Source organism: Salmo salar, chromosome 13 (genome assembly GCF_965601325.2).
Source record: "Salmo salar chromosome 13, fSalSal1, whole genome shotgun sequence".
Classification (NCBI taxonomy): domain Eukaryota; kingdom Metazoa; phylum Chordata; class Actinopteri; order Salmoniformes; family Salmonidae; genus Salmo; species Salmo salar.
In genome coordinates, this window is record NC_138303.1 from 53,021,870 (window position 1) to 53,093,958 (window position 72,089).

Genomic DNA, 72,089 nt, shown 5'->3' on the forward strand with positions numbered 1-72,089 from the left:
ATTACATTGATTGAATCTTGCCCAAACTCTCTATTACTTCTTTGCTCACTTAAAGGAAAACTCCACATAAAAACGATCTTTTGACATCTGTTTCATTAGTCCATTGTTGACATTGTCCCAAAATGTTTTTCTTGTCAGCAATCACGCTTTCAAGATATGTAACTTTCAAAATACACAAATAATCCCTGTATGATGCATTTTGCATCATTTTATGTATTTTGAAAGTTACATATCTTGAAAACTTGATTGCTGACAAGAAAAACATTTTGTTTTTAGGTAGAGTTTTCCTTTAAGCACTTTACAAGAATCTCTCCACCTGTTACCATTCTGGGCCCGTATTCATTAAGCTTCTCAGAGTAGGAACACAGATCTAGGATCAGTTTTGCCTTTTAGATAATATTTAATACAATTTCATGGACACAGGAACCCTTATCCTAGATCAGCACTCCTACTCTGAGACGCTTTGTGAATATTGGCCCTGATTTCCTCCCTCCCTCCCTTTCCCCTCTCTTCCTCAGTCCCTCGCCAGGACACCCAGGAGGAGCACTGGCCCGCGACGGTGTTATATGCCATCATCAAGGAGGTGCCTCTGCGGCGCTGGAAGGAGTTCCTGCGCGTGCTCTCCCTGACCGACCGGCAGCTGGAGCGTGTGGAGCTGGAGCCAGGTCTGGGCTCTATTGAGAGGCAGTACCAGATGCTGCGGCTGTGGAGCCAGGGCCCGACTGCATGTCTGGAGGACGTATACTCGGCCCTGCTCTACATGGACCTGGCTGGATGTGCCTACCAGTTGCAGGATTGTCTGGAGCAGCTGCAGTGGAGAGCCACAACCAATGACATCACCACAGTTTCATAGGACAACTGAGTAGGGATGGACATGAGTACTCGAACAGACCTCAAAAATCGGTCTTAACCAGAGATCACATTGTTTTCAAATACTGTGTTGCAACAAAGCGCTAGGCATGTCTCTCTCCATGCTCACTCTCTCGGTTTGTCAATGTTTATGAATTTCCCACAATGTATCAAAAGTATCATCAGTACTAAATGTAGGCTACCGTTATTCATTGCCACTTCCCCATTAATCTAGAATGTTTGGTTATGGTCTTTTCTGTTTATTCAATATATTAATACCTCATACCGTTCTCATTCTGGTAGTGTACGCATTGTTTGGAGAGCTCACAAACTGCGCTGTGATAATGAAGTTGTGGTTTATTTTATTATACACTGAACAAAAATATAAACGCAACATGCAACAATTTCAAAGATTTTTCTGAGTTACAGTTCATATAAGGAAATCAGTCAATTGAAATAAATTCATTAGGGCCTAATATAAGGATTTCACATGACTGGGAATAAAGATATGCATCTGTTGGGCATCGATACATCTCCTTAGCATAGAGTTGATCAGGCTGTTGATTGTGGCCTGTGGAATGTTGTCCCACTCCTCTTCAATGGCTGTGAGAAGTTTCTGGATATTGGCGGGAACTGGAACACGCTGTCGTACACGTTGATCCAAAGCATCCCAAACATGCTCAATGGGTCTGGTGAGTATGCAGGCCATGGAAGAACTGAGACATTTTCAGCTTCCAGGAATACTGTACAGGTCCTGCGACATGGGGCCATGCATTATCATGCTGAAACATGAGGTGATGGCGACGGATGAATGGCACGATCTCTGTGCATTCAAATTGTGCACAAAGTGAGGATTTGCCCACTGAAGTCGGTTACAACCCTCGTGAGGACGACAAGCATGCACATGAGGTTCCCTGAGATGGTTTCTGACCATTTATGCAGAAATTCTTTGGTTGCGCAATCCCACAGTTTCATCAGCTGCCTGGGGGGCTGGTCTCAGACTATCCTGCAGGTAAAGAAGCCAGATGTGGAGGTCCTGGGCTGGTGTGGTTACACGTGGTCTGTGGTTGTGAGGCCAGTTGGAGGTACTGCCAAATTCTCTAAAACATTGTTGGAGGAGGTTTATGGTAGATAAATAACATTCAAATTCTCTGGCAACAGCTCTGGTGGACATTCCTGCAGTCAGAATGCCAATTGCATGCTCCCTCAAAACTTGAGACATCTGTGGCATTGTGTTGTGTGACAAAACTGCACATGTTAGAGTGGCCATTTATTGTCCCCAACACAAGGTGCACTCGTGTAATGATCATGCTGTTCAATCAGCTTCTTGTGATTATCTTGGCAAAGGAGAAATGCCCATTAACAGGGATGTAAACAATTTTGTGCACACAATTTGAAAGAAATAAACTTTTGGTGCTTAATGGAACATTTCTTGGATCTTTTAATTTAGCTCATGAAACATGGGACCAACATCTGTTGCATTTATATTTTTGTTCAGTATATTTACCAGTTTTATGTCAATTTCGTCATTGTCCTTTATTTGGAGCATATGTCTGGTCTCTCAGTCTTGTCACGATTGTGTGAAAGTGCATGCTTGAGTGTGCACAGATGTAGGCTACATGGCCTGAGCATCAGGATAGGCGGTTTCGTTAGGAGTTCAGAAATCAGAATTTTCTAAACGCAGACCATCAAAATAGCTTTGTTTTAAACCATTTCACCTGCGTTTTTCCTTTACAGAAAATACATTAGTGCAACACATTCCATACGCTATTTGGCTGGCAGCCACACAAGCAATGTTCCCTCTAAACTGCACGCGTAGCCCCGAGAATGCCGGACTGCCATGCATAATATCAACCCACTGAGAGAAGCATGAGGTTGAACTTCATTCAACTTTCTAGAGCAGGGATCCCCAACCGATTGTTCGTATTCCTAGTCAATCGCCAAACATTTCTGTAAAAAAAACATTGATAATGCCATGTGTGCCTATTTTTTTTAATTTGTCTCGGGGATGTCTGCAGTAACTTAGCAGGCATAAAAGAAAACTACAGCAAAATTGATACTGTGAGATTTCAAAACGTTTTAAACAATGTGTGAAGACGAATACAGCTCAGAGCTGTTTTTATGAGTGAGTTCATGTTTAAGTCCTTACTCAGCACTGTCAACAGTTTGTATTCGACACTTTTGTAAGCCATAAAATGCGAGCTTTTCCTATTTCCACTCAGCGCTACAACAAGCACTGCGGCAGTAATGAATGATTAGGAAAGTGTATCTAAAGGCTTGCGTTGTTGTTATTATTAGCGGCTTGGGTCTTCTGTTCATAGGAGTAACAACATGAATTTGTGCATGAGGCAGACTCAAGTTTCTCCAACAGCTGGAAGATGGTGTGCCTTTGGTCAGTGTCAGTGGAGGAAAGGGAGAGCGGCGGGATGTTGAGAGGCTGACTCAGTCTGCTGCTCTCTCCTTCCATCAGATACAGACATCATCAGCCCAGTAAAATAAAAAGCACATTATTTAAATGTATACTCACTCAGCTGTGCCTCACAAGTAATACAACAACAGAAACTATTACAAGTGTGATCATCTATCCAACACAATCTCATACTCAATTCGTGGAAATATGTACAAAAAGTATTTCAACAGATTTCGTGTGTTTATGTGTGGCTTAATTCCTGTGAAAATACACACAAGTTATTGGAGCAATGCATTTAGGGCAATGGTGTTCTAGACTGCCTTTTTTTTACGTCGTACATTTATTTAGATAAAAAACAAACGTCTTAACCCAATATTGTTAATCAACCAAGTTGTCACCGAAATACTTATAATAGTAGCCTTATGTGTTTTATTTTTTATTAATACCAATTGCTGTTTACTATGCTTGTTTTTGCATAATTCTTTGGGATACTGGTGCTATTTCGGATTTTATGAGGGTTGCCAGATTGGAGTAAAAATCAGTTATTGTCTTTTTTTTGTGGTATTGATGAAGGTATTTGATTGGGGAGTGGGGATACATTTCATGATTGGAAATGAACTCATCAATAAATGTGTGGAAACAGAGACCTGCAAAAAAATCTGACGCTTGACGCTACAAGCTTGGCACACCAGTAATTTAAGAGTTTCTCCAATTCTTCTCTGCAGATCCTCTCAAGCTCTGTCAGGTTTGATGGGGAGCGTCGCTGCACAGCTATTTTCAGGTCTCTTCAGAGATGTTCGATCAAGTTCAAGTCTGGGCTCTGGCTGAGCCACTCAAGGACAAGCCACTTCTGTGTTGTCTTTGCTGTGTGCTTAGGGTTGTTGTCCTGTTGGAAGGTCAACCTTCGCCCAGTCTGAGGTCCTGAGCGCTCTGGAGCAGGTTTTCATCAAGGATCTCTCTGTACTTTGCTCTGTTCATCTCACCCTCAATCCTGACTAGTCTCCCTGTCCCTGCCACTGAAAAACATCCCCACAGCATGATGCTGCCACCACCATGCTTCACCATAGGGATGGTGCCAGGTTTCCTCCAGATGTGACACTTGGCATTCAGGCCAAAGAGTTCAATCTTGGTTTCATCAGAATAGAGAATCTTGTTTCTCATGGTCTGAGAGTCCTTTAGGTGCCTTTTGACAAACTCCAATTGGGCTGTCATATGCCTTTTAATGAAGAGTGGGTTCCGTCTGGCCACTCTACCATAAAGGCCTGATTGGTGGAATGCTGCAGAGATGGTTGTCCTTCTGGAAGGTTCTCCTATCTCCACAGAGGAACTCTGGAGCTCTGTGGAGTGACCATCAGGTTCTTGTTCACATCCCTGTCTAAGGCCCTTCTCTCCCGATTGCTCAGTTTGGCTGAGCGGCCAGCTCTAGGCAGAGTCTTGGCGGTTCCAAACTTCTTCCATTTAAGAATGATGGAGGCCACTGTGTTTTTGGGGACCTTCAATGCTGCAGAAATATTTTGGTACCCTTCCCCAGATCTGTGCCTCAACACAATCATGTCTCAGAGCTCTACGCACAATTCCTTCAACCTCATGGCTTGGTTTTTGCTCTGACATGCACTGTCAACTGTGGGACCGTATTTTTGTATTTTTGATTTAACCTTTATTTAACTAGGCAAGTCAGTTAAAACCTCTTAGGGCTAGGTGGCAGTATTTTCACGGCCGGATTAAAAACATACCCAATTTAAACAGGTTACTACTCTGTCCCAGAAAATAGAATATGCATATTATTAGTAGATTTGGATAGAAAACACGCTGACGTTTCTAAAACTGTTTGAATGGTGTCTGTGAGTTTAACCTCTCTGGGCTAGGCGGGACGAATTCGTCCCACCTACGTAACAGCCACTGGCAGCCTGTGGCGCGATTTTCAAAACCTTAAAAATCCTATTACTTCAATTTCTCAAACATATTACTATTTTACAGCTATTTAAAGACAAGACTCTCGTTAATCTAACCACACTGTCCGATTTCAAAAAGGCTTTACAACGAAAGCAAAACATTAGATTATGTCAGCAGAGTACCAAGCCAGAAATAATCAGACACCCATTTTTCAAGCCAGCTTATAATGTCACCAAAACCCAGAAGACAGCTAAATGCAGCACTCACCTTTGATGATCTTCATCAGATGACAACCCTAGGACATTATGTTATACAATACATGCATGTTTTGTTCAATCAAGTTCATATTTATATCAAAAACCAGCTTTTTACATTAGCATGTGACGTTCAGAACTAGCATACCCCCCGCAAACTTCCGGGGAATTCGCTAACATTTTACTAAATTACTCACGATAAACGTTCACAAAAAGCATAACAATTATTTTAAGAATTATAGATACAGACCTCCTCTATGCACTCGATATGTCCGATTTTAAAATAGCTTTTTGGTGAAAGCACATTTTGCAATATTCTAAGTACATAGCCCAGGCATCACGGGCTCGCTATTTAGACACCCGGCAAGTTTAGCACTCACCATAATCATATTTACTATTATAAAAGTTTGATTACCTTTTGTTGTCTTCGTCAGAATGCACACCCAGGACTGCTACTTCAATAACAAATGTTGGTTTGGTCCAAAATAATCCATCGTTATATCCGAATAGCGGCGTTTTGTTCGTGCGTTCCAGACACTATCCGAAATAGTAAAGAAGTGTCGCGCGCATGGCGCAATTCGTGACAATAAAATTCTAAATATTCCATTACCGTACTTCGAAGCATGTCAACCGCTGTTTAAAATCAATTTTTACGACATTTTTCTCGTAGAAAAGCGATAATATTCCGACAGGGAATCTCCTTTTCGGCAAACAGAGGAAAAAATCCCAAAGGCGAGGGCGGTCGGGTCACGAGCATAAGCCCAGTGTCCCTTGATCGGCCACTTGAGAAAGGCGATAATGTGTTTCAGCCTGGGGCTGGAATGACGACATTCTGTTTTTTCCCGGGCTCTGAGCGCCTATGGACGACGTGGGAAGTGTCACGTTAGAGCAGAGATCCTTAGTAAATGATAGAGATGGAAAAGAAGTTCAAGAAATGGTCAGACAGGCCACTTCCTGTAAAGGAATCTCTCAGGTTTTGACCTGCCATTTGAGTTCTGTTATACTCACAGACACCATTCAAACAGTTTTAGAAAATGTAGGGTGTTTTCTATCCATATGTAATAAGTATATGCATATTCTAGTTACTGGGTAGGAGTGGTAACCAGATTAAATCGGGTATGTTTTTTATCCAGCCGTGTCAATACTGCCCCCTATCCTAAACAGGATAACAGAACTCACATGGCAGGCAAAAACTGGAGAAAAAGTCAAGCAGGAAGTGGGAAGTCTGGTGCTTGTAGTCCTTTCAAGTGATTGCCTTGACTGTATACAGTGACTTAGGGTTCATTTTGCACTTCCTAAAGCTTCCACTAGATGTCAGCAGTCTTTAGAACGGTGTTTGAAGATTCTATGGTGAATTTGAAGGGAATACCAGCTGTGGTAAACTGGTGTCCCATTATAAGGCATGGGCTCAAGTCACGCTCAATGACTTGGGAGCGAGCTGAGTTCATATTCACTCCTAAAGAGAACGGAAAGGTCCGGTTGGAATTTTATTCAAGGTATATGATAAAAATAACCTAAAGATTGATTCTATACATCGTTTGACATGTTTCTACAAACTGTAGTATAACTTTTTTGACTTTTCGTCTGGACTAAGTAAGTGTATTTGGATAGTGTAGTGTATACACTACGCGTGTAGTGTATTTGGATAGTGAACCTAACGCGCGAACAAAATGGATTATTTGGAAAAAAATATGAACTTTATCGAACATTTATTGTGGAGCTGGGATGCCTGGGAGTGCCTTCTGATGAAGATAATCAAAGATAAGTGAATATTTATAATGTAATTTCTTAGTTTTATTGACTCCAAGATGGCGGGTTTCTGTTTGCTCGTTGTTAGTGTCATCTGGGCTGTACTCAGATTATTGCAAATTGTGCTTTCGCCGTGAACCTTTTTTAAAATCTGACAAAGCGATTACATTTAGGAGAAGTGTATCTATAATTCTGTGCATAACACTTCTATAATGATCAATGTTTACAATGAGAATTTATGTACTATGTGTGCTCATTGTGCTCATTCAGGTTTGGAGGGAAAACATTTCTCAACATTACGCGCCAATGTAAAATGCTGTTTTTGGATATAAATATGAACTTTATCGAGCAAAACATACATGTATTGTGTAACATAATGTCCTAGGAGTGTCATCTGATGAAGATCGTCAAAGGTTAGTGCTTCATTTAGCTGTGTTTTGGATTTTTGTGATGCATCTAGTTGCTTGGAAAATGGCTGTGTGGTGTTTCTTGTGAAGTTTATGTCCTAACATAATTTAATTTTATGCTTTCGCCGTAAAGCCTTTTTCAAATCAGACAATGTGGTTAGATTAACGAGAAGTTTATCTTTAAAATGGTGTAAAATAGTTGATTGTTTGAGAAAATGGAATTGTGAGATTTTAGCTGTTTTAAATTTGGCGCTCTGATTTTCCCCTGGCTGTTGTCAAAATCAATCCCGTTAACGGGATGAGAACGGGAAGGGGTCCCATAGAGGTTAAGAACAAATTCTTATTTACAATGATTATTTACACACACCTTATATAGACAGGCCTTTCCAAATCATGTCAAAATCAATTGAATTTACCACAGGTGGACTCCAATCAAGTTGTAGAAACATCTCAAGGGTGATCAATAGAAACAGGATGCACCTGAGTCCAATTTCGAGTCTCATAGCAAAGGGTCTGAATACTTATGTAAATAAGGTATTTCAGTTTTTTTTTATTTTTCATACATTTGCTAACATTTCAAAAAATCGGTTTTTGCTTTGTCATTATGCGGTATTGTGTGTAGATTGATGAGAAGAAAAAAACAACATTTTATTAATTAATCAATTTCAGAATAAGGCTGTACTGTAACAAAATGTGGAAAAAGTCAAAGGGTCTGAATACTTTCCGAATGCACTGTAAATAAATGTGGAACACAAAAGTTAGTTTAGAACATCATTGCCCATAATGCATTGCTCTAATAACGTTGAAAAGATTATTCCGAAGTTTGCCCCCCAAAAATTTATTTTGTGAAATTGCACAATTTTTTTTGTATTTTCCTATGAATTAAGTGGCACAAAAATGTGTCTTTTCACACAAATTAAGCCACACAAAAATGCAAAAAAACACACAATCTGCTGAAGTACTTTTTGTACATATTTGCACGAATTGAGTGTGAGATTATGTTGATATAGCCTACAATTTTTTGTTGTTGTTGGGGGGGGCAGGGTAATTCAAGCAAAGCCAATATGCGGTGATAATTTATTGGGCATATAGCTTACTGCACAAACCTCATTGCTACAGTACTGTTTTTAATTGGTTAATGTTGCATAGGCGTATGTTTTTTAAGTTGTGTTAAAAAACAAATATGAGCAGTAGATCTCGGCTTGCATTTTGACTCAAACTGATCTTGACTCAGAAAAGGTTGGTGACCACTGTTTTAGAGTTTTCTGTTAACACTATCAACGTTTCCCTTTACTGTGTCGATTGTGATCGAATCAACGCAATATTAGTCACTTTCAATGCAACATATCGAAACAAAACAAACAATGTAAGTGTTTTGGTTTTAGGCAGAACGCATCGGAGTAGGATTCCATTGCATTGGCACACGCGACTCAGCCCGTACTCTACTCAGACCGGTGTGGCATAACCAATCAGAGTTGCAGTAGACCTATATGCAAATAGACCATATATGACTCTGTGCCATTTACTTTGAACTGGACTGTGTTTACAGCATGAGCAGTTGTGAGTAGATGCACTTGTTTTGAGATAAAAGCGAGAGCTGCATGTAGCCACTTGTGCACATTTTGTTCCTATCCTTTTCTAGTTAGTGAGTTATTAGACCAGTTATAGATCATTTGTAGTTAGCAAAAGGGGAGTGATTGCTTCCTACAAGAGCAAAAGACGTGTAGACATTTCTAGACATCTTTGAAAAGCGAGTCAGGGCAAAGAGCTTTTTTTTGTCTTAAAGAGGCAGTGTTGTATTTTGAGACAGGCTTGAATAAGCTAAATAGCCAATAGGCAGAGGGTAGCATCATTTGTCTGATTCTCTGTAATAATGGTATGAGAATAATAATTAATTTTATTTTGTACAGTAGTTTCTTGCATCAAACAACACAACAACATTTTCAGTCACATGTGGATAAACAGGTTAATGTCAAGCCCTGTTTTTTTTCTCCAAAAAGTCTCATGGAATGTAGGCCTACATTGAACACCGTTCATTGGCTGCTATTATAGGCTGAATGATAGAACAGCTATTTCCATGTAAAATGTTATGGGATGCATTTTCTTCATTGTTTATGGTGGTACGCCACATTAGGCCCACATTATGATCAAATAGCCACAGTAGCCTACTTGGCCAATGTTAAAATTGTAACTTAAAGAGAGTACAGCCTCGGTGTTCACAGTACAGGCTTGAAGCTGGAAGTTGCACAGAATTTTCACAACTTTTAAGTTTGTGCTCAGCAGACCAGCAGTGCTGAAAAAAATAGAAGGGAACATTGCACGCAAGTAAATGAGCTTACAATGAAAAAGCAAGGTATTTTCTTTCCAAAAATGATGCATGGCCATCATATTTCCAATCTTTATTATAGAAAGAATGTAACATGCTACATTTCAAAATAATGGTTTGCTTGTAGTTAATCTTGCATTTTACCGGTGAAAAGGAGGCTACACCAACTGGAGAAAAGTAGCTACACATCAGTCAGTGCGCTGCCTGCTGGTAGAATGAATACCAGTTCGTGAATTCTTATCCAAGTAGAGAAGAGCAACTGAAGCACAAAATTAGTCTGATGCCGAGCAGAGATTACAACAATCTCTGTGACAAATTATATGCTTATCAAGCACAAAGAAACGTTCTCGGAGTAGGACAAGCAGCAGCAATCATGAAACACATCTTTTGCCAATGCAAAGCGACGCTGTGACTCCACTAGAGCCGAGCATGGTTTCAATGAATTATTATCAAATTCTTCATTGACTGAATGTACCAGTCAAAAGTTTGGAAACACCTACTCATTCAAGGGTTTTTCTTTATTTTTACTATTTTCTACATTCTAGAATAATAGTGAAGACAACAAAACTATGAAATAACACATGGAATCATGTAGTAACCAAAAAAGTATTAAGGTAAGAACAGCCAAATAAGCAAAGAGAAATGACAGTCCATCAATACTTTAAGACATGAAGGTCAGTCAATGCGAAAAATGTCCAGAACTTTAAAAGTTTCTTCAAGTGCAGTCGCAAAAACGATCAAGCGGTATGAAGAAACTGTCTCTCATGAGGACCGCCACAGGAAAGGAAGACCCAGAGTTACCTCTGCTGCAGAGGATATGTTCATTAGAGTAACCAACCTCAGAAATCGGCAATTAACTGCACCTCAGATTGCACCTCAGAGTTCAAGTAACAGACACATCTCAACATTAACTGTTCAGAGGAGACTGTGTGAATCAGGCCTTCATGGTTGAATTGCTGCAAAGAAACCACTACTAAAGGACAACAATAATAAGAAGAGACTTGCTTGTGCCAAGAAACACGAGCAATGGACATTAGACCGGTGGAAATCTGTCCTTTTGGTCTGATGAGTCCAAATTTGAGATTTTTGGTTCCAACCCGACATGTATTTGTGAGACGCAGAGTAGGTGAACGGATTGTCTCCGCATGTGTGGTTCCCACCGTGAAGCATGGAGGATGAGGTGTGTTGGTGTGGGGGTACTTTGCTGGTGACACTGTCTGTGATTTATTTACAATTCAAGGCACACTTAACCAGCATGGCTACCACAGCATTCTTCAGCAATATGCCATCCTGTCTGGTTTGTGCTTAGTGGGACTATCAATTGTTTTTCAACAGGACAATGACCCAACACACCTCCAGGCTGTGTAAGGGCTATTTGACCAAGAAGGAGAGTGATGGGATGCTGCATCAGATGACCTGGCCTCCACAATCACTCAACCGCAACCCAATTGAGATGGTTTGGGATGAGTTGGACCGCAGAGTGAAGGAAAAGCAGCCAACAAGTGCTCAGCATATGTGGGAACTACTTCAAGACTGTTGGAAAAGCATTCCAGGTGACTACCTCATGAAGCTGGTTGAGAGAATGCAAAACTGTCATCAAGGCAAAGGGTGGCTACTTTGAAGAACCTCAAATATAAAATATATTTTGATTTGTTTAACACTTTTTGGGTTACTATGTGATTCCATATGTCATAGGTTTGACGTCTTCACTATTATTCTACAATGTAGAAAATAGTAAAAATAAAGAAAAACCCTAGAATGAGTAGGTGTGTCCACTTTTGACTGGTACTGTACTTCAATTCATTTTTTCAACTGGCACTAGGGAACCTTCAGACGAGTCTTGTGACGCCTGTGGGCGTCCTAGAGCAAAACAACCGACACATACATGTTCATGAGAGTTTAATTTGAGAATGGCTATCATCCATTTTCTTATATGTTACGAATTACAATTCGTATGATATGTTAGGAATTTGCAAAATGTACAATATGTTTTTGCTTTAATGCTGCAATATGTAACTTTTTGGGCGACTTGACCAAATTCACATAGAAATGTTGAGTTATAGATTTGGCATTCACATTGAAAGCAAATCTAAGAAGCTGTCTAAGATCTGTTCTATGTGCACTATTTCTATGCTTTCTGTGTCTTTTACTTTCAGTTTTGTACACCAGCTTCAAACAGCTGAAAATACTATATTTGGGGTTTTCATAGCGGTTTAGATGGTACAATGATTCTCTACAGAATGAGTGCTTGTTTTTTTCACATAAACTAAAATTAGGCAAACTATTCGAATTTTAGCAACCAACCAGGAAATGGCAGAGCGATTTCTGTACATTACACCTTTAGGTAACCTTCTGTCTTATGTAACCATATCAAAGGTAACATATCATACTATACTGAACAAAAATATAAGCACCACATGTAAAGTGTTGGCCTCTGGAGCAGTGGAAACGCATTCTCTGTAGTGATGAATTACACTTCACCATCTGTCAGTCAGACAGACAAATCTGGGATTGGCGGATGCTAGGAGAACACTACCTGCCCCAATGCACAGTGCCAACTGTAAAGTTTGGTGGAGGAGGAATAATGGTGTGTGGCTGTTTTTCAGGTCAGGGCTCTGTGCAGGCCAGTCAAGTTCTTCCACACCGATCTCGACAAACCATTTCTGTGTGGACTTCGCTTTGTGGGGGCATTGTCATGCTGAAACAGGAAATGGCCTTCCCCAAACTGTTGCCACAAATTTGGAAGCACAGAATCGTCTAGAATGTCATTTTATACTGTAGCATTAAGATTTCCCTTCACTGGAACTAAGGGGCCTAGCCCGAACCATGAAAAACAGCCCCAGACCGTTATTCCTCCTCCACCAAACTTTACAGTTGGCAGAATGCATTGGGGGCAGGAAGCATTCTCCTGGCATTCGCCAAACCCAGATTCGTCCGTCAGACTGCCAGGTGGTGAAGCATCCCTATGGAACACTTTTGACACCTTGTAGAGTCCATGACCAGATGAGTTGGGGCTGTTCAAAGGGTGGGGGGGGGGGGGGGGGGTTGGGGGGTATAACTCAATATTAAGGTGTCCTTTAATGTTTTTGGCAACCAGTGTAGATTGTCATTATGGAGACACCTATTGGATACATGTGGCAACTCCTCTTTTGCTGCAATAAAAAAATAAAAACGTTTTCAAGCCTTGTGGGCGTGTTCTGAGTGTTCATTGATTTAGACATGGCAACCCTGGCTGTGTCTGTTGGTTATAACAGAAGGCGATCGCATGACTTTATGGGCAGAAAGAAGAACTGACAAAGCATGGCTGAGCAGACAGATGCTAATCATCTCAGATGCTAGCAGTGAGAGAGAAGCAGGCAGCCCACGCAAATACTTTCCAGATCTCAATGGCAAAATACGCCTTATCAACTTCAAAAACATGGCAATCGGAAATGAGAAACCGTACACAGTTGAAAGGACGACGGAGGCGTCCAAATCAATGGATTAAATCTTCGTACAGCAGCTCCTCAACCTCATCTAGGCTGGAAATGTGCTGCAGTCAGAGCGTTTGGTTTCCATAGTAACCACGGACACACGGTGCCACGAACAATAGGTAGTACTGGCTCGCGCGTTTATTACAGACAAAATAATCTATAAACTAGCCTAATATTAGCCTGTATGGGACATGCACTTTGCTTAGAAGTAAATTTGTTAGACTTTCTCAAAACTAGTGACAGTAGTTTACTTGATACCAGTAGTGGGCTGCGCTGTATTGAATTACAAAAATGGGGCCAGTGCACAGCAATGTGTATTGTGTTCTTGAGAGTCTCTTGCCTATTGAATTTTAATAGCCAACAGATTGGTTAGCTAACACACTGAGGAAATGTAGGTCCACCATATCTCAGTTACGATAAAGAATAGCTAGCTAATGTTATAGTTCCTTTTTTGGTATATAACTTTAGTAGCTTGCAGAGATAGCAGCTATAAGTTCTCTAGCAACAAGTAACAAGTAAACAAAGTGAACTGGCTGAAAACCTAGGAGGGCAGTGGGGGTTGTGACAAACATAGGGGACTGAGCAAGCTTGCCTAGACACACATTTTTCTCTGGGGAAAATGTACCTTATTCATAAAACAGCAAGTTGAGGTCACAAAATGATTAAAGGTAAAGGTAAGACAAATGTATATTTCTCAGTTATCCAACTTTAAAGAAGCAATCAGCAGTGGTAACAATAACAGCAAGATCCCTGACCATTTTTCTGGTAAAAGATGAAGGATGGGGCTGGAGAAATGTAACCACTCTCAAATTCATAGACAGAGCTATGGATGCAGGACTGACCATCCATGCATGATATCAAAACTATAGTTGTAACCATGTTTTGAAGCTATATAGTGTTTGTTTACATTTACTTTGTTTATAAAACAAGCTTATATTCTGGGTTATGATGGGGATGACATTTGTACTAGCTAAGCTCATGAGGCAAGTTATATTCTTCAATAATGAATGGGTACATATAATTAATTAATAAGTAAAACGTTTTTTTACTGCTGATTGCCCCTTTAAGAGTGTGCTCTATCATTCAGTTTAACTTAAACATATAGCTTTGAAATATTTTGGAGACAATTTGACAGGCTCAATTGTGTTACTGTATTAGCGGAACTAGAGTCACTATAGTTACTATAGTTGTGGTACAGCTCTTTGTGTTATTGCCCTAAGAGCTAGGCTACTTATGCTAAGTTTGACTTCTCATATTTCAAGTTCACATTGGTTATTCTGGTCAATTTTGTTGTGGTATTTTAATAAAAAATAATCTCTAATTTTAAACTATGATTCTATATAATATATGTTTTTTCCCCCAATTGTGGACAATCATATGAACACTAGTGTTAATCACTGGAGAGCAGGGGGGCGTGATCATGACAGCCCTGGGACCTGCTGGGATAGGAGTGGCGAATCTGTGCCAAGAAGGAGACAAGCTCTTAGAGACTGGAGAGTTGGGGAGGGCCACTGCTCTGTACACATCTGCCTTCAAGAGCCATGCTGGATCCACCATGGGTCACATGCGAGGCCTGGGGAGTTCCAGGTTGGCTAGGGTGATTTCCACTCTGGAGACCTGGCTCAATGGTCATGGGGAGATCCAGGCTTCCATGGAGGGCCTCAACAAAGGCCTGGCAGCTGTGTTCCTATCAACACTGAGCCCCAACAATGTGTCTGCCTCTCTTTTCAAAATGGAGTCTATACTTCAGAGTACTGGTCAGGGCTGTGATGAGATTGTTGTACGCTGCTCAGCTTTGCTCGAAGGAAAGCAAAACACATGTCGAGAGGGTTCCACTCGTGTGGTTTTGGAGTTAACTAGAGCCCTCACCTGCTTGCTCTCAGACCCCCACAGTCCAAAAGGCCCTAGGCTTTATCTCAAGGCTTTCCAAGACAATAAATCGGAGACTGTAAGACTGGTCAAGGGTAGACAAGCTCAGCACCTGCCCAAGATAGTGAAGGCCTTCTCTGAGCAGATGTTGCAAAAACATGCTGAAATGAAGTCTGGGGAGAGAGCGAGTGAGGTCTTCGACATTGTAGCAGAAGCTGCCTCTGAATTCCTTGAGTTCTTAATGGCTGTTTCGCCAGGGGACACAGATGTGCAAGAGCTGCAAGCAGCCTTCTTATTTTCACTAGGCAAGTTCGAAGAGTGTGCAGATGTTTATTCTGTTGCCTTGCAGGATCATTCACAATCACAACCAAAGTCAGGTACAGGCAAGGTGGTTAAGGGGATGCCAGCAGAAAGAAGAGCTAGTCTCTTGACCAGTAGAGCGGCCGCCCATTTCTCCACAGGGGGGCGAGCCACGGAGGCAAGCCGGGACCTTGGTGAGGCTTTTGGAGTCCACCCTGCCACAGCCCGACTGCAGTTCCAGAGGCTCTTCGTGGACCAGGGGACGGGAGCGGCAGCCCGCATGCAACTGCGTCAGCAGGCAGAGAGAGGACTGTTGGGGTACAGGGAGACAGTCCTGGTCCGTCTTGACCTGCGCTCCTCTGAGGGCGTGGAGCTGCTGGACACAGTGATCGCACAGCTCTGGGCGCTGTGCCACCTGGAGCCCGACGGGGGCAGCAGAGAGTTGCGGGTGCGGCTGGCCGAGTGCCTCCTCCTGCGGGGCGAGTTCCGAGAGGCCCTCTCCATCTGCAGCCAGCTGGCGACCAACACCAACTCCCACACCCAGCAGAGCTACCAGAACACAGTGCAGGTGCTGCGTGGCTACTCACGTCTTCTCTCAGATGACCACAAGGGGGCCCTGGAGGACTTTCAAGCGGTGATCGAGCACAAGGCACCCCACCCTTCCAGCTGTGTGCGGGCACTGTGCGGCAGGGGCGTCCTGCGCATGATGGGGGGCCTGCACTACCTCACAGTCCTGGACTATGTGACGGCGAGCAGGTTGCAGCCCCAGGACACCGCACTGACCGTACGCTGCCTGGTTCCCTGGAACTGCCGCGGGCTGCTGCTCACCGTGCTGTTGGAGCAGGCCAGGGTCATGCTGGAGGAGTGGACCGGAGATCACAGCTCCAGCCTCAGTCCCTTGGAACACCAAGAGCACCAGCAGACCAAACAGCTACAGCCTACGCAGAGAAAAGATGGCTACAAAGAGGGGTAGCTAGCGCATGTGTTTCTCAGTGTTGAGGAAGCTACTCTGTTATCATTGTTTACCAAACTACCAATTACTTCACACTAGAAGAAGTTAAGATACAATAAAAATATAGTTCACTGAACTAAACCTACTTGGAAAAGTAGTTCTCTACATCCAAGCTACTTCGGGAAAAATGATCAAATCTAAATATGAAATGTCAGACAACAAATTGCAAGAACAGTTCACTCCAGGGTCAGGTATTAACAGAATGTGTAATTTAGTCTATTAATCACAAAAAACTTTTATTGCCTATTTTCCCCATATTTTCTTATTTTTGCCAAACAAATTGTGTGTAGTGTAGTTCCAGTAGTTAGCTACACCGTTACATGGCAAAAAAGTTATTAACTACTGAAAACACTACCAAATTTTGAATTTATTTCAACTACCACCAAGCTACTGCAAAATGTAGTTTAATTACTAGTTGAACTACATGTAGTTCACTACTCCCTAACACTAGTGTTTCTGCATGTCACACATGCATGTGAAAGATCTCATAAAATAGGCTGCATCGTGAATTAGGCTATAACCCACAAGTTGGCTATTCTTTAGACAGTGCCTGAATGATCTTTTATTTGTTTTTCATTCTTAAACCCCGTCTGTCAGAGTTTGTATCAATTTGTATAATTTTTATTGAATTAGAATTCAATTAGATCTTCATGACTTTCAGTGAGGGATTTTTAATTCATGAATGTCATTTCAGTATCGGCTGATACCCTGATTGAACCGTGATTGAATCTCTCTCGTTGGCAGGACCCCAGTTGGAGTCTACTCTCTGGCTGTTTTGCTGATGGAGTTGCAGCCCAGTGCTGATGCTCCTCAGATCCTGGTGGCTGATGCCTTGTACCGGCTGGGCCGGGTGGAGGAAGCGTATCGCTTGCTGTTGGCCATTGGGCCCACTAGCCCACGTGCACCCATCCTGGCCCGCCTCACCCTGCTACAACTGCACCGGGGCTTCCTTTATGATGCCAACCAGGTCCATCATTATGTAAACATTGCTTTATGTGAAAGGGCAAACTATTATGCTGTTGTTTGGTGTTTCCAACATAAACAGTCATTCTAATCGTCCTAACGTTTAAAAAAAAATATTACCTACAGTATAAGTTGTCTTTAGAACACTTGTCAGGAGAAGTTATGACCACAATATGACTGCAAAAATACCTTTTGATACTGAACGTCACTTGTTATTATGCATCAGCAATACACTTGACTTGGCCCTAAGTAACATTGTGTTCAAATTATACTTTTTAAATGTGTATAAATTCACACTTTACAAGTGCTGTTACAGCTATCCAGAATTGTATGCACATTTTGAAATTGTGGAGAAATTTTCCCAAATTTGCCATGATAAACTAAAAAGCTAATGACTGCTATCAACTCTGTGCTCATGCTTTGTCTGTTCTTCTTTCAGCTGCTGAAGAAGCTGATCCAGTGTGGTGATACGAGCTGCTTGCGTCCTCTGCTGGCCGTGGTGTCTAAAAAGGACCGGCTGTTGCTGCAGGGCTACTGCCACTCTGCCTCCAAACGCATCCTGGAGGGCCTGCGAGGCGAGTGCGCCCTGAGGGAGGCCGTGGCCTATCTTTCCATCGCCATCATGGCCTCTGGTGATTGGCTCTTGTCATTTGGTCAAGCATAGGTCATAATTTTGGATGTATGTTTTGTTGTGTAGGAAACTCCATGATAGTTAGGAATTAGATTTTTCCTTATTAATCAGGAATTCCTGCTTTTGTGACATTTATCCTCCATTCTCTTGTAATAGAAACTGACCTCCCCCTTGACAAAATTCAGATTTTCCAAATTTTCGCACATTGTTGAAGAAAAGTTTCAAAGTAAGTAATGCTGCCAGATTAAAATTAGGTTTATACTGTATTTTGTTTGCGGTAGATGCATCTCTGAATCATAAACACTTGATAAAGGGTCTCTTTTGTAGTGTAGCTTCGTCGTTATGTTTCGAACAGGTCATAATAGTACAATGTACACTGAGGGTACAAAATATTAGGAGCACCTTCCTAATATTGAGTTGCATCCCCTTTTGCCCTCAGAACAGCCTCAATTCGTCGGGGCATGGACTCTACAAGGTGTCAAAAGCGTCCCACAGGGATGCTGGCCCATGTTGACTCCAATGCTTCCCACAGTTGTGTCAAGTTGGTTAAATGTCCTTTGGGTAATGGTGGACCATACTTGATACCCACGGGAAACTGTTGAGCGAGAAAAACCCTGCAACATTGCAGTTCTTGACACACTCAAACCGGTGTGCCTGGCACCTACTACCATACCCCATTCAAAGGCACTTAAATAATTCACCCTCTGAATGGCACACATACACAATCCATGTCTCAATTGTCTCAAGCCTTAAAAATCCTTCTTTAACATGTCTCCTCCCCTTCATCTAGACTGATTGAGTGGATTCAACAGGTGACATCAATAAGGGATCATAGCTTTCACCTGGTCACTCTCTGTCACGGAAAGAGCAGGTGTACCTAATTCTTTGTACACTCAGTGTATATGTTATATATACTAACATTCATGACATTATAGGCAATACCACTAATGTAAGGTCTACTACTTGCAGAATGTGAGGCAGTAAACTCATTGATGGAAAGGGCCAGGTGCTATGTCTTGTTGGGCCAACGCAAGACGGCCATCTTTGATTTCAGCTCTATCTTGAAAGAGCACCCTGACCATGTACAGGCCCTCTGTGGAAGAGGCTTCACCTATCTCATGCTAAACCAACAAAAGGTACTAGGACACAAAAATGGGGGATACTTATTATCCTGCTGTACATGCAGTGCTAATATTGCTTTTTGCATCAGCATTAAAGCAATTGTTTTAAGGCCTCTACATCCACACTGACAGCTTCTGATTGACAGATAATCTCAAGACGATTATAAACATGTCTTTGTTTTCCAGGAATGTACTCAGGATATACTGGCAGCACTTCAAATAAGCATGGACGCCGTCACCAAAGACATCCTATCGCTCAAAGATAAGGCAAGGAAACTGGTCTGTGATTGGCTGCAGCAGTACTGCCGGACCAATCTGTCGGAGATCCTGGCGGCTAAGGCCGTCCCCTGCCAGGAAGAAGAGCTCCGAGAGGCCTTTCTAGTTGGAGGAGTCCTGATGAGGACTGACTGCCGAGACACCAGATGTCATCTCCTTTACGTAGATATACTACTGGCCAAAGGTGAGATTGGCACTTGGCTGACAGGTTCATTTGTAGATTGAAGATACTTAAAAGTACAGCAGAAGAATGGTAGCTTCTGAAAGTAAACTGTAAGTGCTAAGCTGTGCACAGTTAGTACGTGTAGCTGTTTTGAAATATCTGCCCCTGTGATCCAGGTGAGGTGAAATCAGCAGGAGCTCACCTGGCTCAGGTGTTCGGCCAGGATCCCCGGGAGGCTGCAGTTCAGGCCAGGGTGGGCGTGGTGGAGGCCTGGCAGCAGAAGTACCGCGGAGGGGGCGCCAGGCTGAGCAAGCTGACCGAAAAGGAACCCTCTACTCTGGACTTCCTGCTGACCCTCATTCCCCCGATTCACAGGAAACGCATGGCACAAGTAAAAACAAAGACAACAAACACCTATCGACCAATCAGATTGCTAACTGTTTTATAATCACTTTTTTCCCCCCACGCAAGACAAAGCAACTCTTCTTACAAGAAAAACCAATCAACTCTTATTACAAGACAAAACAATCAACTCTTATTACAAGACAAAACAATCAACTCTTATTACAAGACAAAACAATCAACTCTTATTACAAGACAAAACAATCAACTCTTATTACGAGATGTAACAGTCAACTCTCATCATAATATGTACTCACACAATTATGTCTATGTTACCATAGGCAGCAGCCCAGGAAGCAGGCAGTGTCTCAGCGAGTGGACATTGGGAGCAGGCCCTGGCCCTCCTGACCGTGGCTGTGCGAGCCGCGGCAGAGCTTCGACCGCAGTTCCTGCGCCAACGGGCCGCTTGCCTCGCCCAGCTCGACCTGCACGAACGGGCTGTGGCCGATCTGGACCGGGTCATCCAGAGCCACAGTGACCCCTCCGACGCTACAGTCTCCGAAGCCCCAGAGGAGCCTCACGTCTGGGCAGAGGACCTGTGTTGGCGAGGCCACAGCCTGCTGCTGTGCTCCCACGAGGGGCCCGCCCTGGACGACTTCAGCCGGGCCCTGGAGCTCCACCGGGGCCAGGCTTTGCAATGTGTGGAGGCCGGGCTGGGAAGGTCCCGCCTGGCCGAGTGCTTCCTGCGTATGGCCCTGCAGCACTACGGAAAGCAGCAGCTCAGCAAGGCCTGGAGGTTGACCGAGAGCGGCCTGTTGGTGGACAGTGAGCACATGGAGCTGCGCAGGCTCAGGGCCAGGGTCAAGCGGGAGCACTGCAGCCCCTGCATTGTACACTAGACTAGTGTACCATTGTAGTGCCTTTGTCCCTTGAGATACCATTGTACTGTACTTTGGAAGAAACCCTTCCAAGTAAAGCTCACTTAGAGTAACGACCTCTCCTAGGGAGAGTAGAAACAGTGCTGAACTTTCTCCATTTACAGACAATTTGTCTTACTGTGGACTGATGAAGGCTTTTAGAGATATTTTTGTAACCCTTTCCAGCTTTATGCAATTCAACAATTCTTAATCTGAGGTCTTCTGAGATCTCTTTTGTTCGAGGCATGGTTCACATCACACAACGCTTCTTGTGAGTATTTTTTATAGGGCATGGCAGCTCTAGCCAACATCTCCAATCTCGTCTCATTGATTAGACTTCAGGTTAGCTGACTCTTGACTCCAATTAGCTTTTGGAGAAGTCATTAGCCTAGGGTTTCACATACTTTTAAATGATGTATTCAATATAGACAAGAAAAATACAATAATTTGTGTGTTATTAGTTTAAGCACACTATGTTTGTCTATTGTTATGACTTAGATGAAGATCAGATCAAATTTGATGACCAATTTATGCAGAAATCCAGGGTTCGCATACTTTTTATTGCCACTTTACATGTGCATGACTACACTCCATGCAAAATAAAATAAAACAATTTAATAAGACAAAAAAAGTGAATGTTGCCCTGACAAGCAACCATCGGAATGATAAATGGACCTGTGAAATACATAAGTATTCAGACCCATTTTTCAATCTACACACAATACCCCATAATGACAAAGCAAAAACGAGTTGTTAGAATTTTTCTGCAAATGTATAAAAATAACTGAAATATGACATTTACATAAGTTTTCTGACCCTTTACTCAGAACTTTGTTGATGCATCTTTGGCAGCTATTACAGCCTCGAGTATTCTTGGATATGTTGCTACAGGCTTGGCACACCTGTATTTGGGGAGTTTCTCCCATTCTTCTCTGCAGATCCTCTCAAGCTCTGTCAGGTTGGATGGGGAGCATCGCTGCACAGCTATTTTCAAGTCTCTCCAGAGATGTTCAATCTGCTTCAACCCCGGGCTCTGGCTGGGCCACTTAAGGACATTCAGAGACTTGTCCCGAAGCCACTCCTGTGTTGCCTTGGCTGTGTGCTTAGGGTTGTTGTCCTGTTTGAAGGTGAACTTTCACCCCAGTCTGAGGTCCTGAGTGCTCTGGAGCAGGTTTTCATCAAGGATTTCTCTGTACTTTGCTCCGTTCATCTTACCCTCGATCCTGAATAGTCTCCCAGTCCCTGCCGTTGAAAAACATCCCCACAGCATGATTCTGCCACCACCATGCTTCACCGTAGGGATGGTATTAGACAGTTGATGAGCTTGGCATTCAGGCCAAAGAGTTCAATCTTGGTTTCTTCAGAACAGAGAATCTTGCTTCTCATTGTCTGAGAGTCCTTAGGTGCCTTTTGGCAAACTCCAACCGGGCTGTCATGTGCTTTTTACTGAGGAGTGGCTTCCATCTGGCCACTCTACCATAAAGTTCTGATTGGGGGAGTGCTGCAGAGATGATTGTCCTTCTGGAAGTTTCTCCCATCTCCACAGAGGAACTCTAGAGCTCTATTAGTCACTATTGGGTTATAGGTCACCTCCTTGACCAAGGCCCTTCTCCCTCGATTGCTCAGTTTGGCCGGGCAGCTAGCTCCAGGAAGAGTCTTGGTGATTCCAAACTTCTTCCATTTAAGAATGATGGAGGCCAGTGTGTTCTTGGGAACCTTCAATGCTGCAGACATTCTTTGGTACCCTTCCCCCAATCCTGTCTCCGAGCTCTATGGACCATTCCTTCGACCTCATGGCTTGATTTTTGCTCTGACATGCAATGTCAACTGTGGGACCAATAAAAATCTAAAAACCTTTTTTCGCTTTGTCATTGTGTAGATTGCTGAGGATTTTTTTTATTTAATCCATTTTAAAATAAGGCTATAAAGTAACAAAATGTGGAAAAAGTAAATTGGTATGAATACTTTCCGAAGGCACTCTAGTGCATAGATCATCAACTAGATTCAGTCGCTGACCGATTTTTGTTTCTTGGCCGGAACATAATTACAAATAATTTGTAGACTGCAAATTGACCGCAAGAAGCCCAAACAGATATGTTTTAGTAAAACAGTAATTTCAACCTTGCTTACATTTGAATATGATCACGTGTCTCTTTATTATGTATGGGAATACTTGGGAACAGATTTCCTAAATTAAAATCACTTGAAGCTGATTTCCTGGTGTTTTTCCAGTCTTTTGTCTTCAGTCTTCATGTCCAACAATGAAGTTCTTATTATAATTATTATATATATTTTTTAAGTAAAACTTTGTGGGCCAAATAAAACCACCCGCGGGCCGCCAGTTGGGGAACCCTTGTCAAACGGCGGGTGTAGCTGGTGCATGGAAGTCAAGCGCAGGAGAGCAGAGATGAGTGGACAAAGCACTTTTACTGAGGCAATTATCAGAACAGACGCAACCGCATCAGAAAACAAATGCCCAAAGAACAAGTGAGGCAGCACAAAGTACAAAGTACCGGCTGCCACAAAGCACGGGTACAAAACAGATCCCGGCGCAAACCAGCCAGAAGCGTGCCAACCTTGACAATAAACAATACCCCACACAGACATGGAGGGAACAGAGGGCTAAATACACATAGTAATTATGAGGAGATGTAAGGTGTGCAGGAAAACAAGACAAAACTAATGGAAAATTAAAGGTGGAGCGGCGATGGCTAGAAGACCGGTGACGTCGACCACCGAACGCCGCCCGAACAAGGAGAGGGACCGACTTCGGCGGAAGTCGTGACAACCCTGCTCTGGAGGTTATTTAAGTACGTGTGTTTCACAGTGGTGTAAGACCTGATGTAGATCAAACTCGGATCGAAACATTGTATTTTTTTGTGCATCTGATTAAATATCAGAGAGCATAGCATCGCAGAGTTGTGGACATTCTCTTTTTCCTTTTTTCGTCACTACGTTCTTCTGTCCTGATAAGTTGGATGTGCATATTTTTCTATTTTTTCTGTGTGCAGCAGGGTAACATATCATCTACACCTGGTGAGTCAGTGCCTCTGGAGAGGCTGACGGAAATAACAAAACACCACTAACAGTTTTTCAGGTGAGGGATGATGTCATTAGCACACCATGTCATTAGCATTAGCATGTCATTGTTCACAATTTGAAAGTCAGACCAAAATTGTCTTGGAATGAAACAATGTCTATGAAAAACAAAACAAAAAAAACGGTTTAAAACCTTTTAGGGCTAGGGGGCAGTATTGTCAGTTTCGGATGAAATACGTGCCCATATTAAACTGCCTCCTACTCAAACTCAGAAGCTAGGATATGCATATTATTAGTAGATTTGGATAGAAAACACTCTAAAGTTTCCAAAACTGTTTGAATGATGTCTGTGAGTATAACAGAACTCATATGGCAGGCAAAACCCTGAGAGAAATCCAACGAGGAAATGAAAATCTGGTTCCTGTAGTTTTCTCAAGTCCTTGCTTTTCTGACACACAGTGAGTTAGGACTCAAATAGCACTTCCTAAGGCTTCCACTAGATGTCAACAGTCTTAGAAAGGAGTTTGAGCCTTCTGTGGTAAACACAGACCGAAGGAGAACGCTGGTAAGCAGGTGCCCTGAAAATCACATCAGTTCATAGGGCGCGTTCATGTGAGAACTCCCTTTGTGTTCCAAACCATTTTCAAGGCAATGCAAACGTCAATGCAAACATCCGGTTGGAATATTACTGAAGTTTCACGTTCTCAAGGCCCTAAAGATTGATGCTATACAACGTTTGACATGTTTGAACGAACGTAAATAGACGTTTTTCTTGACTTTCCGTTGTCACATTTCCCTCGCGCGCCCTACATTTTGAGTAGCCTACTGAACGCGCAAACAAGTTATTTGGACATAAATTATGAACTTTATCGAACAAAACAACATTTATTGTGGACCTGGGATTCCTGGAAGTGCCTTCTGATGAAGATTATTAAAGGTAAGTGAATATTTATAATGCTACTTATGCGTTTCGATTACTCCAAGATGTCCGGTGTTTATAATTGCCTGCTGTTTTTTTCTGAGCACAGTACTCAGATTATTGCAAAGTGTGCTCTCCCAGTAAAGTTATTTTGAAATCTGTCAACGAGATTGCATTCAGGAGATGTTAATCTATAAATCTTTGAATAACAGTTTAATATTTTATCAAGTTTTCTAATGAGTAATTTTGTAATTTGTTGTGCTGATTCACCGGCATTTTTGGAGGCAAAATATTTTCTGAACATCACCATTGTAAAATGCTGTTTTTGGATATAAATATGAACTTGATAGAACAAAAAATGCATGTATTATCTAACATGATGTCCTAGGAGTGTCATCTGATGAAGATTGTCAAAGGTTAGTGCATAATTTTAGCTGGTTTTCTGCTTTTGGTGACGCCTGTCCTTGTATTGAAAATGGCTGTGTGTAATGTTTTGTCTATGTACTGTCCTAACATAATCTAACTTTATGCTTTCGCCGTAAAGCCTTTTTGAAATCGGACAACTTGGTTAGATTAAGGAGATGTTTATCTTTCAAATGGTGTAAAATAGTTGTATGTTTGAGAAATTTGAATTATGACATTTTGTTGTTTTCAAATTTGGCGCTCTGATATTTCACTGACTGTTGATAGTGTGTAGCCCATAGAAGTTAAGACTGGGTTTTTGAAAAAATACAAGTGCAACTATATTTGCTGGAGTTTGACTGATTACTCTCAAGCCTGACCCATGACTGATCCCAAACACTTCTCCCCAACACATCTCTAACTTGCATAACACTGTTTCTTTCACATTAAGTCTGTATTGGTGAAAAGACGGTTGCAACATGTTAGAAACTCCTACTGCCACACTCAACGGTCTGAAAGAAAATGAGGTGAATAAGGTAAACAACTTAGTTTTGGCACATAGGCACTGCATTAAGTCTTTTTGTAAGGCCTATATGGATGATGTGAACATATGGCTCATTATTGCCAACACAATTATAAAGGGGTACAAACCATCGGTCTGCACCAATGGGCCTAGTCCTCTTCATGGGAGTCGAAACCAAGGGAGTTTCCTTCCACCTCTAGAGGTTATCAGGAATCACATGGGAACTTGTTGGCTCCCTTCTGTGCCCACTTTGTTCACAGTGGGGAAAAGGCTTTCCTGATGTAGAATAAACAGATTGCATGACTGGTAACCATGCCTGAGAACTGAGGAGTTGGCTTTGGCTTAGCTCCTGGGCAGGAGACCTGGGTGAGAAGCTTATTTGTCACTCTTGGACTCTGAGGGGCAGGAACAAAGATAGATGAAAGTAATGTGAGTAGATATCCATGCAGCAATTATCAAGTAGATGAGTAAAAGTAATACATTTTTCAACCATACATGCCAAATTAGAAATGGACAAGAGAAGCTTTTCTGGAGGGAAACTACTATCAGCGCAGTTTGTGGTTTGATTAAAGAAATGGGCTGCGAGACATTTATTGCCCTGTGAACAATTCAGTGTCTCCTCTCGTACATGCTCTTCCGTCCTATGTCGGACATCTTCTTCTTCTATTAACCTTCAGATGAGTAAGCACTTCGCCAACAAACCGCGACCAAAGAAAAGAGGACCAGTTCAGTCTTGAGCAGGATTCTTCCTCTCTATGTCCTCCACTGAGGCCGAACTCTTATACAAACACCAATAGCAGATACACTTACCCCCTCATATCTTCCAGACAGAGGGGTCATTGGTAATACAGATCTCAGTGTGCTCTCTTTCAAAATGGTCTTTCCCCGGCCTATAGATTCTGGTCAACATTAATAATGGAGACTATAGAAGCAAAAAATATGCTTACTGTGATTCTATCAGTGAGATGATTGCACAAGGTTGGGTAAGGATGTCCTTGGTCTGACTGGATAATCACAGAGCGATGCAGAGATGTCATGCTAATAAGAATCAGAATTTTTGCTAACTTGATGGATGTATTCCAGAAACTCGTCTTATTTTACCCACTTTGACCACAAATAAAAGTGCATGAAGATAACTTTTACATTGAGCGCCACGAGCACCACTGCTTTTACTAAAACTTAGTCCGTCAAAACTTTTTTTGTGTGATTTCTTTGATGCTATACTTCACAAGGCTTCATAGACAAACATACAAAAACAACTAGAAACAAATGTTATTTCATTTAACTCGAATTCTCCTGAATTATAGTAAATTAATTGTGGTTGTAGTGATTGTCTTCCAGTCTACGTAATCTCTCCAGTGTATGACTTTCATTGTGATTGTAGAGCTCACCCAGTCAGTGTCAGTCTCAGGCCTAATCCTCCACTTCCCTGACTCCAAATCCTCCCTTCAGGCATCCAAACTCTCCCATCTCGACAAGTCATCTCCACATATGCTTTTCTCCATGAGGAAGCAGACCGGCTTGACGCAATAAAACTTACGCTTTGTTCCCTAACACAGACAGTGGATTAGAATAACCAGTGTGGGTAGAGGGACAGCAAATGTTAGGTTTCAGAACATACAACACATGAAGGTAAGTCTTGAAACACATGTGTAGGAGTGGCAGTGATGCCATGTAAACTATAAAGAATGTATTCTTATCAACTGTGTTAAAATTGTATCACAAATAAACCTACATTAACAGAATGACATGCTAGTGTGATGTTATCACCTCCTAATTGGTCGGCTAGTTGGGTTGCCAGAGGGAGTTCTCTCACGCTGGGAGAGGTGATGGCACTGCTGAGCGCATGCTTCAGTAAGGCCACACAGATTTAGATTTAGTGTGTGCATGGACTTTGGTAACCTCAAAGTGATGGTGGAACTTTGTTTCCCATCGGGAGAGCTGAAAACTTGATCTGTTTGCTATATTTTAGTATATTAGGTATCTAGTGGCGTTATTGACCAGCAGCAATGTGGCAATGGAGACAGGACATCATCGGATGACAGTCTTCTGATGAAAGGTTACATTTTATTTCTACTTATTTATTCCACTATTTCCACCCAACCCTGACAGAGCAGGCTCATTATGCGTTCAACCCTTTACTTATACCCTTTTGTTTTTATGATACGCATCAGCCTCTGACACCTGAGGCTGCATCATTGTTATTTTATTAATTTTTTTTATTTCACCTTTATTTAACCAGATAGGCCAGCTGAGAACAAGTTCTCATTTACAACTGAGACCTGGCCAAGATGAAGCAAAGCAGTGCGACACAAACAACAACACAGAGTTACACATGGAATAAACAAACGCACAGTCAATAACACAATAGAAAAAGTCTATATACAGTGTGTGCAAATGGCGTGAGGAGGTAAGGCAATAAATAGGCCATAGTAACGAAGTAATTACAATTTAGCAAATTAATACTGGAGTGATAGATGTGCAGATGATGATGTGCAAGTAGAGATACTGGTGTGCAAAAGAGCAAAAACGTAAATAAAAACAATATGGGGATGAGGTAGGTAGATTGGATGGGCTATTTACAGATGGGCTGTGTACAGCTGCAGCGATCGGTTAACTGCTCAGATAGCTGATGCTTAAAGTTAGTGAGGGAGATAGAAGTCTCCAACTTCAGCGATTTTTGCAATTCGTTCCAGTCATTGGCAGCAGAGAACTGGAAGGAAAGGCGGCCAAAGGAGGTGTTGGCTTTGGGGGTGACCAGTGAGATATACCTGCTGGAGCGCGTGCTACGGGTGGGTGTTGCTATGGTGACCTGTGAACTGAGATAAGGCAACACTTTACCTAGCAAAGACTTATAGATGGCCTAGAGCTAGTGGGTTTGGTGACAAATATGTAGTGAGGGCCACCCGACGAGAGCATACAGGTCGCAGTGGTGGGTGGTGTATGGGGCTTTGGTGACAAAACGGATGGCACTGTGATAGACTGCATCCAGTTTGCTGAGTAGAGTGTTGGAGGCTATTTTCTAAAATACATCGCCGAAGTCGAGGATCGGTAGGATAGTCAGTTTTACGAGGGTATGTTTGGCAGCATGAGTGAAGGAGGCTTTGTTACAAAATAGAAAGCAGACTCTAGATTTAATTTTGGATTGGAGATGTTTAATATATGTCTGGAAGGAGAGTTTACAGTCTAGCCAGACACCTAAGTATTTGTAGTTGTCCACATATTGTAAGTCAGAACCATCCTTAGTAGTGATGCTAGTCGGCGGGCGGGTGCGGGCAGCGATCGGTTGAAAAGCATTAATGTAGTTTTACTAGCATTTAAGAGCAGTTGGAGGCCATGGAAGGAGTGTTGTATGGCATTGAAGCTCGTTTGGTGGTTTGTTAACACAGTGTCCAAAGAAGGGCCAGATGTATACAGAATGGTGTCGTCTGCATAGAGGTGGTACAGGGAATCAACTGCAGCAAGAGCGACATCGTTGATATATGCAGAGAAAAGAGTCGGCCCGAGAATTGAACCTTGTGGTACCCCCATAGAGACTGCCAGAGGTCCGGACAACAGGCCCTCCAATTTGACACACTGAATTCTATCTGAGAAGTAGTTGGTGAACCAGGCAAGGCAGTCATTAGAGAAACCAAGGCTGTTGAGTCTGCCGAAAAGAGTACGGTGATTGACAGAGTCGAAAGCCTTGGCCAGGTTGATGAAGACGGCTGCACAGTACTGTCTTTTATCGATGGCTCGTATGATATCGTTTAGTACCTTGAGCGTGGTTGAGGTGCACCCGTGACCAGCTCGGAAACCGGATTGCACAGCGGAGAAGGTACGGTGGGATTCTAAATGGTCAGTGATCTGTTTGTTAACTTTGCTTTCAAAGACTTTAGAGAGGCAGGGCAGGATGGATATAGGTCTATAACAGTTTGGGTCTAAAGTGTCACCCCCTTTGAAGAGGGGGATGCCCGCAGTAGCTTTCCAATCTTTAGGGATCTCGGACGATACGACAGAGAGGTTGAACAGACTGGTAATAGGGGTTGCAACAATGGCGGCGGATAGTTTTAGAAAGAGAGTGTCCAGATTGTCTAGCCCAGCTGATTTTACGGATCCAGGTTTTGCAGCTCTTTCAGAACATCTGCTATCTGGATTTGGGTGAAGAAGAAGCTGGGGAGGATTGGGCTGCGGGGGGTGCGGAGCTGTTGGCCGGGGTTGGGGTAGCCAGGGGGAAAGCATGGCCAGCCGTAGAGAAATGCTTATTGAAATTCTTGATTATCGTTGATTTATCCAATGACTGGGAGAAGAAATGGTTCTGTCAAATTCGATTCATGTCCCCTCCTGCTCACCGCACTGGTAATCAGACTTCACAAGTCTTGGCTGAGAGTTTTGGGCTACTGACGCACGGCTGTGTTGGTACACATTATGGACAGCCATATTTCCTATTCAACCAGTCACTTTAACTGGCCCCCACTTACCACTCTCTTGAATGCAATGTTTTCTATTTAGGGTTGATAGGAGATGAGAGGGTGTGTGTGTGTGTGTGTGTGTGTGGCAGTACTGGGTTCAAATGGCATTGGTTTTCTTTTAAATACTTTAGCTGCACTTGATTTAACTTACCCAGTGTAATGAAACCAATAAAATAGTCCAGAAAGTGCCAACCGTGGTCATCTGGTACTCTAGGCAGGCTCTATCAAATGCTCAAAGTATTTGAAATAAATACAATACTGTTGAGGTGGGTGGAGAAACAGTTTGATAGTATGATTTGTATGTATATCACTGTCTTCAGACTTGCACGTCATTTGTCAAAAACGTTCACAATCTCTTGACTGATTTTTTTTACTGTTCGCATTTTGAGCATATTTCAAATGCAGTGCTGAAAATGGTTCCCAAATACTTTGAGAAGTACTGGTGAAGTTTGTTTCATGCCTCAAATTGCCCTGTCTTTGGAAAAGCATTAATATGTTTTTGGCATTGGGGAATTTTGAGGGAAATTATGAGATCTACTCTTCAATTAAAAAACAACAAATGTCATTGTATTGTCACAACAGAGGATAATTTGAGAGATGTTTTACATTTGTCACACTTTACCTCTTGGCTCTTGTGTTTACAAATGTTCAGATCAAATCCACTTTAGACAGAAAAAAGCTATGCCTGTGTCTTTGAGGTGGTTCTACCATGTTAATAATAATACAATGACATGGTCATTTGGGGTGGCAGGTAGCCTAGCGGTTAAGAGCGTTGGGCCAGTAACCAAATGGTTGGTTGTTTGAATCCCCAAGCCGACTAGTTGAAAAATTTGCTGATGTGCCGTTGAGCAAGACACTTAACCCTAATTGCTCATGTAAGCCCGTCTGCTAAATTACTAAAATGTAATATGTGGCCCATGTGGGAATCAAAGTTCATCTTCTACCAGAGACCATTCAAAGAATGTGTGAAATGTCCAAGAAGGAAAAATATATTCTGGTCTTGTTTGGCAGAGAGATGTCCTTTAGATTCCTCACCTTTCTTTGTATTGGCAAAGATTAAATCACACCGGGACCAAAGCACCAGAATACAAAGTAACAAACAGGAAGCACAGGAATTTAGAATTCATCCAGACACTGTCCTGTGATCCTCTATCCTCAACACTGTGTTTATTATGGTGTTTTGACTATGCCAAGCCTTATTCTGTTTTTACGTGAGTGAAAAACAATTACAATCTCGATAATACGCCTCATTTCAAGACACATTTTGAGCTCAGCAAATACACTTTCTTTCCAAAACAGGTCAACAGGTTGCACCTCTTCAAACACCCTCTCGATCCCATTCCTTATTGAGAATTTCTGCACAGAAGACATGGAAAAGGTGGCAGGATTTTGAAATGCTGTCACTGCAGCAATTGAGAAGAACATGAATAAAGCACGAATAGAGAGGATTGACAACATGTTCACTTCCGCAGAAACAGAGAGCTGCTTGGAGAGAGGTTTTTTAACGCTGAGAGGGTGCGAGACAGATACGGGAAGCTGTTCGATTTCTCTGCCGCCTTGCTGAGCTCATATGTTCAGGGACGCTGCTTCTCAAGCTTACACGAAATGCAAGCATACACACGCACACACACATCAATGCGCACACACATACAAATAACACTCTCTCTGGCTCACACACACACACTCACAGCACACATTAGACAGTGATAAGCATTAATTATCTGTGAAGCCTACCCCTGGGGTTGTCTGCAGTCTACATAGCAGAGAAAGAAGCAGAACTCTCAGCCCTGCAAAGCTCATTAAACAGCACTAATCCTCTCTGTTACTGCCGTAATGGGAAGACTGACAAAATGAGAGAGACATGCAGGGGGGGAATATGATGTGATACAAAATGCTACAGGCAGATAATGCTGATGCATGATAACGCCCATTTGGGGTTAACATGCTGTGCCAATGCCACATTTCCGTCTGGTACAATTCAAACATCAACATGAGGTTAGAGATTGTCACGCTTTTCCTTATTAAATCATGCCACGATACATAGAGGGATTTCCCTTCATTGATTTGATTGATTTCTGGGCACTTTTGGTGTAATTCAGGTAAATGGGTATGTTCTAAACATGACTCGCTCGAAATAGGATGTCAACACAGTCATAACCTCTCTGTATATCGTCACTCAATCAGAATCTTTAGTCAGACATCTTCTGTTCTCTCCTCGGATCCACAGACTTGAAATTACTACACTGCAGTAGGCCTTACAATGTGTCTGATATGGATGTCTGTAATGTCGTATGGTGGCTAAATTGTTTTTCAACCTTTTTGTCAGAAGGGGGCAGTGTTGTATTTTAAATGTATTTTTCATTAGTGCCTTCTGCTTCCCTTGGCATTATATGCATGATAACCTGCTGCACTCCATGTAGTTTAGTGCTGCATTTTCCAATTCAAATGAAATGTTTTTGGTCACATACACATGGTTACAGATGTTATTGTGAGTGTAGTGAAGTGCTTGTGCTTCTAGTTCCGACAGTGCAGTAATATCTAACAAGTAATCTAACAATTTCCCAACAACGACCTAATACACACAAAACAATGTAAGAAATAATACATAAAAAAACAAAATACTGCATTGTTTCCTAAGGACTTGAAGCGAGGCAATGTTTTACATGATCAAAGTAAAAACTGAAGGGGGAATAATAGGGCATCGAGACAAAATGCTTTGTGCCTTTGGAGGTCAAATTCTGGTTGTGCAGCGACTTGTGCAGCGACGATGAACTATTATTCCCCCTTCAGTTTTTACTTCTTGCCCAAATCTTTGGAGCATGATTCATTTTCAAAAAAGGAAATATTTGCAATGACAGGTGCAGTACTTCTGAGAAGGACTGCATTAATCCTAATCTCTTCAACCTCCCTGGAATGGCTGACATTATCAACCAATCAAATACCTAGCCTACACTTGCGGCGTAGACTAATCAAATACCTAGCTAACATGCTCATTTTTAAGTGCCATTCGAGTAGATGTTGATTACACAATTATTAGCCTTAATGAAAATGAAGAAGCTGCGTCAGTGATTACGAGGCTAACCTCCAAATGGAAGGTCTAAAGCCCTGTTCACACTGCAGGCCATAATGCTTAAATTCGTTTAGTTTTCCAAATCCTTTTGGACTACTGACTGTCCAAACAGCAAGTTACAAGTGACCAAATCGGATATGTGTGTGTTCAGACAGCAGTCATTTGCTGACATGGCTATGCTGGTTGTCATAGTAATAACGGGTGGGTGCGCAGTGGTGTAGGTTGATTTGTGGTGGTGCTCGTGTGTCATATCATATAAGTTATGTAGCAAGCTAAGGAGACAACAATGCCAGCCATGGACGGTTCCCAGTTACTTTGAATGTTGAAAATCATAGTGTAAGAACACTTTTAAAGCCACAAAGGATAAGATTAAGCAACTTTCAAAACAAATCCTTTTTGGCTAGCCACAGCAGTCAAGTTGATTAACCCCATTCCGTACAAATTTGCGCAACCGCGGCATTCAAACGAGGCTGCAATGAAAACTAATGGGACTGTAGCGACTGTGTTGGCATCGAAATCCGGGGTGGGAACTACGTTTCTATTTAAGCGTTGATATGGTAATAGCCCAATAGTATTGGAGAAAAGTTGAAAAAACTGACCCCTCTGATGCTGTACGTGAAATTGTGACGTGGCATTACGTAACGTACAGCACACAAATTGCAACTCATTCTGTGTCGTACAGCCTCTCTCCACCAGATGTAGCGCTTCTCTCGCAGATTAATAACAAGAAAGGGACAGGGTTATTATACCTTTATTTCAACAAGGAACACAGACTGAGACCAAGGTCTCTTTTACAGCTGGGCCCTGCGTATACATGTTTACACATACAGTTTAGGTACAATGATTAAGAAACTACACATGACAAATAAAACGAACACAGATAACACAAAAAAATACAGGGTAAGGGGTAAACCTAGTCAATTGTACAACTGAATGCATTCTTTTTTGCGTCATCACTGCAAGCCATCATGACGGTCAAAAGCCGCGACAGCCACTGTTTACTTCTGAAGATAACTTTAGCGCTGCCCTAAAAACCTGATTCAAATTCGACATAAACCCATTATCGACACATTATATAAACTCTTTATAGTGTTTTGTTTACATTTTAGAGGGGATAAGTTGGAAAAATCGGGTGAAAAAAGCAGTTTCAATTAACCTGTTAGGGCTAGGGGGCAGTATTTACACGGCCGGATAAAAAACGTACCCGATTTAATCTGGTTATTACTACTGCCCAGAAACTAGAATATGCATATAATTATTGGCTTTGGATAGAAAACACCCTAAAGTTTCTAAAACTGTTTGAATGGTGTCTGTGAGTATAACAGAACTCATATGGCAGGCCAAAACCTGAGAAGATTCTGTACAGGAAGCGCCCTCTGACCATTCCTTGGGCTTCTTGGCTCTGTTTATTGAAAACTTAGGATCTTTGCTGTAACGTGACACTTCCTACGGCTCCCATAGGCTCTCAGAACCCGGGAAAAAGATGAATGATGTAATTCCAGCCCCTGGCTGAAACACATTAGCGCCTTTGGTAAGTGGTCTATCAGAGGACCATCAGACTGAGGCGCGTGCACGGGGCGACACCATGTTTTTATTTTCTCTCTCTTTGTACTAAAACGCGATTTCCCAGTCGGAATATTATCACTTTTTTACGAGAAAAATGGCATAAAAATTGATTTTAAACAGCGGTTGACATGCTTCGAAGTACGGTAATGGAATATTTAGAATTTTTTTGTCACGAAACGCGTCGGGCGCGTCACCCTTCTTCACCCTTTCGGATAGTGTCTTGAACGCACGAACAAAACGCCGCTATTTGGATATAACTATGGATTATTTTTAACCAAACCAACATTTGTTATTGAAGTAGAAGTCCTGGGAGTGCATTCTGATGAAGAACAGCAAAGGTAATACAATTTTTCTTATAGTAAATCTGACTTTGGTGAGGGCTAAACTTGCTGGGTGTCTAAATAGCTAGCCCTGTGATGCCGGGCTATCTACTTAGAATATTGCAAAATGTGCTTTCACCGAAAAGCTATTTTAAAATCGGACATAGCGAGTGCATAGAGGAGTTCTGTATCTATAATTCTTAAAATAATTGTTAGGTTTTTTGTGAACGTTTATCGTGAGTAATTTAGTAAATTCACCGGAAGTTTGCGGGGGGTATGCTAGTTCTGAACGTCACATGCTAATGTAAAAAGCTGGTTTTTGATATAAATATGAACTTGATTGAACAAAACATGCATGTATTGTATAACATAATGTCCTAAGATTGTCATCTGATGAAGATCATCAAAGGTTAGTGCTGCATTTAGCTGTGATTTGGGTTTATGTGACATTCTATGCTAGCTTGAAAAATGGGTGTCTGATTATTTCTGGCTGGGTACTCTGCTGACATAATCTAATGTTTTGCTTTCGTTGTAAAGCCTTTTTGAAATCGGACAGTGTGGTTAGATTAACGAGAGTCTTGTCTTTAAAACGGTGTAAAATAGTCATATGTTTGAGAAATTGAAGTAATAGCATTTCTAAGGTATTTGAATAACGCGCCACGGGATTCCACTGGCTGTTACGTAGGTGGGACGAAATCGTCCCACTGGTCCTAGAGAAGTTAACAAGCTTGTTAGCTACCACATGTTCTTCTCAAACTGTCAACAGAGTAGCTAGCACGCAACAAGATATGCCAAATAACAGATTTGACCATTCAGACACAAGTCACATGGCCAGGAATCTAAGTTGTACCTGAATCATCATATTCCATGTGCTTTTTGGCTGTTCAGACTACAGGAAAAAGAACAGATTCCAATTATGATATGCAAATAAATAGGATTTGAGTCACTTCAAACTAACTGCCAATGTGAACACGGCTTAACTGTTTTCTAATAGTCTTGAATAATTTCCTTTACTTGTTACCTCTTTCAAGGCTGCTAATATTGATGGACTTGGCATAAGAAAATGATTTGGTCCTGTCTCCCATCACTAGTTATGAAAGAGTTTGTGCTTTCTTTAGCTCTTCTTCATTGGTCGTCCTCCTAGCTTGTTTTTCTGGGATAAGTGCATTCATAATAACAGTGCAACAAGATTTCATTATGTTGAATCTACATTACATTACATTACATTTAAATCATTTAGCAGACGCTCTTATCCAGAGCGACTTACAAATTGGTGGATTCACCTTATGATATCCAGTGGAACAACCACTTTACAATAGTGCATCTAAATCTTTTAAGGGGGGGGGGGGGGGGGGGGGTTAGAAGGATTACTTTATCCTATCCTAGGTATTCCTTAAAGAGGTGGGGTTTCAGGTGTCTCCGGAAGGTGGTGATTGACTCCGCTATCCTGGCGTCGTGAGGGAGCTTGTTCCACCATTGGGGTGCCAGAGCAGCGAACAGTTTTGACTGGGCTGAGCGGGAACTGTGCTTCCTAAAAGGTAGGGAGGTGAGCAGGCCAGAGGTGGATGAACGCAGTGCCCTTGTTTGGGTGTAGGGCCTGATCAGAGCCTGAAGGTACGGAGGTGCCGTTCCCCTCACAGCTCCGTAGGCAAGCACCATGGTCTTGTAGCGGATGCAAGCTTCAACAGGAAGCCAGTGGAGAGAGCGGAGGAGCGGGGTGACATGAGAGAACTTGGGAAGGTTGAACACCAGACGGGCTGCGGCGTTCTGGATGAGTTGTAGGGGTTTAATGCAGTAATCCAGACGGGAGATGACAAGTGCCTGGATTAGGACCTGCGCCGCTTCCTGTGTGAGGCAGGGTCGTACTCTGTGAATGTTGTAGAGCATGAACCTACAGGATCGGGTCATCTAAAATCTTCAGCATTGTCACTTTACTGAAATGTATGACAAATGCAACTATAACTATTTAGGCAAGCTCGTAATAAAAAACCTTATGATTGATTCCCGTTCATTCAAATCAGCCTATTATTGTAAAACCGATGGTGTTGATTATCTCTAATAGACTTGACTGCAGGTATTTCATTTGTTTGTGTTTCCTGCTCGTCGACTTTACAGACATTCTCACCAAATGAGCTCAATTTGCCAGATGTTTAATGTGCCTAATTTTCATATTGTAGTTAATGGTCCATTAACTAAACCAGATGACAGATTTCCAACGGAATGGCCTCAGGAGAAAAATGGGTATAATCTTCCAAACACAGAATAAAGCAGGGCTCTGGCAGGTAGCCTAGAGAGGCAAGCCAGGAACTTTGAATCCAAGGAGTTAGCCGGCCATCGGAGGGTTGCTGGCATCAGTATCCTAGTTAGATGCCATATCATGCCGTTAAGCCCTTGAGCAAGGCACTTAACCCCCAAAACTGAGGCTGACCCTGTGCTTCTAGGTGTTTGTTTGTGTCTTTTTGATGAAAGCAAAAAGACACACTTCAGTTATCTGAAAAGGATGGAGATAGGTAACCTATTCGATACTGAAAGTGAATGGGCTGATGCCATGGCAATTGGCAACCTGCCCCCAAAAGCCTTGAATGCATCTCAAGTCTTAACCTTTCTTTGTTTTTGTCCTCAGGCTTTCTGTTAATGTCATGACTTTTTTACATGCAGTTCCAATTCAACCTGAGAAAGTCATTGTTATTCTCAAATGGTGTGGGGAAATGTAGTGCTGGTGCTGCTTTGAAGTGTTGGTGAAGTTAGAATCTAATGATTATGGTACTTTAGTGGTGTCCCTATCTGGGGGAGAAAGCATCACTGGGGAATCTCAGTGGAGTCTCCTCAGAGGAGGAAGGGGAAGACCATCCTCCTCAGTGAAATTCATAAAAATAGTGAAACATTTACAAAGTTATCCTTAACCTCTTACATCTAGACGTTCCGCTAGCGGAACACCTGCTCCAATATCCAATGATAGGCGTGGCGCTAATTACAAATTCCTCAAAAATACAAAAACTTCAATTTTTCAAACATATGACTATTTCACAGCATTTTAAAGACAAGACTCTCCTTTATCTAACCACACTGTCCGATTTCAAAAAGGCTTTACAGCGAAAGCAAAACATTAGATTATGTCAGCAGAGTGCCCAGCCATTAATCACACACCCATTTTTCAAGCTAGCATATAATGTCACAAAAACCCAGAAGACAGCTAAATGCAGCACTCACCTTTGATGATCTTCATCAGATGACACACCTAGGACATTATGTTATACAATACATGCATGTTTTGTTCAATCAAGTTCATATTTATATCAAAAAACAGCTTTTTACATTAGCATGTGACGTTCAGAACTAGCATACTTCCGGGGAATTTACTAACAATTTACTAAATTACTCACGATAAACGTTCACAAAAAGCATAACAATTATTTTAAGAATTATAGATACAGAACTCCTCTATGCACTCGATATGTCCGATTTTAAAATAGCTTTTTGGTGAAAGCACATTTTGCAATATTCTAAGTACATAGCCCAGCCATCACGGGCTAGCTATTTAGACACCCGGCAAGTTTAGCCTTCACCAAAATCAGATTTACTATTATAAAAGTTTGATTACCTTTTGTTGTCTTCGTCAGAATGCACTCCCAGGACTGCTACTTCAATAACAAATGTTGGTTTGGTCCCAAATAATCCATCGTTATATCCGAATAGCGGCGTTTTGTTAGTGCGTTCAAGACACTATCCGAAATGGTAAATCAGGTTCACGCGCATGGCGCAATTAGTGACAAAAAATGTCTAAATATTCCATTACCGTACTTCGAAGCATGTCAACCGCTGTTTAAAATCAATTTTTATGCAATTTATCTCGTAAAAAAGCAATAATATTCCGACCGGGAATCTCCTTTTCGGCAAACAGAGGAAAAATCACAAAGACGGGGGCGGCCAGGGCACGCGCCTAAGCCCACAGTCCCTTGATCGGCCACTTGAGAAAGGCGATAATGTGTTTCAGCCTGGGGCTGGGATGACGACATTCTGTTTTTTCCCGGGCTCTGAGCGCCCATGGAAGACGTAGGAAGTGTCACGTTAGAGCAGAGATCCTTTGTAAAAGATAGAGATGGCAAAGAAGTTCAAGAAATGGTCAGACAGGCCACTTCCTGTAAAGGAATCTCTTAGGTTTTGACCTGCCATTTGAGTTCTGCTATACTCACAGACACCATTCAAACAGTTTTAGAAACTTTGGAGTGTTTTCTATCCAAAGCCAATAATTATATGCATATTCTAGTTACTGGGCAGGAGTAGTAACCAGATTAAATCGGGTACGTTTTTTATCCAGCCGTGAAAATACTGCCCCCTAGCCATAACAGGTTAAACTATACTAAATAATTGATTAAAGCACACTGTTTTGCGATGGAGGTGTACAGTACAGTAAGAGCACTCTGTAGGGTATAACTCCGGTGTAGCCGGAGGACAGCAAGTTTCCGTCCTCTTCTGGGTACATTGACTTCAATACAAAACCTAGGAGGCTCATGGTTCTCACCCCCTTCCATAGAATAATAGAGTAATTATGACAACTTCCAGAGGACGTCCTACAACCTATCAGAGCTCTTGCAGCATGAACTGCCATGTTATCCACCCGATCAAATAATCAGAGAATGAATCTAGTACTGAACGCATAAGCTACAGCTAGCTAACACTGCATTGCATAAAATGTTGAATACTTAAGTTATCAGAATTCTCCATTTAAGTGAGCAAACAAAAGTATAGCCTATTTTATTGTCACCAGCGGAGAATATTGACAATATTCCCGGTGAGTGCACACAGTGAATACTCACTATTTATCATTGTTGGGTCAGTACTACTTAAAAGTAGTTTTTTTACAATAATTTCATTCTCCAGTTTAGATGGACGTCATATTCTATGTGTCTCCCCTGCTCATAGGCCTATAATATGGACAAAGTATTTTTTATTGATATGTTTGTCAGTGTCAGCAGAGTAGGCTACCCTGTAATTTGTTGTAATTAAAAAGATTCTGCTAATGTCTCCAGTCATATAAAGTGTGCCGCTTATGTATGCCAGGTTGTAAAGTGGATTAACCTCTTGACGGTCGCCTAGGATAGGGGGCGCTACAGCGATTTTTGAAAAAAATACGTGCCCCTTTTAAACGGCCTCCTATTCAAACTCAGAAGCTAGGATATGCATATAATTAATAGATGTGGATAGGAAACACCCTAAAGTTTCTAAAACTGTTTGAATGGTGTCTGTGAGTATAACAGAACTCATATGGCAGTCAAAACCCCGAGACAGTTTCTAACAGGATGTGGAAATCTGATTTGCGGACTCAACTTCAGTACTTTGCCTATAAATCACACCGTGAGTTAGGATTCATTGAGCACTTCCTATGGCTTCCACTAGATGTCCCCAGTCTTTACAAAGTGGTTTGAGTCTTCTACAGTACGAACTGACTGAAAGAGAGGCTGTTGATCTTGGTCACATGAGGAGGGCCATTACCATTATGATGCGGGCGCCCCTGGCTACCCTCCCCTTTTCAAAACGTTTTGAACAACAATGCACAACAGTCCCCCTTGAATATTATTGGCGCTCTGGTTGAAAAAGGCCCTAAAGATTTATGTTATACAACGTTTGACATGTTTGAACGAACTTAAATAAAAAAAAAATGCATTTTGGTGAAAGAGAAGTCCCGCACACGACAGTACATTTGGAGTAGCCTTCAGAACGCGCTAACAACAAGAAGCTATTGGGACATAAATGATTAACTTTTTCGAACGAAAATACATTTGTTGTGGACCTGGGATTCCTGGAAGTGCCGTCTGATGAAGATAATCAAAGGTAAGGGAATATTTACAATAGTATACAAGAGTAGATTTGATATTCGATTGTTCCAAGATGGCGCAGACCTGTATTGCTAGCCTATTTTTGAGTATAGCATCCCCTTTTATTGCAAAGTGTGATTACCCAGTAAAGTTATTTTTAAATCTGGCAATGCAGGTGCTTTCACGAGATGTTCATCTATAATTCTTTGAATGACAATATTACATTTTTAAAATGTTTTCGAATAGTAATTTAGTAAATTGTAGCGCTGTTTCACCGGATGCATTTGAGGGAAAATAGTTTCTCAACGTCACGCGCCGATGTAAAATGCTGTTTTTATATATAAATATGAACTTTATCGAACAAAAGAATGCATGTATTGTGTAACATGATGTCCTAGGAGTGTCATCTGATGAAGATTGTCAAAGGTTAGTGCTGCATTTAGCTGTTTTTTGGTTATTTGTGATGCATGTGGTTGGTCGGAAAATGGCTATGTGAATACTTTGATGATATACTCCTCTAACATTATCTAATGTTTTGCTTTTGCTGTAAAGCCTTTTTGAAATTGGACAACGTGGTTCGATTCAGGAGAGGTGTATCTATAAAACGATATAAAATAGTCCTATATTTGAAAAAAAAAAGAAGAAATCTTTCTATTGTTCGGTTATGAATATGGCGAAATGATTTTACGCTGGATGTTGATCCCGCATACGGGACGGAAAACATCAAGAGGTTTTAATGTGCTAAATTTTAAGAATTTAGCATTAACCTCTCTAGGATAGGTGGCACCAAATCGTCCCACCTACGTAACAGCCAGTGTAATCCCGTGGCGCGTTATTCAAAAACCTCAAAAATGCTAAAACTTCAATTTTTCAAACATATGACTATTTTACACCATTTTAACCTCTTGGGGCTAGGTGGGACGCTAGCGTGCCACCCGTGGTGCACTCCATCAACAGCAGGTGCATTTCAAGAGCGGCAAATTTGAATCCAAATAAATGTCAAAATTCAAATTTTTCAAAAATACAACTATGTTACACCATTTGAAAGATAAACATCTCCTTAATCTAACCACGTTTTACGATTTCAAAAAGGTTTTACGGCGAAAGCATAAATTTAGAGTATGTTAGGACAGTACATTTACAAGAGTTGTGTGTAATGTTTTGTCAAGTCAAAGACAGGGTCACCAAAACCATAAAACCAGCTAAAATGATGCACTAACCTTTTACAATCTCCATCAGATGACACTCCTAGGACATTATGTTAGACAATGCATGCATTTTTAGTTCTATCAAGTTCATTTTTATATCCAAAAACAGCGTTTTACTATGGCATTGATGTTGAGGAAATCGTTTCCCTCCAATAACCGGCAGTCAAGTCAGCGTCAGAAATTAAATAATTAAAATTAGAAAACATTGGTAAAATATTATATTGTCATTTAAAGAATTATAGATTTACATCTCTTGAACGCAATCAACTTGCCAGATTTAAAAATAACCTTACTGGGAAATCACACTTTGCAATAATCTGAGCACTGCGCCCAGAAAAATACGCGTTGCGATACAGACTAGACGTCATGTTGGGGAGATCTAAAATCGAAAATACTATGTAAATAATCCATTACCTTTGATTCTCTTCATCAGATGTCACTTCCAGGTATCACAGGTCCATAACGAATGTAGTTTTGTTCAAAAAAGCTCATCATTTATGTCCAAAAATCTCCGTCTCGTTAGCACATGATGTAAGCCAGCCGGACTTCTCGTCATGAACGAGGGGAAAAAATATATTTCCGTTCGTTCAAACATGTCAAACGTTGTATAGCATAAATCATTAGGGCCTTTTTTAACCAGAACATGAATAATATTCAAGGTGGACGAATGCATACTCTTTTATAACGTATTGGAACGAGGGTACCCAACATGAACTAGCGCGCCAGGTGTCTAATGGGACATCACCGTTCCATGGCTCTTGTTCGGTCAGATCTCCCTCCAGAAGACTCAAAACACTTTGTAAAGGCTGGTGACATCTAGTGGAAGCAATAGGAAGTGCCAAAATATTCCTAAACCCCTGTGTTTTTCAATGGGATAGGTTTAAAGTCAATACAACACATCAGGTATCCACTTCCTGTCAGAAAATGTCTCAGGGTTTTGCCTGCCAAATGAGTTCTGTTATACTCACAGACACCATTCAAACAGTTTTGGAAACTTTAGAGTGTTTTCTATCCATATATAATAAGTATATGCATATTCTAGTTACTGGGTAGGATTAGTAACCAGATTAAATCGGGTACATTTTTTTTATCCAGACGTGCAAATGCTGCCCCCTAGACCCAACAGGTTAAAGACAAGACTCTCGTTAATCTAACCACACTGTCCGATTTCAAAAAGGCTTTACAACGAAAGCAAAACATTAGATTATGTCAGCAGAGTACCCAGCCAGAAATAATCAGACACCCATTTTTCAAGCTAGCATTAAATGTCACATAAACCCAAACCACAGCTAAATGTAGCACTAACCTTTGATGATCTTCATCAGATGACAACCCTAGGACATTATGTTATACAATACATGCATGTTTTGTTCAATCAAGTTCATATTTATATCAAAAAACAGCTTTTTACATTAGCATGTGACTAGCATGTGACTAGCATTCCCACCGAACACTGCCAGTGAATTTACTAAATTACTCACGATAAACGTTCACAAAAAGCATAACAATTATTTTAAGAATTATAGATACAGAACTCCTCTATGCACTCGATATGTCCGATTTTAAAATAGCTTTTCGGTGAAAGCACATTTTGCAATATTCTGAGTAGATAGCCCGGCATCACAGGGCTAGCTATTTAGACACCCAGCAAGTTTAGCACTCACCAAAGTCAGATTTACTATAAGAAAAATGTTATTACCTTTGGTGTTCTTCGTCAGAATGCACTCCCAGGACTTCTACTTCAATAACAAATGTTGGTTTGGTCCCAAATAATCCATAGTTATATCCAAATAGTGGCGTTTTGTTCGTGCGTTCAAGACACTATCCAAAAGGGTAAATAAGGGTTATGCGCACGACGCATTTCGTGACCAAAAAAATTCTAAATATTCCATTACCGTACTTCGAAGCATGTCAACCGCTGTTTAAAATCAATTTTTATGCAATTTTTCTCGTAAAAAAGCCATAATATTCCGACCGGGAATCTGTGTTTAGGTTCAGAGACGAACGAAAATAAAAACATGCGGTCGACTCGTGCACGCGCCTAAGCCCATTGTCCTCTGATAGAGCACTTGCCAAAAGCGCTAATGTGTTTCAGCCTGGGGCTGGAATTACATCATTCAGCTTTTTCCCGCCTTCTGAGAGCCTATGGGAGCCGTAGGAAGTGTCACGTTACAGCAAAGATCCTCAGTCTTCAATAAACAGAGTCAAGAAGCTCAAGGAATGGTCAGACAGGCCACTTCCTGTAAGGAATCTTCTCAGGTTTTTGCCTGCCATATGAGTTCTGTTATACTCACAGACACCATTCAAACAGTTTTAGAAACTTTAGGGTGTTTTCTATCCAAAGCCAATAATTATATGCATATTCTAGTTACTGGGCAGGAGTAGTAACCAGATTAAATCGGGTACGTTTTTTATCCGGCCGTGCAAATACTGCCCCCTATCCCCAACAGGTTAAAACCGTATCCAAAGGTGGGGGCAGACATGGCCGCCGGCGTCATAATGGTGATGGCCCATCCCCTGTGACCAATTTCAAACTCGTGTCATTCACTGAGTTTTGACTCTATAAGGCTCAAACCACTGTGAAAGGACTGGCGACATCTAGTGGAAGCAATAGGAAGTGCTCACTGAACCATGGTTAACGGTGTGATTAATAAGGAAAGATGAGAAGTCAAGTCCACAATTCAGAATTCCACTTCCTGTTTCAATCGGTCTCGGGGTTTTGACTGCCATTTGAGTTCTGTTATACTCACAGACACCATTCAAACAGTTTTAGAAACTTTAGAGTGTTTTCTATCCATATATAATAAGTATATGCATGCCCTATCTTCTGAGTTTGATTAGTAGGCCGTTGAAAATGGGAACGATTTTTTTTCAAAATGCGCTGTGGCGCCCCCTATCCTACGGTATCCTCAAGAGGTTAAACACGGTGTGATCGTCGGTGCCAGGCGCTGTGGTATCTCAGAAACGGCCAGCCTCCAGGGCTTTTTACTCACGACAGTGTCTAGGGTTTACCAAAAAAGGTGCAACAAACAAAATAAATCCAGTCAGCGGCAGTCCTGCAGACGAAAACAGCTCGTTGGTGAGAGGTTGAAGGAGAATGGCAAGAAGAGTGCAAGCTAGCTGGCGGGCCACAAACAGGCAGATAATGGCTCAGTACAACAGTGGTGTGCAGAATGACATCTCGGAACACAAAAGTCTTTGGTCCTTGTCACAGATAGTCTATTGCAGCAGACGACAACACCTAGTTCCACTCCTTGCCAGCTAAAAACAAGGAGAAGCATCTCCAGTGGGCATGGGGTCACCAACACCGGACAATTGACGAATGGAAAAACATTTCTTTGTCGACGAATCCTGGTTCCTGTTGTGTCATGCTGTTGGCAGTCAGGATTTGGTGTAATCAGCATGAGTCCATGGTCCCATCTTGCATGGTGTGAATGAACTGGTGGCGGTGGTGTAATGGTGTGGGGAATGTTTTCCTGGCACATGTTAGGTCCCTTAGTAGTATTGATTGGGTTCTCCAATTAGCCTCTGCCATGGCAGCGGTTACTCTTCCTGGGGTCCAAACTGGAAACAAAACAACAAAGAAAATACATAATATACATAACACTACATAATCCTACTCTTGACTCTGTCTCATGCTTCAGAAACAGGAGATGGCTCCTGCCCTACATTCTGGAGGCAAAAGGGGTCTGACCTGGTAATAGATGGGTATGCCTAATAAACTGTCTACTGAGTGTATATCATTCCCAATGCACAGAAAAGCACTTTTCATATTGCCTCAGAGCATCTACTAATACATCCTCTCACATTAGATTTGATGCATATATTTTCTCAGCTGTTTCTCATGTGTGTGGATTCCTATTTCCCATGATGGTTGTTCTCCGAGCAGAACAGATAAAGCGCTGATGCTATGCTGCTGCCTTGTTTTTTACTCATTCGTCATCTCTCCTCCATAGGCCCTAGGAGCAAGGTAGTGTGAGATTTACTTACAAGAGAAAAAAGAAGACAGAGGGAAGGTGAAAAGAAAAGTATAAAAAGGATGCATTCCATTAGCTTCTCATTTCCATAATACAGCACAGACCTCTGTAGCTGTAAAAGAAGCAATTTACTCTCTCTTTCTCTCCCGCTCTGTCTTCTCTCTCTCTCCCTCGTTGTCCTTGCTCTTGTTTCTCTGCTCAGTGGTTTTGCTGTTGTCTCACAGGGTTTTGATGTGTATTTGATCTCTTCGGATTTAATATCTAGGATACTCCATCATCAATCTCCCTGGGAATTATGATTTTGGAGTCCCTATGCACTTGAGTGTGCCAATGTTTGAAATGTTGCTCTTTCCAAAGATGCTTCGGTTTTTGTCAAAAGTGTTCTTTCCACCTTGACCACATAGACAGTATAACATTGACAACAAATAAAAAAATGCGTTCTTGGTTTTAGGTGTGCGCAGCAGTTGGAAAAAGTTCCCAATTTTCATATTTGATTAAAAGTAAAGATACCTAGTAAAATGATACTTCAGTAAAAGTCCAAAAGTATTTAGTTGTAAATATGAAGTCAGGTATGTAGTGACGTAAAAGTAAAACTATGAGTATAAAAAAGTAAAACTCAAAAACATAAATAGTAAAGTACAGATACCCCCCAAAGCTACTTAAGTAGTACTTTAAAGTATTTTTACTTAAGTACTTTACACCGCAGCGAGGCTGCTCATTGAGAGTCGAGAAGGCACGGTAAGCTTGCCTGAATAACTGGGCATGTGTGAGCATATTGGTAACTACATTCATTATAGGATGACTTGGGAGAATGGTTATCCACGACAAACAACACATGAGAAGGCCGTATTTTCAGTTCATCTGTTAATGCCTATAAATATTGACAAAATGCATACTATTAATCAGAGAGGCAACAATGAGACCAAAGATAACCCTGAAGGAGATGCAAAGCTCCACAGCGGAGATTGGAGTATCTGTCCATAGGACCACTTTAAGCCGTACACTCCACAGAGCTGGGCTTTACGGAAGAGTGGCCAGAAAAAAGCCATTGCTTAATTTTTCTTATAAGCAAACACGTTTGGTGTCACCAAAAGTCCTGTGGGAGACTCCCCAAACATATGGAAGAAGGTACTCAGGTCAGATGTGACAAAAATATAGCTTTTTGGCCATCAAGGAAAACGCTATGTCTGGCACAAACCCAACACCTCTCACTACCCCGAGAACACCATCCCCACAGTGAAGTATGGTGGTGGCAGCATCATGCTGTGGGGATGTTTTCAGTGGCAGGGACTGGGAAACTGGTCAGAATTGAAGGAATAATGGATTGCGCTAAATGCAGGGAAATACTTGAGGGAAACCTGTTTCCGTCTTCCAGAGATTTGAGACTGGTACGGAGGTTGCCCTTCCAGCAGGACAATGAGCATACTGCTAAAGCAACACTTAAGTGGTTTAACTTCTCTGGCCTAGGTGGGACGTGACCGTTCCACACTATTCAACAGCCAGTGAAATAGCATGGCGAGAAATACAAAACAGCAAAAATATCATAATTTCAATTTCTCAAATATACAGACTATTTTACACGTTTTAAAGATACACTTCTCCTTAATGTAACCACATTGTCCGATTTCAAAAAGGCTTTACAGCGAAAGCAAAACATTAGATTATGTTAGGAGAGTACATAGACAAAAATAACCACACAGCCATTTTCCAAGCAAGGATATATGTCACAAAAACCCAAAACACAGCTAAATGAAGCACTAACCTTTGACGATCTTCATCAGATGACACTCCTAGGACATCATGTTACACAATACATGTATGTTTTGTTCGATAAAGTTCATATTTATATCCAAAAAACAGCATTTTACATTGGCGCGTGATGTTCAGAAAATGTATTCCCACCAAAACTCCCGGTGAATGTGCACATCAATTTACAAAAATACTCATCATAAATGTTGACAAAATATATAACAATTATTTAAAGAATTATAGAAAGACTACTCCTGGATGCAACCGCTGTGTCAGATTTTAAAATAGCTTTACGGAGAAAGCACATTTTTCAATATTCTGAGTAAATAGCTCAGCCATCACAGTGAGCTATACAGACACCCGCCAAGTTCGGGGTCACCTAAACTCAGAATTAGTATTATAAATATTCTCTTACCTTTGCTGATATTCGTCAGAATGCACTCCCAGGACTGCTACTTCCACAAGAAATGTTGTTTTTGTTCGAAATAATCCATATTTATGTCCAAATACCTCCGTTTTGTTCGTGCGTACAGAGCACTATCCAAAGGCATAACGCGCGAGCGCGGTACCAGAGACGAAAAGTCAAAATATTCCATTACCGTTCTTAGAAGCATGTCAAACGCTGTTTAAAATCAATCTTTATGGTATTTTTTTACGTAAAAATGTGATAATATTCCAACCGGACAATGGCATATTCATTCAAGAAGAAAAAGAAGGAACGGCGCGCTCTCGGGATTGCGCATATCCAATCCCTTTGTCCCCAGGCAGTCCACTGATTGACTGAGCTCCTATACTCTGCCCAGTGACAGGAGAATGCTGAAAGAACTTTCTGAAGGCTGTTGACAGCCAATGGAAGCCTTAGGAAGTGCAACGTGACCCCACAGACACTGTAGTTTCGATAGAGATCCAAAAGATCTACAATTCTCAGACTTTCCACTTCCTGGTTGGATTTTTCTCAGGTTTTTGCCTGCCATATGAGTTCTTTTATACTCACAGACACCATTCAAACTGTTTTACAAACTTCAGAGTGTTTTCTATCCAAATCTACTAATAATATGCATATTCTAGTTTCTGGGCCAGAGTAGTAACCAGTTTAATTTGGGTACGTTTTTCATCCGGCCGTGAAAATACTGCCCCCTATACTTTAAGAAGTTAAGGGGAAACATTTAAATGTCTTGGAATGGCCTAGTCAAAGCCCAGACCTCAATCCAATTAAGAATCTGTGGTATGACTTAGATTGCTGTACACCAGCGGAACCCATCCAACTTGAAGGAGCTGGAGCAGTTTTGCCTTGAAGAATGGGAAAAAATCCCAATGGCTAGATGTGCCAAGCTTATAGAGACATACCCCAAGAGCCTTGCAGCTGTAATTTCTGCAAAAGGTGGCTCAAGAAAGTATTAACTTTTGGGGGGTGAATATTTATGCATGCTCAAATTATATTAAAATGATATTTTTACTGAAGCCTAGAGTAGAATTTTCTACTCACTTGAAAACAATAATGATATTATTAATTGCATTGTTGTAGACGAGTCTAGGTAGGATAATTGTACTGTCCATAAACAACATCAATAGGGGTGCTTTTGAGCTGTGCGTCTGTCTTCATTGTTCTTTCATGCGCTATGATGCACCTGAACTAGGCTTCTGTAGGTTCATTCACCTCAGTCAATCTACAAACTCATAGCCTACTGCTATACAAATGTATTGTTATACCCCTGAAAGAGGGAAAATAAGAGGAATGATTTAAACTGACACATTGAAAAAGCGACAAAACAAAAACGTATCACATTTTTAAAATCGTATTGTTTGCATTTTCATTCCATTTTAATGTAGACCCATTGGGAAGATAGGCCATGTGGAGATGTTCATATTGAAACATATCTTATATTTTTAAAGTTTCTAACTTCTTTGATAAGACTAGTGCAGATCTTCTCAGGGGACCTGTCATGCCCTGACCTTAGAGCCTTTTTTATTCTCTATTTTGTTAGGTCAGGGTGTGACTTGGGTGGGCATATCTATGTTGCTATTTCTTTGTTGGCCTAGTATGTTTCCAATCAGAGGCAGCTGTTTATCGTTGTCTCTGATTGGGGATGATACTTAGGCAGCCCTTTTTCCCACCTGTGATTGTGGGATCTTGTTTTTGTATAGCTGCTGTGAAGCCTGCAGAACGTTACGTTCGGTTTTTGTATTTTGTTGTTTTGTTGGTGTTCATCTAATAAAATAAAGATGTAAGCTTACCACGCTGCACCTTGGTCTCATTCTTATGACAAGAGTAACAGAAGATCCCACCACAAACGGACCAAGTAGTGTGGCCAGGAGGAGCAGACATCCTGGACATGGGAGGATATATTGGACGGAAAGGGATCCTGGACGTGGGAAGAGATCCAGGCAGGTATGGATCGCCTTCCATGGGAGCAGACGGAGGCAGTGAGAGAGGAACGGCGACGAGACCAGGAATCAAGGAGACGACGGAAACCCGAGAGGCAGCCTCCCCAAAAAATTGGGGGGGGGGGGGGGCACACGAGGTGGCGAGCGGAGCAAAGGTGGGAACAAGAACCAACTCCCTGTAATTACGATGAGTTGGTCACGGTTCAGATACCATGCTTTGCGGAGATACGCAATGTCTCCAGTGCGCATCCACAGCCCGGTGCGTTCTGTGCCAGCTCCTCGCACTTGCCATGCAAAAGTGAGCATCCAGCCAGGATGGGTTGTGCTAGCTCAGCCCTCCTGGTCTCCAGTATGCCTCCTTGGTCCAGGATATCCTGCGCCGGCTCTACGGACTGTGTCGCCAGTGTGCCTTCACAGCCCAGTGCGTCCTGTACCAGCGCCCCGCACGTGCCAGGCTAAATTGAGCATCCAGCCAGGACGGGTTGTGCCAGCTCTACGCTCCAGACATCTAGTGCGCCTCCACGACCCAGTATATCCTGTGCCAGCTCTGCACACCCGGTCTCCAGTGAGTCTCCCCAGCCTGGTATGCCCTGTGCCTGCTCCACGCACCCACCCTCCAGTGAGTCTCCACAGCCTGGTATGCCCTGTGCCGGCTCCACGCATGAAGCATCCAGTGATGATCCATGGCCCGAAGCCTCCGGCGGTGATCCATGGCCCGGAGCCTCCGGCGGTGATCCATGGCCCGGAGCCTCCGGCGGTGATCCATGGCCCGGAGCCTCCGGCGGTGATCCATGGCCCGGAGCCTCCGGCGGTGATCCATGGCCATGGAGCCTCCGGCGGTGATCCATGGCCCGGAGCCTCCGGCGGTGATCCATGGCCCGGAGCCTCCGGCGGTGATCCATGGCCCGGAGCCTCCGGCGGTGATCCATGGCCCGGAGCCTCCAGCGGTGATCCATGGCCTGGAGCCTCCGGCGACGGTCGGCCAGTCCGGAGCCTCCGGCAACAATTTGCGGTCCGGTTCCACGAAAGTGGGGGGAGCCTCAAGCGGAGGGGGGGTCTGCGTCCCGCATCGGAGCCTCCGCCGAGAGATGCCCACACGGACCCTCCCCTATAGGTTCAGGTTTGCGGCCGGAGTCCTCACCTTTGGGGGGGGGGGGGGGTACTGTCACGACCTGACCTTAGAGCCTTTTTTATTCTCTATTTTGTTAGGTCAGGGTGTGACTTGGGTGGGCATATCTATGTTGCTATTTCTTTGTTGGCCTAGTATGTTTCCCAATCAGAGGCAGCTGTTTATCGTTGTCTCTGATTGGGGATCATACTTAGGCAGCCCTTTTTCCCACCTGTGATTGTGGGATCTTGTTTTTGTATAGCTGCTGTGAAGCCTGCAGAACGTTATGTTCGGTTTTTGTGTTTTGTTGGTGTTCATCTAATAAAAGAAAGATGTACGCTTACTGCACCTTGGTCTCATTCTTACGACGAGCGTAACAGGACCCTGCATATGGCCCTGACCCAAAGTTTGGAAATGACTGTACTAACCTCTCTCTCTTTGCTTCCGCTCTCTGTCTCCGCTGCTTCCTCCTGCATGCATTGCAGACTGTCTCACCACATCACTTATTATGATAACTTAGTAGCGTATGTTTTGCTCCTGCTGAGGCAGGCTCCGCTAAACGTACGCTTCTTACTTCATTCTTCTAGTAAAACTAGCCAGAGCCTTTCAATGTTATCCTCTATGGGCTAGGTGGGACGCTTGCGTGACCTTTGATGATCTTCATCAGATGACAACCCTAGGACATTATGTTATACAATACATGCATGTTTTGTTCAATCAAGTTCATATTTATATCAAAAACCAGCTTTTTACTTTAGCATGTGACTAGCATGTGACTAGCATTCCCACCGAACACTGCCGGTAAATTTACTAAATTACTCACGATAAACGTTCACAAAAAGCATAACAATGATTTTAAGAATTATAGATACAGAACTCCTCTATGCACTCGATATGTCCGATTTTAAAATAGCTTTTCGGTGAAAGCACATTTTGCAATATTCTCAGTAGATAGCCCAGCATCACAGGGTTAGCTATTTAGACACCCAGCAAGTTTAGCACTCACCAAAGTCAGATTTACTATAAGAAAAATGTTATTACCTTTGCTGTTCTTCGTCAGAATGCACTCCCAGGACTTCTACTTCAATAAAAAATGTTGGTTTGGTCCAAAATAATCCATCGTTATATCCAAATAGCGGCGTTTTGTTCGTGCGTTCAAGACACTATCCGAAAGGGTAAATAAGGGTGGCGCAATTCGTGACAAAAAAATTCTAAATATTCCATTACCATACTTCGAAGCATGTCAACCACTGTTTAAAATCAATTTTTATGCCATTTTTCTCATAAAAAAGCGGTAATATTCCGACCTTGAATCTGCGTTTAGGTAAACAGACAAAAGAAAATAAAGCATGGGGTCGACTCGGGCACGCGCCTAAGCCCATAGTACTCTGATCGGCCACTTGCCAAACGCGATAAAGTGTTTCAGCCAGAGGCTTCCTCGATATCGTTCAGCTTTTTCCCGGGCTCTGAGAGCCTATGGGAGCCGTAGGAAGTGTCACGTTATAGCAAAGATCCTCAGTCTTCAATAAAAAGAGCCAAGATGAAACACAACTTGTCAGACAGGCCACTTCCTGCATGGAATCTTCTCAGGTTTTGGCCTGCCATATGAGTTCTGTTATACTCACAGACACCATTCAAACAGTTTTAGAAACTTTAGCGTGTTTTCTATCCAAAGCCAATAATTATATGCATATTCTAGTTACTGGGCAGGAGTAGTAACCAAATTAAATCGGGTACGGTTTTTATCCGGCCGTGTCAATACTGCCCCCTAGCCCTAACAGGTTATTGCAATATAATTCTATGCCAGTAGCTAGCCACCTGTCTGACACATACAGTACCAGTCAAAAGTTCGGACACACCTACTCATTCCAGGATTCTTTATTTTTACTATTTTCTACATTGTAAAATAATAGTGAAGACATCAAAACTATGAAATAACATGTGAAATCATGTAGTAACAAAAAAGTGTTAAACAAATCAAAATATGTTATATTTGAGATTCTTCAACGTAGCCACCCTTTGCATTGATGACAGCTTGCACACTCTTGGCATTCTCTCAACCAGAACATGTCAAGAATTTTGAAAGTTTCTTGAAGTGCAGTCGCATAAACCATCAAGCGTATCAAAAACCATCAGAGTCAGTTCTGCTGCAGAGGATAAGTTCATTAGAGATACCAGCCTCAAATTGCAGCCCAAATAAATGCTTCATAGAGTTCAAGTAACAGACACATCTTAACATCAACTGTTCAGAGGGGACTGTGTGAATCAGGCCTTCATGGTTGAATTTTGCAAAGACACCACTACAAAGGACACCAACAAGAAGAAGAGACTTGCTTGGGCCAAGAAACACAAGCAATGGACATTAGACCAGTGGAAATCTGTCCTTTGGTCTGGTGAGTACAAATTTGAGATTTTTGGTTCCAACCACAGTGTCTTTCTGAGACGCAGAGTAGGTGAACGTGTGTGGTTCCCACCGTGAAGCATGGAGGAGGAGGTGTGATGGTGTGGGAGTGCTTTGCTGGTGACACTGTCAATGATTTATTTAGAATTCAAGGCACACTTAACCAAAATTGCTACCACAGCATTTTGCAGCTATTCGCCATCTCATATGGTTTGCGCTTAGTGGGATTATCATTTGTTTTTCAACAGGACAATGACACTTAAGGCTGTGTAAAGGCTATTTGACCAAGAAGGAGAGTGATGGAGTGCTGCATCAGATGACCTGGCCTCCACAATCACCCAACCTCAAACCAATTAAGATGGTTTAGGATGAGTTTGACCCCAGAGTGAAGAAAAAGCAGCCAACAAGTGCTCAGCATATGTGGGAACTCCTTCAAGACTGCTGGAAAAGCATTCCAGGTGAAGCTGGTTTAGAGAATGCCAAGAGTGTGCAAAGCTGTCATCAAGGCAAAGGGTGGCTACTTTGAAGAATCTCAAATAAATGTTGATTTGTTTAACACTTTTTTGGTTACTACATGATTCCATATGTGTTATTTCATAGTTTTGATGTCTTAACTATTATTCTACAATGTAGAAAATAGTAAAAATAAATAAAAACCCTTGAATGAGTAGGTGTGTCCAAGCTTTTGACTGGTACTGTACGTGTTTGTAAGAGTCTCACCTTTCCACAGTGGGGTCATATTAGTGTGTAGCCCAAACCTTCGGACGCTACAGACAGAAATTGGCAGATCGGCTTTACCGACCTCAGACGAGTCCCAAGACGCTTGTGGGGGTCGTGGAGCAAAATGGAGAACATCATCGTGTTCGTGAGATTCTTTCCATAGAGGCATTTGTAGGCCAAACCGTTTGGACGCAACAGATGATTTTGTGAGAAGACAATTTCTGGATGTCTCTTGTTCTGACAAACACCGCTCTAGCTCTGTCACCTTTCAACGCAGATGCGGAAGTGCGACATAGGCAGATGTGGTGGGTTGAGATGCATCCAATGCAAAAAAACAGACATGTCTAGCTTAAATTGACAGATTTTTTCTGGGGATTTTTGTAGTAACCTAATTTGATTTTTGCAGGAGCACAGACATCGACCTTAGGGGGATCCATTGATCAGTTATACTGCACAATGATAAATTATAAACAGTCCGCGAGTGTGGATGCTCGCCAATGTTTTTAGTTGTGTATAATTTGTTGTTATAGTTATCCTTATAGTTATCATCCTTGGTGTGGATGGTCCTTAACTTCTTTGGGCTAGGGAGCAGTAATCGGAAGTTTGGATGAATGAGGTGCCCAAAGTAAACTGCCTGTTACTCAGGCCCAGAAGCTAGGATATGCATATAATTGGTAGTATTGGATAGAAAACACTCTAAACTTTCCAAAACTGTTACAATAATGTCTGTGAGTATAACAGACCTGACATGGCAAACCCGAGGACAATCCATCCAGATTTTTTTTTTCAGCTCACCTCTGATTACAATGGCTGGGAATGGGAATATAAAAGGAAGTCCTCCCAGATTGCAGTTCCTAGGACTTCCTCTAGATGTCAACAGTGTTTAGAAAGAGTTTCGGTCTTGATTTTTGAAAAATGAGCTACAATTTGTAGTTTTTCTAAGTGGCTCCCATTTTGGCTGTAGTGTTTGTAGCGCGTACTTCATTATTTATCTCTGGTAATGGTCTCCGGTATTCTCCGTCTTAAATTTTATTGTTTATTTACATGATAGGGTACCTGAGGATTGATTTGGAAAGTTGTTTGACTTGTTTAGAAGAAGTTTAGTGGTAATTTACGGCATCATTTTGTATGCATTTTGAACGAGGGAAACCGGTGGATTACTGAGTCAAGCGCGCCATTGAAACTTACTTTTTTGGGATATAAAGAAGGACCTTATCAAACAAAAGGACCATTTTTTTATGTAGCTGGGACCCTTGTGATTGCAACCAGATGAAGATCTTCAAAGGTAAGTGATTTATTTTATCGCTATTTCTGACTTTCGTGACGCATCTGCTTGGTTGGAAAATGTATGTAATGTTTTTGTATGCGGGGCGCTGTCCTCAGATAATCGCATGGTGTGCTTTCGCCGTAAAGCCTTTTTGAAATCTGACAATGCGGCTGGATTAACCAGAAGTTAAGCTTTTAAATGATGTATGACACTTGTATTTTCATGAATGTTTAATATTACGATTTCTGTGATTTGAATTTGGCGCTCTGCAATTTCACCGGATGTTGGCCAGGTGGGACGGTAGCATCCCAATGATCCGTAAGTTAAGAGTATAAAAAGGCAGACATTTTGGGCCCCCTCTTTAAAGTCCTGTGCTATTTTCTGGGTTTGCAGGTTCAATGATTACCCAGTGGAGGGCACTCAAACAGTGAGAAAAGCTATAGTGTCTACAACTATTTCTAATCCTTACCATATCAGCAGATATAGATCTAGCCTGGTCCCAGATTTAAGCTACTGGTGCCATCTTACAAACTCCTATGGTCATTGCCATATAAACAACCATACGAGCTGGCTATACAGCACAAACAGATCTGGAACCAGGCTAATATAGTTCCAGACAGCCATGAAGAAATATGTAGTCAGTTGTGTTTTAATCAGATAATTATTGAGGTGGAGGAATGAAAACCAACAGTCCAAATAATAGGTTAAGTGACCCTTTGAATATCCTCCTCTCTTTTGCTCAGTTTAGAAATGACAGTTTAGAAATGACTAGTCTAGAGGGAAAGGTGGAACTATTACCTATCTAATTATTTTTGATGTACTGTACATTAAGTACTGAAGGGTTAGAGGCTAGGGGTTGTTTCTTGACTGGCCCCCTCTCTCTCTCTCTCTCTCTCTCCTCTCTCTCTCTCTCTCTCTCTCCTCTCTCTCTCTCTCTCTCTCTCTCTCTCTCTCTCTCTCCTCCTCTCTCTCTCCTCTCTCTCTCTCTCTCTCTCTCTCTCTCTCTCTCTCTCTCTCTCTCTCTCTGCCCTTGATTCAGAACACATCCCACAGCAGCCTATTAAGGGCTAAGTTCTGTGCTGGCCTCAACTATGGTAGCTTCTGTACTACTCACCTTCAAAGACACAGCATCCATGCCTCTAAAATACTCTCAACCTCAGTTGTCTGTGAAGATAACTTTTCCAGCTCTCTCACTTCTTATCGGTGGTGCCTTTGGTGCGAAAAGTTGAAGAGTAAACCTGTTTTCTTGAAAATATCAGGCACAGTGAAAAACTCACGACTACGTAACACATTAATCTATGCTCCTGGTATGAGTGGGCTCAATGAGAAAGAATCTTTAGATTTGCATCCTGAAAAAAGCCCCTATCCGAATTCTCAACTACACAGTCACCCTGGTTTTCATAGACGTTTTTTTTCATGTTTCTATTGCCGACGGTCAGAGATTTGGTGCATGTGCTTCAAGGAACTCACATCAGTACTGACAGTCACTGTCACATCATCAGGTCACATCAAGTGACATACAGTATCTTTGTGACAGCCTATGATTACTGCTCAACTCTGAATGATGACAGTCCATGACTCGTTATTGAAAAAGAAAACTCTTGACATATGTTGACCTACCCAGCTGAATAAAGTTCCAACAAATACATCGATATGTAATGAAAATTGTGGGGTGTCAGCCAGTGTAACAATTTAAAAGTGAATGCACAAGAATAAGCAAGTAGCTATTTATATTTAATAATTTTTCTGTTATCAAAATTTCCACCATATGGGCGGCCGGCAGAATAGTTGTTGCGAGTAATGACATTTCACAGACTAAGGAAGGATTAATGGTAAATGGAAGGGGCTGAGGAAGCACTGTTGTTGTGAGGACGCACGCTCTCGCTCTTTCCCACACACAAACACACTCATAGAAACTACACAGACACACACTCACTCGCTCACTCTCTCTGTTTGGCACACACTCTAGTCTGTCTGACTGCTAATGTTAAATATTAGCTGGAGGGAAGCTAAAGGAGAGGGTGCCAGGACACACAGGGCAAGAGCAGGGAAACAAAAACAGGATGGGCGTCTGACGGACACACAGAACATTCTGGACCAGAAAGGGAAAAGTCGTTGACAGCGTGACAGTTAGGAAACGGTGTTCTTCCACTGTGAACGCTGTGTTGTTCCTCGACGGAAAGAGTCCACCTACCTCTACCCTGAACAAAGAGGAAGAACAAATATTTGGGCAATCATTAGGGGTCTAGTTCTGTAACTATGGTTTCATTTACAAACACTTTGGATGTTACTGTAGGAAAGGATCATGTTAGATATCACTATTAATGTCATTATATATATATATTATGTTAATGTAACGAGAGCTTTTTCCATTGTACTTGTATACTAAGTAGCAGGAGGCAGCAGGATCAGGTGCAAAAATATACAGATTCTCAAATACTATCAAAACACTGGCTTGAATTAAATCAAAACCTAAGCTTCAATCAGGCCTACCCTGTCAAACCAATTATAGCTGGTTGGGGTATATCAGGCTAGTGACAGCCTCCCCACAGCTCACATACCTAAACTAGAACAGAACTGAAGCACATCTTAAAAACAGGTGCCTTGATACAAATGGCCCCTCTCTATGGAGCATACCATTAATCATGGTTACTCGTAATCAAAAACTGGCATCAATTCAATGATTGGAATTTTCATTATACCCAAATTAACATATACCATCTAAAAATATATATTCAAAATATGATGATGACACATGATGATGAATTATCCTTTGGCTGCGTTTAGTTTCCTTCAATAGCTTTGATTTGAGTAAAAACATTTTTTGAAATGCACTCAATGTCTCCCTCATGTAGGCTACTCTAAAAGAAGCCACCCCCTGTTATAACAGAATACATATTTCATCCATGTTCCTGATAAAGCTGGGAGTAAATTTGCACTTATCATTTGGATGTGTAACATAACAAGCTTCGGGGCTTTAGTAGCTTGTCAAGTTCATTGCTATTCCACAGATGGGGAGGCAGGTAGCCTAGTGGTTAGAGTTTTGGACTAGTACCCGAAAGGTTGCAAAATCGAATCCCAGAGCTGACAAGTTAAAAAAATCTGTCATTCTGCCCCTGAACAAGGCATTTAACCCACTGTTCCTAGGCCGTCATTGAAAATAAGAATTTGTTCTTAACTGACTTACCTAGTTAAATAAAGGTAAAAAATTTTTTTTTAAATAAACAGAGAACACACATAATGATTAGTCATGGCATCTAGAAACACCAACAAATGGAGTTCCATGTACTATGTAGGCCCACTACATTCTAACCATCCATCCAGTTCTTTACCAAGTCAGCCTGTTTATGACAAGGTCATTTGTGTGTGTGTGCGCCCTCCTACAGCGGTGCAATCACTGAACATTCTAAATGACCAGATTACCCACTTCATGGTGAATGGGCCCAAGGCGTTAGCGGAGGAGGACCATGCCTTTCTGCCCAGCGAGAGGGAGAACCTGCGCGCATCCATGGCCCTGATGAGACACCTGACACACTCGGGTACAATAGGAATTTATGCACACACACACCTGACACTTATCAAAGAGGGTCAAAGGGCACAATAGAGACTATAGGATTTACTATAGAGAAATGCCGATTCAGGCGGAATTCAGACACATTTTCCTTAGTAATCAAACAACCTGCCTTGTTATACAGTGCATTCAGAAAGTATTCAGATTTGATCTGTGCCTCGAAACAATCCTGTCTCGGAGCTCTACGTACAATTCCTTCGACCTCATGGCTTGGTTTTTGCTCTGACATGAACTGTCAACTGTGGGACCTTTATATAGACAGGTGTGTGTCTTTCCAAATCATGTCCAATCAATTGAATTTACCACGAGTAGACCCCAATCAAGTTGTAGAAACAGGATGGTCAATAGAAACAAGATTCACCTGAGCTCAATTTCGAGTCACATAGCAAAGGCTCTGAATACTTCTGTAAATGTGATATTTCAGTTTTATTTTTTTTTGTATAAACTTGCAAACATTACTAAAAACTTGTTTTCGATTTCCGGGTATTGTGTGTAGATTGATGAGAATCCATTTTAGAATAAGGCTGTAACGTAACATAATGTGGAAAAAGTGAAGGGTTCTGAGTACTTTCCGAATACACTGTATATTTTGCATTGACACGTGCATCACATTTGCACCATCATACTTCAAGATTGTCTTTAGCTACGCAAGTTTACCAACCAGACTTCTTAATGGAAATCAGAGCATTCATTATTTTCAATCACGCTTCGTCCTGCAGCTGCGCAAATTGTTACGAGGGCATAGGTTGCCGTTGCCGAGTGGTCTTAATATGTGCTTCAGGTGAATTGTAAATATTGATGGGATGGTAAACCGCACAGACGCGAGGACAAAATTAATTTCCTCTATCAGTGTGTGTCGTCAATTTGTATGGCCCGTCAGTTCACGAGGTTAAGATGGATCTCTCTTATCATTTCCGAGATAATTTGGGCATTCGAATGTTATTTAGGGTGGCAGGTAGCCTAGAGCTTAAGAGTATTGGGCCACTAACCGCAAGGTCACTGGTTTAAATCCCTGAGCTGACTAGGTGAAAAATCGATGTTCCCTTGTGCAAGGCACTTAACCCTATTTGCTCCGGATAAGAGCGTCTTCTAAAAGACTAACGCATTTGACTGACTGGATGGATGGTAGCATTAGCAGGAATGCTTATTGCGCTCTATCTCTATTCTCCCTGGCCTTCACTGATGACGTGAATCATCTTCCTACTCCTCCGATGATTCTTATCCAAGATTGGCCTTGATGTCTTTTAAAAATGATTTTGCCGGGAATCAATCATTCCGGGGAAGGAAGAGAAAAATACAACTGTGAACATTTGGGGGGCTGGCGATTGAGGTTTGCCGACTGCCAGCACGGCGGCTATGTTAGTAATATAATGAATTTGCCCAAACACATTTACTCCGTCACTCGCTTTAATGGGCGCCATCATATAAAGACGTTATCGCCACTCTCTGTCCTGCACTCTCTCTCTGTCAGTCATTCCTGCACATCATTTCCTGTGACCTTGAAGAGACTGTCGTTCAGATGAGAGGAGGAGTAAGAGATGAGAGACAGGGTTGAGAAGGAGGTAGAGAGGAGGGGTAAAAGGAGATCTTACTGATGAGAGAAGGGTGACATGAGAAGGAGAGGCAGATGACGGATGACAGTGAGATGAGAAAGAGGTAGAGGAGATGGAAGAACAGAAAGATACGGAGGAGATAAGAAACAAAGAGGATGCTGAAGTGAAGCTGTGATGTCAGGAGGCTGATTGCCTGCGAGAGCGATTTAACGTTTTCAGTCACGTCCTCCCATTCAAAATGAGGGATAGGTGGAGTGACTGATATTATAAGAATTTGACCATGCCCCATAGGGATAATGTCATAAATAACTACGAGCAGTGGCTGACTTTTTTGCCTAGTGGGCCTGTCTAACTTTGTTTTCTTGCACAGAATTATCATCAACTGGCTAATAATGGGGGCCCTCAATGAAGAAACTGGACTGTTGTGGGGGCCTCCAGGAAGAAAATGTGCTGGTGTGGGAGTTTCATGGATAAAAATGGGCCGGTGTGTTAGAAATGACAGGGACAATTTCTGGTCCCAGTACGCCCCTGGCTACGAGTGTGTGTTTTGGATAACCCTGTTCAGGTGTTAATATGTGCGGCTTTATTTATTGTTTGCCATTAAGAACCTTATTTGATAGTACATTCTTGTTGTATGTAGCATAGCATTGCAGCATAACCTAGCAGACAGTGTTGTGTTCGATACCACCTAAAGCGAGAACGATTCAAGACCAAGACTGGAGCAATTTTAGTCCTACCAGGACCGGAGGCGGGGCGAGACCGAGACCGGCAGGGGGACAAGGGGTTCGAGACTGAATCAAGACCGAAACCAGAAAAATGCAAGTCCAATTTATTGTTCTTGGCTAGTTTGCAGTGGCTGCAGAAGGTGTTCTCAAAGAGGATGGTGTTGCTAATCTGTTAGCTTCTCCCTTTTCAAGAATAACTTTCAACAAGAAGTTCAGTTTCTAATGATCATCATCTGGTGAGTGGAACTGTGTTTTATATTGCAGCACGCTTGCTGTTGTTAGACATCTCTTTGAAAATAACTTGAACTGCATCTATCTATTCTGCTAACTATTTTTTAGTGTACGTCATGGAACGTTGAATCAAATAGAACCTATTTTTAAAACCTGCTTATGAAGTTGGTTTTGTGGCATAAACTAGGAATTTTATATTTTTGACTGATATTATGATTGTCTGTTTGTTTCATATCTGCAAAGTAGTTAAAACACTGTCAGTTCCACTAACATTTAGGTCACTGGTTACTTTGTGTGCTAAACATGATATGTCTTTTGCAATGGGAAGTAATAGTTGTGCATTTCGAATTGGGAAATGCTTAATGGTTGTGTTTTGTATACTTAGGATTGGGACCTACTGGTTTATCCTTTAACATCATGCTGTGTGACTGCTGTCTTTCCATCGGCCCTGTGCAGTGGTGTAGTGGTCACTGGAGAATGGCCCGCCCAGCTAAGTAAATGCACCCTGTGTAAAAAAATAAATAAAATGTTTTCCTTTGTTTTTTTATGAGTTTTCCTATAGATTTGTCAAATTTCACTCTTTTTTTGTATTGAAAAAATAAATAATTGTCCACAACAATGCTTAAACCACAACAATCTGATTGGGTGGGCCTGTCAGGGCCTGCCTCCCCAGTCGGTGGGCCTCTGTCCACCCAGCCCCATCCATGTCTATGCCACTGATGCAAACAGCGCCTGATGACAATTGCACATCACAAATAGCCTACTAACCAACACTACCTGGTTTGCATACCCATTGTTGCCTTAGTTAGCATTTACTGGTAGATATCATAAGTTGAAACGTCTTTCCTACTCTACCAGCTACCGATGTCATTCTTCTGTGAGCAACTCCATGCCAACACTTTTGCTGCCTGCAGATGATATTCCGCTGAAACTAGCCTATGTGTGCGGCACGCATGTGAATATATTTCACGCAGTGGCGACCCGTCATTAATAAAAACCTTTGTTGCCTGTTTTGCATGTTATTTTGGCATTCATACGTGTCACATATCAGTTTGCAAGTTAATGAAGCTTTCTTGAGTAAGGCATCTCCAAAATGCAAGTGTTTCAGCCGAGCTCAGTGCTTTCTGTGGTGTAAGCGCAGCCAGTGGAAAATACGGAGCGTAAGGGTTGGTAATATTCTATAGTTGCGCCGTAATTGGCTCAGTGTTGTCATTCATGGGGACACTACGTCACCGCAAAATCTACGGGTAGAGCTAGAAAATAAATAAATTCAAACCCCTTAGGTGCTGCCATAGAGTTACATTAGAAGTGCCCATCCAAGAAGGCTCAAGATCATTGGCCACAAATAAAATTACGTAAAATCTCATATCTACAGTAGCTTTGATTGGACTGACATCATCATACCTTCAATATCTTAGCTAGCAAGCTACCAGTCATCATCATGAATCAAGTTGGCAATCTTCTGGCAAATCCTTTTCAATCCTTGTCATATGAAGAGATATAATGAAGAGAAATTATAAATAAAACGTATTAGTGCTCATCGGCCATTGGACATAAACATTACACAACAAGTTGGAAATCGCAAATTCAACAATGAGTGGTATGGAATGAATCAGGGGCTAATTGCAACCATTGCAAAGCAATCACTAGCCTGCTATTCAGTGGAGTGGGTGTGTTGTCCAAGTCTGGGTTTAAAAGTCTCTTTTCCAAGCTTAAAAGGATAAACATTCAACATTGGTCATGCTGTCAATCTAGCATGGCTTCTACCATGCTAAAAACAATGCGCTGGAAACTCTGAACTGGGAAATCTCAGTTCAAGAAAACTGGGAACAGTCATCCATCTCAGAATTGCAAGTCTGGAACTCAGGCCTCTTTGTAGAGATCCAACCTGAAGACCACTGACTTCATGATTCCGCCTTGTTTTTTTTTACAATTTTCCAGTTGTCTTGAAAGCACCATAAATCCAGAGAATGACAGACTTTAGTGACAAAGTTTAATGATGGAATTTGCCCACAAAGGACCGCCGCGCCACCTTCCTGTTCAAGTTAGCACAGCACAACAAGGTGAGTACAAAAATGTATTGTATGCTGCTGCATAAATTATGTAATATGCCAGGGAGATATGCATACCGTAGCTAAGAAAGTAATATGAAGTGTATGTTGTGTAGTAAGCTGTTAGTGGCCCATGTGCCTCACCCTAATAATTTGGTCCCTTTTCCCCTCATTTAGCCTACTGTTCTGACTTGGTGGTGCACATGTAGCCTATAGCCTGTTTTAGAGAAATGTAACCATGGGGCGGCAGCGTAGCCTAGTGATTAGAGCGGTCGACTTGTAACCGAAAGGTTGCAAGTTCGAATCCCCGAGCTGACAAGGTACAAATCTGTCGTTCTGCCCCTGACCCACTGTTCCTAGGCTGTCATTGAAAATAAGAATTTGTTCTTAACTCACTTGCCTAGTTAAATAAAGGTAAAAATAAATAAAAATATGGAAAGAGCTTTCATTGTCTGCTTATATGCCCCCTTTATTTATCCTACAGTTCTGACTTTGTGTGTAGGGAGAACACTGTAAGAATGGCTCATGTTCTGAATTCTGTCGCTGTACTTTTCAAAAGTGCTGAACAAATAGTTATATTGACTACGTCCGTCCTAGCTCACTCATTAATGTCTTACTCGAAATTATGAATTGCCTCTTATCCGCTCGTCGTCCCCTTATGCCATAGTTTGTACATCTCAATTGTCAACAGAAACCACAGTTGTTTAAGCAAGTCAGCCATATCAACTATGTTTTTTTTAAAAGGCAGTAAATGAGGCTGAATGAACTGTTCTGCTGTAAGACAAGGCTCCGCTGATGGCCAGGTGTAGCAGTGGTAAGGTGTTGGGACTCGGCTGTTGGGACAGCTTTATGTAGGCCCTAACAGTTTGTGGCCACCGTTTGGCACCGTTATAGTGTAATTAATGTATTGTTTAGTGTTGTATTGTGTAGTGGCTTGCTGGCATGCATCAAAATATAATTTTTTAGATTTGATCCACCAAGATTTACATGCTAAAATTGCCTCTGATTTCACTTGCTTTGCGATTGTGTAAGCTACTTTGTGCATGATTTCTCTATTGACCTACATAATTGATAAGCTGTGTACCTCCACTACAGTACTTGATATGCATCAGTAGCGATTAAGAAGTGAGTATTAGCAATGCCCACTGAAAAAAACGTGGGAATACAGTTTATACCTGCATAAACCCTCCATTACACCACTGGCCCTTTGTGTTTTACAAAAAGTGCACTCTCCTAGATGAGTGTGCTGGTATTACGGTTGCTGTCCTTTCAGAATCACAAACCTGTTAAACACGGAAGGCCTATAGGTTCGCCATTGCACAAACATGTCTATAATAGATATAAAGGCTGTTAAGATACTGTTTCAAGAATGGAGTGTATATATTTGGCCTGCCGAAGCGGTTTTAACGCAGCCTGAATGGAAGCTGATAATTATGAGTTTTTTACTCAGCTGGTCTCAAAAATAAATTATGAGTCCTCACTGTCAGAGACCGAGTCAAGACCGAGTACAAAAGACAAGACCGAGAGACTCAAGTTGTGGTCTCGAGAACTACAACACTCCTAGCAGACCATACCTTACCATACTGATCCATACCAAACCATTCCAGGACAGCCCAGTCATGGGCCTCTTTTCCCTTTCTCTCCTTCCCCTCACCCCCTTTGTCACTGGACATGTCAAGACAAGCCGACCCCCACAGTATGAAAGCACTACATCTGCAACAGGTCACCAAAGTGCTGAGAGAGTGTTTCTGCTTTCACCCCATCTCTCTCTCTCTCTCTCTCTCTCATGTTCAAAGCCAGGAGAAAATCCACTTACATGCCAGAGAAGACATGGGGTAACGGTTGAGTAGCTGCTGGCTGACAACCGAAGGTCTCGCTTTCTCTTTATGTCTCATTATCTTTCCCCTCACTCTCTGTCTCTCATCATGGCACGACTGAGACAGGTGGTCATTGCCACCCTGGCTCCGGGTTCTTTCATTTGTTGTTGGCCCTTCAGCCCTTATTTTGTATCCCTTTTATGGCTGAGGTTCAACTGAATCAGCTAGGGATTTCTTTTTCCAATCCTTCCACAGCTGATTTATGTGTATTTAGTTGATACAATTCCATAAATGTTTTATAGTTAGCTAAAGCACTTTGTACATTGCGTTGTAACGTACAATTGACCTTATTTTAGCGCACAAAAAATGTAATACTTCCAGGTCAAATGTAATATGAAAACCATTGTAAACCACAATTTGAATCGGGTTTTTAGGGCAGCGCTAAAGTTCTTCAGAAGTAAACAACTTTTGAGGGTCATGATGGCTTGCAGTAATAACGCAAAAATGTATGCATTCAGTTGTACAATTGACTAGGTATCCCCCCTTACCCTGTCCCTGTGTCACGATTTCCGCCGAAGTCGGTTCTTCTCCTTGTTCGGGCTGTGTTCGGCGGTCGACGTCATAGGTCTTCTAGTCATCACTGATCGATCCACCTTTCATTTTCCATTTGTTTTGTCTTGTTTTCCCACACACCTGGTTTGCGTTTCCCTCATTACTTGTTGTGTATTTAACCCTCTGTTCCCCCATGTCTGTGTGTGGAATTGTTTATTGTCGAGGTTGGCACGTTTCCGGCTGGTTTGCGCCGGGTTTGTTTTATACCCATGCTTTGTGGCAGCCTTACTTGTTCTTTGGGCATTTGTTTTGTGACGTGGTTGCATTCTGTTATTATGATTGCCTAAGTAAAGTGCTTTGACCACTCATCTCTGCTCTCCTGTGCCTGACTTCCATGCACCAGCTACACTCACCTCTTGACACACTGTACCTTTCTTGTTTTAATCTGCGAGAGAAGCACTACACCTGGTGGAGAGAGGCTGTATGACACAGAATGAGTTGCATTATGTGTGCTGTATGTTACGTCATGACACATAGCAATTTCATGTACAGCATCAGAGGGGTCAGTTTTTTTCAACTTTTCTCAAATACTTTGGACCATTACCATGTCAATCAACGCTTAAATAGAAACGAAGTTCACACCCCAGATTTTGATGCCAACACAGTCACTACAGTCCCATTTAGTTTTCATTGTAGCCTTGTTTGAATGCCAAGGTTGCGCAAATTTGTAACGACCTGCCTGGGGACAACAGATGGAAATAACGCTGTTTGGCTAAATCTGGCACATTTACAGAAGTGTTGAGTAATGTGCAATGTTCCTATCAAATAAATCTATAAGTGTTTGGTACTGAGTTAGTATTTGGTTTGATTTCAATGGAGGCCTCCGTTTGTCTAGTCATTAAGTGGTTTTACGCTCATCTATGTATGTCACATGAGCTTATAGAAAAATATTTCACTGCACTGAAAATATATGTCACCTCACACTTTGATACTTTTAATGTAGCTTAATCAACTAGTATGTAGTAGCATCATTTGGTCTTGTAAACAATTTTTCTGTTTTACATCTCACTTGCTAACATACCTACCTGTCCTGCACCAACTTGTAATGCCAATAGCATGGAAAAACATCACATTAGTGACTAGAGCCTGCTTCCCCCTGCTTTTCCTGCTCTTCCAAAGGCAAATCTGGCGTGTATCCTCCCATCAAGCTGGGAGGAGATGGAAGGTTGTGTCTTTGACACCTACCCTCCCTGAGCTGTCACTCAGCGAGAGGGGAGGGACAGGAAGGTGAGGAGAGAGGGAGGAGGAGATGGAGAGAGGGTGTGAGGTATAGAAGGAATATGGAAAGCAGAGGGGGATAGCTGGGGGGGATAGGAATAGGGGGAGCGAGAGATACATTGAGAGGGAGTAAGAGCGACATTGACACTCACAGGAGGGAGACACAGATGAAGCAGGTTGCCCATCGCTCTGACCTCCACTCTACTTTAATCATCAGAGTAACGCCAGACACATGCCACCACAAAGGATTTGGCACACACTCATGAATGTGCACACACACACACACACACACACACACACACACACACACACACACACACAAACTCCAACCACCCACGGGCCGGATTGGACCCACTCACGGGCCGTTTGTTAGACACCCCTGTGTTAAACTATAAAGAGTTATAAATTGTTCATACCTTACAGGTTTCCCATCTCGAGAGTGAACAGCAATTATTTTTTGGTGTTTCCAACCAATGTTAAACATCTCACCAAATTGAAATCCCTGGAAGCCATTATAACAGTACAGTATCTAATCATTATGTCAATCTGCACCCAGAAGCAATAAAAAGTGGAGCTTAGAGTGAGTATTGCAAAGACAACATGGGCCTATTCAGAAACATGTAATGTTACAAAACGTTCAGATACAAATGTATTGTTTAGAACAGATATGATTGTCTGTCAGTTAGAATAGGAAATAGTGCCAGCTCTATTAATTATATTTCTAGAAGTGATGTTCAAAGCGTTTCACATCACTGAATACACATTTTACATGAACATTTTAATAAATTAGCATACACTCTTATCCAGAGCAGTTACTGCATTCATCTTAAGATAGCTAGGTGGGACAACCACATTTCTCAGTCATTAGCTAGGTTTACATCCAATTGGTGACAGATTTTCCTGCAAATATAAAAAACTATATTTGCATTTTCCCAACAGTGGTGTGTTTCCAGCAAACTGACTTGTTGTGGATAAAAATCACTTGGCACGAACGCTCCAGCCAACAGTTTGCAGATACAGTGGAAGTAGTCTTGTCAAGATGATGAGATTGTTATACACTGCTCAAAAAAATAAAGGGAACACTAAAATAACACATCCTAGATCTGAATGAATGAAATAATCTTATTAAGTACTTTTTTCTTTACATAGTTGAATGTGCTGACAACAAAATCACACAAAAATAATCAATGGAAATCCAATTCATCAACCCATGGAGGTCTGGATTTGGAGTCACACTCAAAATGAAAGTGGAAAACCACACTACAGGCTGATCCAATTTTGATGTAATGTCCTTAAAACAAGTCAAAATGAGGCTCAGTAGTGTGTGTGGCCTCCACGTGCCTGTATGACCTCCCTACAACACCTGGGCATGCTCCTGATGAGGTGGCGGATGGTCTCCTGAGGGATCTCCTCCCAGAACCTGGAATAAAGCATCCGCCAACTCCTGGGCAGTCTCTGGTGCAATGTGGCGTTGGTGGATGGAGCGAGACATGATGTCCCAGATGTGCTCAATTGGATTCAGGTCTGGGGAATGGGCAGGCCAGTCCATAGCATCAATGCCTTCCTCTTGCAGGAACTGCTGACACACTCCAGCCACATGAGGTCTAGCATTGTCTTGCATTAGGAGGAACCCAGGGCCAACCGCACCAGCATATGGTCTCACAAGGGGTCTGAGGATCTCATCTCGGTACCTAATGGCAGTCAGGCTACCTCTGGCGAGCACATGGAGGGCTGTGCGGCCCCCCAAAGAAATGCCACCCCACACCATGACTGACCCACCGCCAAACCGGTCATGCTGGAGGATGTTGCAGGCAGCAGAACGTTCTCCACGGCGTCTCCAGACTCTGTCACGTCTGTCACATGCTCAGTGTGAACCTGCTTTCATCTGTGAAGAGCACAGGGCACCAGTGGCGAATTTGCCAATCTTGGTGTTCTCTGGCAAATGCCAAACGTCCTGCACGGTGTTGGGCTGTAAGCTCAACCCCCACCTGTGGACGTCGGGCCCTCATACCACCCTCATGGAGTCTGTTTCTGACCGTTTGAGCAGACACATGCACATTTGTGGCCTGCTGGAGGTCATTTTGCAGGGCTCTGGCAGTGCTCCTCCTGCTCCTCCTTGCACAAAGGCGGAGGTAGCGGTCCTGCTGCTGGGTTGTTGCCCTCCTACGGCCTCCTCCACGTCTCCTGATGTACTGGCCTGTCTCCTGGTAGTGCCTCCTTGCTCTGGACACTACACTGACAGACACAGCAAACCTTCTTGCCACAGCTCGCATTGATGTGCCATCCTGGATGAGCTGCACTACCTGAGCCACTTGTGTGGGTTGTAGACTCCGTCTCATGCTACCACTAGAGTGAAAGCACCGCCAGCACTCAAAAGTGACCAAAACATCAGCCAGGAAGCATAGGAACTGAGAAATGGTCTGTGGTCTCCACCTGCAGAACCACTCCTTTATTGGGGGTGTTTAGCTTATTGCCTATCATTTCCACCTGTTGTCTATTCCATTTGCACAACAGCATGTGCAATTTATTGTCAATCAGTGTTGCTTCCTAAGTGGACAGTTTGATTTCACAGAAGTGTGATTGACTTGTAGTTACATTGTGTTGTTTAAGTGTTCCCTTTATTTTTTTGAGCAGTGTAGATATAGAATGTTTGTATTTATCAAATGGCAGTCAAGCATCGATCAACATGTCACTAAAATAAGACCCTAGATATTTATTGGAAAGGAGCACCAAGATCACCTTGCACTTTCACCAGCCTGTGAAGTTCATCATAAGCTATTTCATCTGTAGCCTAATAAACTGCATGGTTTCCCGAGTCGTAGTGGGAGGACCACACACCGTATCATCACGTGAATAAAGTTCACTTCGATATGTTTCTTTATTTTTAATTTTATTTCACCTTTATTTAAGCTAAGGCAATAAATAGGCCATAGTGGCGAAGTAATTATAATTTAGCAATTGACACTGGAGTGATAGATGTGCAGATTAGGATGTGCAAGTAAAAATACTGGTGTGCAAAAGAGCAGAAAAAAACAAATATGGGGATGAGGTAGGTAGTTGGTTGGATGGGCTATTTACAGATGGGCTGTGTACAGCTGCAGCGATCGGTAAGCTGCTCTGACAGCCGATGCTTGAAGTTAGTGAGGGAGATATGTCTCCAACTTCAGTGATTTTTGCAATTCGTTCCAGTCATTGGCAGCAGAGAACTGGAAGGAAAGGCAGCCAAAGGAGATGTTGGCTTTGGGGATGACCAGTGAAATATACCTGCTGGAGCGCGTGCTACGGGTGGGTGTTGCTATGGTGACCAGTGAGCTGAGATAAGGCGGAGCTTTACCTGGCAAAGACTTATAGATGACCTGGAGCCAGTGTGTTTGGCGACGAATATGTAGCAAGGAAATGCCAACGAGAGCATACCGGTCGCAATGGTGGGTCGTATATGGGGCTTTGTTGACAAAACGGATGGCACTGTGATAGACTGCATCCAATTTGCTGAGTAGAGTGTTGGAGGCTATTTTGTAAATGACATCGCTGAAGTCAAGGATCAGCAGGATAGTCCGTTTTATGAGGGTATGTTTGGCAGCATGAGGGAAGGAAGCTTTGTTGCGAAATAGAAAGCCGATTCTAGATTTCATTTTGGATTGGAGTTGCTTCATAATATGAGTCTGGAAGGAGAGATTACAGTCTAGCCAGACACCTAGGTATTTATAGTTGTCCACATATTCCAAGTCAGAACCGTCCAGAGTAGTGATGCTAGTCGGGCGGGCGGTTGCGGGCAGCGATCGGTTGAAGAGCATACATTTGGTTTTACGAGCGTTTAAGAGCAGTTGGAGGCCACGGAAGGAGTGTTGTATGACATTGAGGCTTTTTTGGAGGTTTGTTAACACAGTGTCCAAAGAAGGGCCAGATGTATACAGAATGGTGTCGTTTGCGTAGAGGTGGATCAAAGAATCACCCGCAGCAGAGCGACATCATTGATATATACAGAGAAAATATTCAGCCCGAGAATTGAACCCTGTGGCATCCCCTTAGAGACTGCCAAAGGTCCGGACAACAGGCCCTCCGATTTGACACACTGAACTCTATCTGAGAGGTAGTTAGTGAACCAGGCGAGGCAGTCATTAGAGAAACCAAGGCTGTTGAGTCTGCCGGATAAGAATACGTTGATTGACAGAGTCGAAAGTCTTGGCCAGGTCGATGAAGACGGCTGCACAGTACTGTATTTTATCGATGGTGGTTATGATTTCGTTTAGGACCTTGAGTGTGGCTGAGGTGCACCCGTGACCAGCTCGGAAACCGGATTGCATAGCGGAGAAGGTACGGTGGGATTCGACATGGTCAGTGATCTGTTTGTTCACTTGCCTTGTTGGTTAGTATATCAATATTTGCGCTTAAAGGCGTTTCCACCACCACCATTTCTCAAATAATTACTTTTACC

At 42.2% G+C, this 72,089-nt stretch overlaps 2 protein-coding genes across 2 annotated transcripts in view; both read left to right on the plus strand.

Annotated features, from left to right (window-relative positions):
• LOC106567387 (tumor necrosis factor receptor superfamily member 1A) overlaps positions 1-3,911 on the plus strand; it is a 41,346-nt gene extending 37,435 nt beyond the window's left edge. The window contains exon 10 of the mRNA XM_014136568.3: positions 519-3,911. Within this exon, the coding sequence (XP_013992043.1) occupies positions 519-853 (335 nt within the window). The 3' untranslated portion in view covers positions 854-3,911. The remainder of the gene's footprint in view (positions 1-518) is intronic.
• A 9,195-nt stretch (positions 3,912-13,106) lies between these two features.
• Positions 13,107-23,168, plus strand: ttc34 (tetratricopeptide repeat domain 34). Its single transcript, XM_082960192.1, has 7 exons — positions 13,107-16,499; positions 17,287-17,509; positions 17,945-18,137; positions 19,106-19,272; positions 19,444-19,717; positions 19,873-20,087; positions 20,380-23,168. Exons 1-7 carry the CDS (start codon positions 14,782-14,784, stop codon positions 20,935-20,937), a joined length of 3,348 nt encoding a protein of 1,115 aa, XP_082816318.1. The 5' UTR covers positions 13,107-14,781; the 3' UTR covers positions 20,938-23,168.
• The last annotated feature ends 48,921 nt before the right edge of the window (positions 23,169-72,089 follow it).

Excerpts from the sequence above, each read along its gene's own strand:
- ttc34 (XM_082960192.1), top strand. The coding sequence starts at position 14,782 with ATGACAGCCCTGGGACCTGCTGGGATAGGAGTGGCGAATCTGTGCCAA. Across the intron at positions 16,500-17,286 it reads AAAGATGGCTACAAAGAGGG|GACCCCAGTTGGAGTCTACT; the intron begins GTAGCTAGCGCA and ends TCTCGTTGGCAG. Across the intron at positions 17,510-17,944 it reads TCCTTTATGATGCCAACCAG|CTGCTGAAGAAGCTGATCCA; the intron begins GTCCATCATTAT and ends TTCTTCTTTCAG.